General features: G+C 43.6%; 4 protein-coding genes across 16 annotated transcripts in view; all 4 read left to right on the forward strand.

The window, feature by feature from the left end:
- The first annotated feature begins 5,098 nt into the window (after positions 1-5,098).
- Positions 5,099-14,918, forward strand: LOC118941522 (synaptojanin-2-binding protein). The gene is made up of 4 exons (XM_036955332.2): positions 5,099-5,301; positions 10,045-10,181; positions 10,522-10,617; positions 10,895-14,918. The coding sequence occupies exons 1-4, from the start codon at positions 5,235-5,237 to the stop codon at positions 11,045-11,047; spliced, it is 453 nt and encodes a 150-aa protein (XP_036811227.1). The 5' UTR covers positions 5,099-5,234; the 3' UTR covers positions 11,048-14,918.
- A 792-nt stretch (positions 14,919-15,710) lies between these two features.
- Positions 15,711-42,179, forward strand: LOC110504280 (deubiquitinase DESI2). The gene is made up of 5 exons (XM_036955334.2): positions 15,711-20,831; positions 27,624-27,696; positions 29,289-29,382; positions 41,032-41,173; positions 41,378-42,179. The coding sequence occupies exons 1-5, from the start codon at positions 20,793-20,795 to the stop codon at positions 41,627-41,629; spliced, it is 600 nt and encodes a 199-aa protein (XP_036811229.2). The 5' UTR covers positions 15,711-20,792; the 3' UTR covers positions 41,630-42,179.
- A 3,143-nt stretch (positions 42,180-45,322) lies between these two features.
- On the forward strand, positions 45,323-52,043 carry srsf5a (serine and arginine rich splicing factor 5a). Of its 3 annotated transcripts, none has more exons than XM_021585447.3 (8): positions 45,323-45,462; positions 45,961-46,095; positions 46,567-46,637; positions 46,848-46,991; positions 48,608-48,680; positions 50,288-50,361; positions 50,649-50,756; positions 51,029-52,043. In XM_021585447.3, exons 2-8 carry the CDS (start codon positions 45,970-45,972, stop codon positions 51,366-51,368), a joined length of 936 nt encoding a protein of 311 aa, XP_021441122.3. In that variant the 5' UTR covers positions 45,323-45,462; positions 45,961-45,969; the 3' UTR covers positions 51,369-52,043. The 3 variants fall into 3 exon arrangements, with proteins under 3 accessions (XP_021441122.3, XP_090067791.1, XP_090067792.1); XM_090211665.1 differs by having other exon boundaries at positions 45,336-45,462; positions 48,611-48,680; XM_090211666.1 differs by lacking the exons at positions 45,323-45,462; positions 45,961-46,095; positions 46,567-46,637; positions 46,848-46,991; positions 48,608-48,680 and adding an exon at positions 49,156-49,601.
- A 5,945-nt stretch (positions 52,044-57,988) lies between these two features.
- The window catches only part of pacs2 (phosphofurin acidic cluster sorting protein 2), a 114,211-nt gene continuing 100,110 nt past the window's right edge, over positions 57,989-72,089 (forward strand). For all 11 annotated transcript variants that reach the window (XM_090211671.1, XM_090211667.1, XM_090211674.1 and 8 more), the window contains exon 1: positions 57,989-58,984. In XM_090211671.1, the coding sequence (XP_090067797.1) occupies positions 58,869-58,984 (116 nt within the window). In that variant the 5' untranslated portion in view covers positions 57,989-58,868. The remainder of the gene's footprint in view (positions 58,985-72,089) is intronic.

A 72,089-nucleotide genomic window follows, 5' to 3' on the forward strand; every position in this document is an offset into this window, starting at 1 on the left:
GGTTCGGTCACATCTTTAGGGGAATCAGAACCCCGGAATTCAAGTGAACCGAACTCTTTTGATGAATCTCAGTTCCTTTTGGAATGTTCATACTGCACACAAAAAAAATTAAGCGAACCGCACTGAGTTCACAAAAATCGTCTGAAAGGGACCAAGCGTGAAAACGCCATTAGTCGAAGACATCACGAAGCATCACCAGTATGTAGTCATTCAAACTAGGCACAGCCCATATGCAATTGCACTCCAATGTTTATCTATGGTCCAAAGCACCGTAGACTGGTGATGAGTGAAAAAAGTTAGATTTTATTTCAGGTTTCATGTTGATTTTATAAAAGAAGAGGAGGATGAGGACGATGAAGAGGTTGTGTTCCACCTCAACCCTCGTTTCTATGAGCAGCAGGTTGTCCGTAACTCCAACATGGATAGGGGTTCGGGTCCAGAGGAGAGAGATGGAGGCTTTCCCTTCATTCAAGGACAACGTTTTGAGGTACAGGTTTGATTGGGGTTAGAGGTCAATTCCATTTAAATTGTAGTCAATTCAGAAAATAAACCCAATTCCACATGTAACTCATTGAAAAGCATTGAAGATAATTGGGTTGTGTAAAGAGAAGGTGATGCCATCTCCCTGAAGGACGGCACCATGGGAGATGGCATCTCCCTGAAGGACTGCACCATGGGAGATGGCATCTCCCTGAAGGACTGCACCATGGGAGATGGCATCTCCCTGAAGGACTGCACCATGAGAGATGGCATCTCCCTGAAGGACTGCACCATGAGAGATGGCATCTCCCTGAAGGACTGCACCATGAGAGATGGCACCTCCCTGAAGGACTGCACCATGAGAGATGGCATCTCCCCGAAGGACTGCACCATGAGAGATGGCATCTCCCTGAAGGACTGCACCATGAGAGATGGCACCTCCCTGAAGGACTGCACCATGGGAGATGGCATCTCCCTGAAGGACTGCACCATGGGAGATGGCATCTCCCTGAAGGACTGCACCATGAGAGATGGCATCTCCCTGAAGGACTGCACCATGAGAGATGGCATCTCCCTGAAGGACTGCACCATGAGAGATGGCACCTCCTTGAAGGACTGCACCATGAGAGATGGCATCTCCCTAAAGGACTGCACCATGAGAGATGGCATCTCCCTGAAGGACTGCACCATGAGAGATGGCATCTCCCTAAAGGACTGCACCATGAGAGATGGCATCTCCCTAAAGGACTGCACCATGAGAGATGGCACCTCCCTGAAGGACTGCACCATGAGAGATGGCACCTCCCTGAAGGACTGCACCATGAGAGATGGCATCTCCCTAAAGGACTGCACCATGAGAGATGGCATCTCCCTAAAGGACTGCACCATGAGAGATGGCATCTCCCTAAAGGACTGCTGCACCATGAGAGATGGCATCTCCCTAAAGGACTGCTGCACCATGAGAGATGGCATCTCCCTGAAGGACTGCACCATGAGAGATGGCACCTCCCTGAAGGACTGCACCATGAGAGATGGCACCTCCCTGAAGGACTGCACCATGAGAGATGGCATCTCCCTAAAGGACTGCACCATGAGAGATGGCATCTCCCTGAAGGACTGCTGCATCATGGGAGATGGCATCTCCCTAAAGGACTGCACCATGGGAGATGGCATCTCCCTAAAGGACTGCTGCATCATGGGAGATGGCATCTCCCTAAAGGACTGCTGCATCATGGGAGATGGCATCTCCCTGAAGGACTGCTGCATCATGGGAGATGGCATCTCCCTGAAGGACTGCTGCATCATGGGAGATGGCATCTCCCTGAAGGACTGCTGCATCATGGGAGATGGCATCTCCCTAAAGGACTGCACTATGGGAGATGGCATCTCCCTAAAGGACTGCACTATGGGAGATGGCATCTCCCTGAAGGACTGCTGCATCATGGGAGATGGCATCACCTCTTTATTGGAATATGACTTTACCCAGATGAGCATCACATTCCATAGAAACCTTTTATTTGCTGAGCTGTGTCTGTCCTGTCCTGCCTGCAGCTGAAGATCCTAGTGGAAGAGGACTCGTTTAAATTAGCTGGGGGTGGGAACCATTGTCTGGAGTATGAGCACCGAGCCGGAGGGTTTGAAAACGTCATCCTGCACTACCTTTGACCAGAGCCCTATTCCCTATATAGTGCTCTACTTTAGACCAGAGCCCTATGGCACCCTATTCCCTATGTAGTGCACTACTGTAGACCAGAGCCCTATTCCCTATGTAGTGCACTACCTTTGACCAGAGCCCTATGGCACCCTGTTCCCTATGTAGTGCACTACCTTTGACCAGAGCCCTATGGCACCCTATTCCCTATGTAGTGCACTACCTTTGACCAGAGCCCTATGGCACCCTATTCCCTATGTAGTGCAATAGCTTTGACCAGAGCCTTATGGGCAAATGGACTGGATGGGTGGGGTTGAAGGTCACGTATACCAAACTGTTGCTAGCTCATTATCCATCCACCGTTGTTCCTGGAACTGGGCTGAAAAGGACAATGTGAGATGCCATCTCTCATGGTGCAGCTCAGTGCAGCTTGGTTTGGCTCAGTAGTGCCCTATACAGTATGTTCTTTAGGCTATGGGAAAATGCCCTTTTTCTTGTAATTCTGGGCACAATCAAATGACTGTTGTATATTGTGGTAGATAATGTATACACATGAGGGAAAGGAACTAGACTATGTAACAGTAGCAGAGGAGGAGAGATCTGCTTTGAATGTCTCTTACCGTTCTTGGGAAAGTAACCTCGTTTATTATTTTGTTTAACCTTTATTTAACCAGGCAGGTCATTTAAGAACAAATTCTTATTTTCAATGACGGCCTAGGAACAGTGGGGTTAACTGCCTGTTCAGGGGTAGAACGACAGATTTGTACCTTGTCAGTTCCGGTTACTAGTCCAACGCTCTAACCACTAGGCTACCCTGCCGCTCCCGTTAAGAACAAAGTCTTATTTACAATGACGGCCTACCCCCGGCCAAACTCTAATGATGCTGGGCCAATTGTGCGCCGCCCTATGGGACTCCCAATCACGGCCGATTGTGATACAGCCTGGAATCGAACCAGGGTCTGTAATGATGCCTCTAGCACTGAGATGCAGTGCCTTAGACCGTTGTGCCACTCGGGAGCCCCCAAAATATGTTAGTGTATTTTACTGTCTATAATCACAGTTTTGGTTCACCTGTCAGAGTTATGGTGTGTTTGTGTGTGTGTGTGGGTGTGTGTGTGTGTGTGTGTGTGTGTGTGTGTGTGTGTGTGTGTGTGTGTGTGTGTGTGTGTGTGTGTGCGTGCGTGGGTGGGTGGGTGGGCGTCGGACTGAAAATCAGTGTAGCTTTTGCTTTGAACCACTTTAGTTTATTGCTGTGAGGCTGTGAGGCTGTGAGACTGTGAGGCTGTGAGACTGTGAAGCTGTGAGGCTGTGAGGCTAGATGGACTTGGACAGACTAGCATAATAGACGGAGCCTTGGGTGGCTGCACTCGGTCTTCTTTTAGCTAGATCGAGCTTGTAAATCGTAGCAAATGTGTATCTTTTAATTTGTCAGTATTAATCCTCGACTGTCTGCCATCTCCCGATTCGACTTGAGGATCACATCATGTTATCACTGATTTTATTTTGCAAAAAATTATTGCAAGAAGACAGATCTACAGTAAAAATGTGATTGAACTGTAGTAAATCAATGTATGACTTTGTAGATTTGTTGCCAAAGACAATGTATTGTTTTAATAATAAGGGTTGTCTGAGACAAAGGTATTGTTTTAATAATAAGGGTTGTCTAAGACAAAGGTATTGTTTTAATAATAATGGTTGTCTAAGACAAATGTATTGTTTTAATAATAAGGATTGTCTAAAACAAAGGTATTGTTTTAATAATAAGGGTTGTCTAAGACAAAGGTATTGTTTTAATAATAAGGGTTGTCTAAGACAAAGGTATTGTTTTAATAATAAGGCTTGTCTAAGACAAAGGTATTGTTTTAATAATAAGGCTTGTCTAAGACAAAGGTATTGTTTTAATAATAAGGCTTGTCTAAGACAAAGGTATTGTTTTAATAATAAGGCTTGTCTAAGACAAAGGTATTGTTTTAATAATAAGGGTTGTCTAAGACAAAGGAATTGTTTTAATAATAAGGCTTGTCTAAGACAAAGGTATTGTTTTAATAATAAGGCTTGTCTAAGACAAAGGTATTGTTTTAATAATAAGGGTTGTCTAAGACAAAGATATTGTTTTAATAATAAGGGTTGTCTAAGACAAAGGTATTGTTTTAATAATAAGGGTTGTCTAAGACAAAGGTATTGTTTTAATAATAAGGGTTGTCTAAGACAAAGGTATTGTTTTAATAATAAGGCTTGTCTAAGACAAAGGTATTGTTTTAATAATAAGGCTTGTCTAAGACAAAGGTATTGTTTTAATAATAAGGGTTGTCTAAGACAAAGGTATTGTTTTAATAATAAGGGTTGTCTAAGACAAAGTATTGTTTTAATAATAAGGGTTGTCTAAGACAATGTATTGTTTTAATAATAAGGGTTGTCTAAGACAAAGGTATTGTTTTAATAATAAGGGTTGTCTAAGACAAAGGTATTGTTTTAATAATAAGGGTTGTCTAAGACAAGGGTATTGTTTTAATAATAAGGTTTGTCTAAGACAAAGGTATTGTTTTAATAATAAGGCTTGTCTAAGATTACAGAGTGCTGATACATTGAGACTGGTATTCAATGGGGTTTCTACAGCTACAACAGTCACACATTGCTCTGCCTGAAGTACACCTTCATGTGCAACTGTCTGATCAGGTGTAGGGTTTAGGTGCCCCACCTAGACAGTTTTGCATTCCCCCCAAGGGTTAAGGGAGGGGATTCTGATCCTGGACCTGTACCTAGGAGAAACTACCCCAGAGCGATTATCATTAGGTTCTTACAATTCTGTACAAGTACCCCCTGTGGATAGGCCAGGCACCCCCAGGGGTACTACTACCCAGCTTAGTACCCCCAGATTGAGAAACATTTGTTTCTCTTGATCGACAGTAACAGTTACGGGTGGTTCAATCAAAGGTCACGAGTAGAGCGGTAGATTGAAGAGCATTCTGGGAAGTGGAGTTCTAGTCCATCAGAGAGCAGGAAACTGCAGGCAATAGAGACGGTACTCCTGTATGAGTTCACCTTCACATTTATAACTACCCTCAAAACAGCTATTTAGCTTGTCCTCTGGATTCCTAACACCATGAACGGGTCAGCAATGTATACTGCGCCTATCGTGCTGGATATAAAGTTGAAAAGAGGACCACAAGGTAAGAAAATAGCTTTCAGTCGCAACTCTGAAATATCTACTGTTAGTTGGCAAGCTTGCAAACGGATGGCCTGGATAGCTAACGAGCTAGTTAACTGTTCTTAGCTAGCTGGCTGTCTTTATTTAATTTATGCTATTTTGGTAACTAATCTGGATATTGCAAATAGGCTTCAATTTGAACGCCACGAGATCGGGGTTTTGCTACTGAGCCAAATGAGGACCTAGCTAGCAGCTAGCAATGCTAACTACACTGAACTAAAATATAAACGCAACAAACAATTTCAAAGATTTTACTGAGTTACAGTTCATATAAGGAAACCAGTCACTTGAAATTAATTCATTAGACCCTGATCTATGGAATTCACATGACTGGGAATACAGATGTACAGTACCAGTCAGAAGTTTGGACACTTCATTCCAGGGTTTCCTTATTTTTTACTATATTCTACATTGTAGAATAATAGTGAAGACATCAACACTATGAAATAACACACATGGAATTATGTAGTAACCAAAAAAAGTGTTAAACAAATCAAAATATATTTTATATTTGAGATTCTTCAAGGTAGTCACCCTTTTTGCCTTGATGACAGCTTTGCACACTATTGGAATTCTCTCAAACAGCTTCATGAGATAGTCACCTGGAATGCATTTCAATTAACAGGTATGCCTTGTTAATTTGTGGAATTTCTTTCCTTAATGTGTTTGAGCCAATCAGTTGTGTTGTGACACGGTAGGGGTGGTATACAGAAGATAGCCCTATTTGGTAAAATAGGAAAGGAAGACCCAGAGTTACCTTTGCTGCATAGGATAAGCTCATTAGGTACCAGCTTCAGAAATTGCAGGCCAAATAAATTCTTCACAGAGTTCAAGTAACAGACACATCTCAACATCAACTGTTCAGAGGAGACTGCATGAATCAGGCCTTCATGGTTGAATTGCTGCAAAGAAACGACTACTAAAGGACACCAATAAGAAGAAGACACTTGCTTGGGCCAAGAAACACAAGCAATGGACATTAGACCGATGGAAATCTGTTCTTTGGTCTGATGAGTACAAATTTGAGATTTTTGGTTCCAACCGCCATGTCTTTACGAGATGCAGAGGTGGTGAACGGATGATCTCTGCATGTGTGGTTCCCACCGTGAAGCACGGATGAGGTGGTGTGGAGGTGCTTTGCTGGTGACACTGTCAGTGATTTATTTAGAATTCAAGGCACACTTAACCAGCATGACTACCACAGCATTCTGCAGCGATATCCCATCCCGCTATCATTTGTTTATCAACTGGACAATGACTGTGTAAGGGCTATTTGACCAAGAAGGAGAGTGCTGGAGTACTGCTGGAGTACTGCATCAGATGACGTGGTCTCAACATTCACCTGACCTCAACCCAATTGAGATGGTTTGGGATGAGTTGGACCACAGAGTGAAGGAACAGCAGCCAACAAGTGCTCAGCATATTGTTTTTCCAAGACTGTTGGAAAAGCATTCCAGGTGAAGCTGGTTGAGAGAATGCCAAGAGTGTGCAAAGCTGTCAAGGCAAAGGGTGGCTACTTTAAAGAATCTAAAATATATTTTGATTTAACCCCCCCCCCCCCCCCAAAAAAAAAGTGTTAAGACTTTTTCAGTTACCACATGATTCCATATGTGTTATTTCATAGTTTTGATGTCTTCACTATTATGCTACAATGTAGAAAATTGCAGAAATTAAATAAAAAAAAAAAACCTTGAATGAGTAGGTGTCCAAACTTTTGACTGGTACTGTACATATTTACCTCAATTAAATCGTACCCCTTCACGTCGACTCTGTACCCCGTGTATAGAGCCAAGTTATCGTTTCTCATTGTGTATTTGTTTCGTGTTGTACTTCTCTATTATTAGTTTATTTTCTTTCTCTCTGCGTTGTTGGGAAGGGCCGGTTAGTATACACTTGTTGACGAATACAAATGAGGTTTTTCTAGCCAGTAACCTTCAGTGAGAATACCTTTTTTTTATGTAGCTAGCTCGCCTCAATCAAACCAAATTGTATATAGTCACACACACATGGTTAGCGTATGTTGATGCGAGTGTAGCGAAATGTTTGTGCTTCTAGTTCCGACCATGCAGTAACATCTAACAAGTAATCTAACAATTTCACAACTACCTAATACACACAAGTGTAAATTAACGAATAAGAATATGTACATATAAATATATGGATGAGGGATGGCCGAACGGCATAGACAGGATGCAGTAGATGGTATAGAGTACAGTATATACATATGAGATGAGTAATGTAGGGTATGTAAACATTTTTATATAAAGTGGCATTGTTTAAAGTGACTAGTGATACATTTATTACATCCAATTTTTTATTATTAAAGTGGCTAGAGATTTGAGTCAGTATGTTGGCAGCAGCCACTCAATGTTAGTGATGGCTGTTTAACAGTCTGATGGCCTTGAGATAGATGTTTTTCAGTCTCGGTCCCAGCTTTGATGCACCTGTACTGACCTCGCCTTCTGGATGATAGCGGGGTGAACAGACAGTGGCTCGGGTGGTTGTTGTCCTTGATGATCTTCATGGCCTTCCTGTGACATCGGGTGATGTAGGTGTCTTGGAGGGCAGGTAGTTTGGTGATGCGTTGTGCAGACCTCACTACCCTCTGGAGTGCCTTACGGTTGTGGGCGGAGCAGTTGCCGTACCAGGCGGTGATACAGCCCGACAGGATGCTCTCGATTGTGCATCTGTAAAAGTTTGTGAGTGCTTTTGGTGACAAGACAAATTTATTCAGCCTCCTGAGGTTGAAGATGCGTTATTGCGCATTCTTCACCACGCTGTCTGTGTGGGTGGACCATTTCAGTTTGTCCGTGAAGTGTATGTCGAGGAACTTAAAACTTTCCACCTTCTCCACTACTGTCCCGTCGATGTGGATAGAGGGGTGCTCCCTCTGCTGTTTCCTGAAGTCCACGATCGGCCCTGTAGGCCGTCTCGTCGTTGTTGGTAATCAAGCCTACCACTGTTGTGTCGTCCGCAAACTTGATGATTGAGTTGGAGGCGTGCGTGGCCACAAAGTCGTGGGTGAACAGGGAGTACAGGAGAGGGCTGAGAACGCACCCTTGTGGGGCACTGGTGTTGAGGATCAGCGGGGTGGAGAGGTCTCAACCCTGCCCTGTGCAACTGGGTCCTGGAGTTTGACGGGCCACCCCTCACCACCTGGGGGTGGCCCGTCAAAGTCCAGGACCCAGTTGCACAGGGCAGGGTTGAGACCCAGGGTCTCGAGTTTGATGACGAGTTTGGAGGGTACTATGGTGTTAAATGCTGAGCTGTAGTCGATGAACAGCATTCTTACATAGGTATTCCTCTTGTCCAGATGGGTTAGGGCAGTGTGATTGCAATTGAGTTGTCTGTGGACCTATTGGGGCGGTAAGCAAATTGGAGTGGGGTGTCAGGTAGGGTGACAATGCCCCAGGGTAGTGATTGGGGACACTGCCCTGTGTAGGGTGCCGTCTTTCGGATGGGATGTTAAACGGGTGTCCTGACTCTCTTGAGGTCATTAAAGATCCCATGGCATTTGTCATAAGAGTAGGGGTGTTAACCCCGGCTAAATTCCCAATCTAGCTCTCAAACCATCATGGTCACCTAATAATCCCCAGTTTACAATCGGCTCATTCATCCCCCTCCTCTCCCCTGTAACTATTCCCCAGGTCGTTGCTGTAAATGAGAGTGTGTTCTCAGTCATCTTACCTGGTAAAATAACGGATAAATTAAAGGGTGGAGGTGATATGGTCCTTGACTAGTCTCTCAAAGCACTTCATGATGACGGAAGTGAGTGCTATGGGGCGATAGTCGTTAAGCTCAGTTACCTTTGCTTTCTTGGGAACGGGAACAATGGTGGCCCTCTTGAAGGATGTGGGAACAGCAGACTGGGATGGGATTGATTGAATATGTCCGTAAACACACCAGCCAGCTGGTCTGTCCATCTTCTGAGGACGTGGCTGGGGATGCCGTCTGGGCCTGCAGCCTTGCGAGGGTTAACACTTTTAAATGTTTTACTCACGTTGGCTGCAGTGAAGGAGAGTCCGCAGGTTTTGGTAGCGGGACGTGTCGTCGGCACTGTATTGTCCTCAAAGCGAGCGAAGAGGTTGTTTAGTTTGTCTGGGAGCAAGACATCAGGGGTCCGCGACGGGGCTGGTAACTACAAGATGAGTTGAGTTAAACGAGCGTTTCCATGGCATTTACGTCTTTGTTTATTTTTTTGGAGTACCGTTAACGGCTGTACCGCATCTGCAATATTATGACAAGACTGACTGCATGGAAGGGAATTTATAGGCAACTTCTGGAATGGTTCTGCTTGTACCTTCAGTCCACAGCTCTCCTGACCTGTCTCCAACTAATACTTTCTGCACTACCATAGTTACATAGCCTTGTCCATAGAGCGAGAGAGAAATAAAGTGTTCTATGGTCTTTGCCTCTTTGAATATCCAGACGGTAAATCAGTTTTTTTTCTCATTTTTTTTCACCTTTATTTAACCAGGTAGGCTAGTTGAGAACAAGTTCTCATTTGCAGCAACACCTAGAATATGTGGACAACTACAAATACCTAAGTCAGAACCATCCAGAGTAGTGATGCTAGGCGATCAGTCAGCAAATGTCCATGTAATGAGAACTCCATACTAAGTATCTCACCTGAGAACCTTCACTTTAATTTCCTGTTCTCTCTCTTTCTCTTTCTCCCCCCCCCCCCCCCCCCCCCCCCCTCCAGGTCTGGGGTTTAACATCGTGGGGGGTCTGGACCAGCAGTATGTCCTGAATGACAGTGGGATTTATGTGGCCAAAATCAAACAGAATGGCGCAGCAGCGCTGGATGGAAGATTACAAGAGGGAGACAAGATATTGGCGGTAAACATTGACTCTCTCTTTTTTTTTTTTTTTTGAGGTTTGGAGAAGATAACCTCGTCCCCAGCGGCTCAATTTCTAGAGAGCCGACTGGTGGACTAGATTAGAGATCAGAGGGTAAGAAGGGGGAATGTCATGTGATGTTTCAATCAATCAATCAATCGTCTATCTGGGAAATTTGTATTAGGCTTGAGATTCCAGCCATCTACTGTAGAATTGTGGCTTTAATTTCATGAGCCTTTTCACTGCACGGGAGATCCTAAACGATCATGGTACTGACAGTTATAGTCCTCGATAATGTATCAAGCTCCTATGATGTTATTTTCCCTCCGTCTTTATGTAGATTAATGGTCACAAGCTGGAGCACCTGTCACACAGTGCTGCGGTGGAGCTCTTCACGTCAGCGGGAGAGGACGTGCAGCTTCGCGTGCAGCAGAGGGTGTGTGTGTGTGGGACAACCGCAGGCTCTTTTCCCACTCGTCTGAGACTTCTCAATCAACTGTCTTGGACGGGTCATATTCATTAGGGCACATTGTAGCAAAGTGTTTCGCAACTGATAACAAAACAACAACGAACAAAAAAATAAGCATTTCTTATTGGACACATTCAGATATACTGAGGGATATATAGCCTAGTGCTGTTTGGGGCCCACTGAACACAACTCAGATATGATATAAGATGTGTTTATTTTGTTGCCCTCTTCTCTGTCCCAACAGCCCACCATGGTCATGAATGTTCCCCCCAGTCCCAGGCCTGACGGCGACTCTTCTGTCTCCTCCTTGGTAATACTTGTGGCCGTCCTGGGAGCTGCTGCAGCCGTTACTGTCCTCTACATGCGCTTCCAGCCACAACTGAGGAGGCATTTTTAACACGCTAATTTTCTCCTCAAACGCATTTTTTTTTTTTTAAGAGCAAAAGCTGGGACTGAACTTTGCTGAAGGCCAAAAAAAAAAAAAAAATGAGGATGAAACGAACTAGAAAAAACAAGTAAGCCATGTTTCCAATTTATAGTTGTTCATGTGGTTAGAATTATAATTATGCATTTTTTTCCCCCCCCTTTCCTTCTGTGTATTTTGTGATTATCATAGTTGCTTAACCCAAATGATACAAGTATTCTGTTATCTTGCCACAGGGATAACAACCGTGACATGACGAGCTAACCTCGTCGTTGTAGAACAAAGAAAGATGTAGGATTCACAATAAACATGACATTCCTACTACTGCTCCTCAGACAGAAGGACTTGGGTGGTTAAAAAGCGTGTCTATTCCAAAATATATCATTTTTATATCCGTCAGGAGGCAGAGAGATTTATTTGTAGAGTTTCTAGGCAGAGTTTGAGTCCCTGACTCATTCTGCCCGGCTCATTAGTTTCGTGTTCTCGCAGGGAGGTTTTTTTTTGTTGTTGTTGGAAAGGGCCATGTTGTTTTCTGTCACTCAGAGGACCTTTTTGTAACTGAATGGCTGCTCTGTTTTGGGGGGAGCCTGGCTATGAGAACTCACTCGCTGTATATTTTGATTTAGCTCGTCTGTTTTATACAGATACATATTAGCTACGTGTTTTTGTTATCATCTTTCTTTTTGTTTATGTTCTGACCCCCCCCCCCCCGTCGTAAAAAAAACGTCTCTATAATGTAGCAAAAATAGGTCCAGGTGCAGGAGCTGTATATGTGTGAAGGTAACGTGTTGGGAGGCGGTTCAAACTGGTCACAATGACGAGGTGGATGTTCAATCGGTGATGTGCTGTGAACATAGGAGCCTGGTCCCAGATCTGTTGTCTCCTTCTGTAGCCTGGTCCCAGATCTGTTGTCTCCTTCTATAGTCTGGTCCCAGATCTGTTGTCTCCTTCTGTAGCCTGGTCCCAGATCTGTTGTCTCCTCCTGTAGCCTGGTCCCAGATCTGTTGTCTCCTCCTGTAGCCTGGTCCCAGATCTGTTGTCTCCTTCTGTAGCCTGGTCCCAGATCTGTTGTCTCCTCCTGTAGCCTGGCCCCAGACCGGGTGTCTCCTCCTGTAGCCTGGCCCCAGACCGGGTGTCTCCTCCTGTAGCCTGGCCCCAGACCGGGTGTCTCCTCCTGTAGCCTGGTCAAGGGGTTAGGTTAGCATGATAGTGCCTGTCGATTTGTACTGCGGTTGATGTAAACCAGGCATCTCTTTAGAGTTTATGCCACGTTGTCGAGTATGTCACCTCCCACGTGTTATGTGTCTGAAAGAGAGATGGTATTTTTAAATGCTTCCAGGTTCACATTGAGGCTTGGGTTTATTGTTGAGGCATTTTCTGTTAATCTAATCCAGATGTGGTGCATCTGTGTGTTTTACGGAAAGGAAAATATGTCGCTTAATCTATTGCTTTCGTTTGTTTGCAAAGGGAACACTAAATATTGTGACTGAAAGGAATGACGAAAGGTCAAAGAACTCCATGGGAAGCCATTCTGTTGAGCCAGTCCTCTGATAACGGCCTGATGCTGCCACCTAGTGAACGTTTAGCATTCCTGCAGCTCATCCAATCACTGTAATAGACGCTGGACTAACTAGGTGTCATAGGGTGTGCAGCAGGCCCTGTGTTGTCCTAAATGGCCCCATATTCCCTATCTAGTGCATTACTTTTGACCAAGACCCGATGGGTAGTGTTGCTGGAGCGCGCTCTTTTCAATTTGAGAATACACATAGCTGGTAAAAATATTTCTGTAAAGTTACATCTGATAAATATTTTAAATTTAATTACCGCAGAAATTCCATGAAATACATATTTATTTGGTTTATCAGCCTAAAGGTAACCAACTCGCTTTAGTGCGGTGCCGAACTGCGGCAACAAGTGTCAGAAATAGGGCGGGTATTGAGAACGGGCTAGGTGGCGCGTTCTTTCCTGGTCCAACACGCTCACTGCGCGCGGGCCAAATCCCACATAACAAGAACAGACAGAACTAGAGGGGGTTACTAAAACGGCTGTCCTCAAAACCCTTGTTTTGGACTCACCTTGTCTGAGTGTAGCCTATGTCTTGAAATATCTCATAGGCCTAGTGATTTAACTAGTATTTTACGTAAAAGGACCAAATATAATAGCGTAGGCTATGGCATAGAAGTAGGACTAAATTACCTTAACACCAAAAAACACTTATAAGCTTTTATTTCTTTCCCTCGTGCGGCGTGTTGCCTCGGCAGGATATAGCCTATGCTTTCTATGATCGAAAAACAAAACACACGAAAGACTAATAGTTTTAACATCGTCTGTTCTAATTCGCTCACGGAAAAACGGTCATTCCTGAATATCTAAATGCCTGTGGTATTGGGGTTTTACCTGTATGTAGGTGTGTGACCCTGCTGACTTATAGGAAGTGAATGAGTTCAATAAGTACATGCCAAGGAAGAACCAGATCAGGACAGTAGTCTGGTAGGCTTGCGTCACTTGGACAGCGATAATATAGCTGTAAAGCCAATGCTGTGTGTTTTTTTGATGACGTTAGGGCACCTATTAAATTCATGTTGGATTTGCGTGCACCAGCATGAGTCATTGTAATGTACATTTTAGACTGTTCGTGTATCACCTTGGACTGGAGTCAGGACACCAAACTGGGCCTCAGCCAGACACTGACTGTCCCATCACTTGAGTACAGCATATCACCTCTCCAAACTGATTGTTTCAAATGGCATTAATGATTATTGGTATAATCAATTTAATTGCTGTCGAGTTTTGACCTAGTTAGATTGCCAGATCTCTACACTTTGTCCATGAAACAAGAATCAAGCTAGTATGAAAATAGATGACATGTAAAATAAAATAAAAGCTGACCTCTCTATGTTTATTCTGCTTCTATGTGTCCACCAGTTTGGTGTAGTATAGTTCCACTTTTGATCGACTTAAAACCTTTGCCACGAATTGTATTGAATTGGGTCAGTGAACTTTGTGGAGCAGAATAAATTGTGTTGCCCTATTCTCACTTGACTTGACACTAAAAACGTTAGGAAACTAGAATGAACATTGGACTTGTTATGGGGTGTTAATGATTTTTATGGGAATACAAGATGAAAGATCAAATAAGAGTGTAACAAGTTATGTTTGTACTAGATATTTTCTAGACAAGGAGGTTGAATTGGTAGCTAAGTTGAATTAACCTGAGTGACAGTGTGTCTGTCTGTCTGCCATCTTGTCGTTCCGTTGGCTTGACAACGAGCAATGGGATGCCATCAAGTAAGAAGTATTGTATTTACTGTGGGCACTGACGGAACACTTGTAGAGCCCGTGGTGGACAAGAATCTAAAGGGAATTAAGGGTATTATATGGAGTCATAGGGGTGACGCTAACAATTACTAATCTAGTCTGTTGTGTCCCAAATGGCACCCTATTCCCTATGTAGTGCCTACATAAGCCTCTGATCAAAAGTAGTGCACTATATAGGGAATAGGGTGCCATTTGGGACTAAGTAGTGCACTATATAGGGAATAGGGTGCCATTTGGGACAACACTATGTATTTGTTTTAATTTAAAGCACATTAGGTGTCTGAAATAACTCACTTCCATTATCTTCCCTTTTTATTATCAATTTTCTGTAAGAGACTTACTGAATGCAGCACATTCAAGTTCACAATTCATGTATGTTTTTGTCCTATATTGTTGTTAGCCAGTACTATATTTTTGGATTATCAATGTTATGCATTGTATAATTTTTTGCCTTAAAATAAAGCAGTGTTTTTGTTTTCAAATTGAATAAAACAATCAAATAAATAATCATTTATGGTCAGCATAATGTTTCCCGTTATTCTTCTTGTAAGTATTTGTATATACTTGTCTCCTACTGTGTATATCCTTGTCTCCTACTGTGTATATCCTTGTCTCCTACTGTGTATATCCTTGTGTCCTAATGTGTATATCCTTGTCTCCTATTGTGTATATCCTTGTCTCCTACTGTGTATATCCTTCAAGCAAGTTAATTTTTGTTGTAATGCACTGTACCTGGGGCGGCAGGTAGCCTAGTGGTTAGAGCTGACAAGGTAAAAATCTGTCCTTCTGCCCCTGAACAAGGCAGTTAACCCACTGGTTCCTAGGCCGTCATTGTAAATAAGAATTTGTTCTTAACTGACTTGCCTAGTTAAATAAATAATAAATCACCCTAATGTATGGGTCTCCCCTATACTCATGTTCTGCACAATCTAACATTACTACAGATTCTGCTGTAAAGATTCCACCCGTGACTTTGGATGATAAATCATTTTTAAAGTGATCTCTTGGTAAAAGCTTTGTTGACTTCTGCAACTCTCTGCCCATTTATGCAGCCCTTTATCAATTTGTGGCGGGGAGAATGTTGGAGGCCGCACGATGTTGTAATCAAACATGTATGCTTGATCCGAAAATGTGGTCGGAGGCGCCGAATGTATGGTGCGACTCAATTGCGAAGCCTCGCGTGGCATGCAGAGGCCAGATTGAGCACATTTTGTAACAAGGCTGGGGGCTTCATATAGCTCAGCATTGACATAAGTAGTGGCGGAAGACATTTACTCGTTCCCGTTCACAGAGAAGCATGCCCCCCTCCCCGGCCCGTACAGAGGGCCAGCTGCGACGCGCAACACAGGTCATGGCTAGAAGGGATACAGCGTTTGTTAAATTAACATAAACGTTTTAGCTTTTTTCCCCCCATGATTTTCCTAATTCTCTGAACCTGCGACGTAAATTCTAACCTGCGACGTAAATTCTAACCTGCTACGTAAGGCCAAATCGGACAAATACGGTATGAAATCTAGTCATAACCCGCACCAAAGTGATTTCATTCAGTTTCTTTTGAGCAGTTTCTGGAGACCGGAGGACACTTTTTGTTGTTTTTCCGGTGAGAGATAATGTTGGGATGGGGAGGATATCATCGGACAGGCAGGCGGAGGACAGTAGCCAACTACAGGAAAACGACTCGACTCTCAATCTGTCTGTGTGATGAAAAGCCACATCATCCGCGACTGTTGTTTACTAACTCAACTGCTTCACCAGCTACAATGATCATGGCTTGGATACGTCCTATACCTGCGCTATTGCTAGCTTTTACCACCACAGCTGACAAGACAAAAGTGAACCTTAAAACAATACGGAAATCTATTGCCAGCTATCTGTTATATACTATCTATATATCTATATATTTTGCCTTATCGCCGCCTTTGAGAGAAGTGATATTCTGCAGTTAATATCCCGGATTCGTACAAAAAGCATCACACAGATGAACCAGATTCTCGAGTGATTAACCAGATTCTCGGGTGATTAACCAGATTCTCGGGTGATTAACCAGATTCTCGAGTGATTAACCAGATACTCGAGTGATTAACCAGATTCTCGAGTGATTAACCAGATTATCGGGTGATTAACCAGATTGATTAACCAGATTCTCGGGTGATTAACCAGATTCTCGGGTGATTAACCAGATTCTCGAGTGATTAACCAGATTCTCGAGTGATTAACCAGATACTCGAGTGATTAACCAGATTCTCGAGTGATTAACCAGATTCTCGAGTGATTAACCAGATTCGCGTGATTAACCAGATTCTCGAGTGATTAACCAGATTCTCGAGTGATTAACCAGATTCTCGAGTGATTAACCAGATTCTCGGGTGATTAACCAGATTGATTAACCAGATTCTCGGGTGATTAACCAGATTGATTAACCAGATTCTCGGGTGATTAACCAGATTCTCGAGTGATTAACCAGATACTCGAGTGATTAACCAGATTCTCGAGTGATTAACCAGATACTCGAGTGATTAACCAGATTCTCGAGTGATTAACCAGATTATCGGGTGATTAACCAGATTGATTAACCAGATTCTCGGGTGATTAACCAGATTGATTAACCAGATTCTCGGGTGATTAACCAGATTCTCGAGTGATTAACCAGATACTCGAGTGATTAACCAGATTCTCGAGTGATTAACCAGATTCTCGAGTGATTAACCAGATTCTCGAGTGATTAACCAGATACTCGAGTGATTAACCAGATTCTCGAGTGATTAACCAGATACTCGGGTGATTAACCAGATTCTCGAGTGATTAACCAGATACTCGGGTGATTAACCAGATTCTCGGGTGATTAACCAGATTCGAGTGATTAACCAGATTCTCGAGTGATTAACCAGATTCTCGAGTGATTAACCAGATTCTTGAGTGATTAACCAGATACTCGGGTGATTAACCAGATTCTCGGGTGATTAACCAGATACTCGGGTGATTAACCAGATTCTTGAGTGATTAACCAGATTCTCGGGTGATTAACCAGATTCTCGGGTGATTAACCAGATTCTCGGGTGATTAACCAGATTCTCGGGTGATTAACCAGATTCTCGAGTGATTAACCAGATTCTCGAGTGATTAACCAGATTCTCGAGTGATTAACCAGATTCGAGTGATTAACCAGATTCTCGAGTGATTAACCAGATTCTCGAGTGATTAACCAGATTCTCGAGTGATTAACCAGATTCGAGTGATTAACCAGATTCTCGAGTGATTAACCAGATTCTCGAGTGATTAACCAGATTCTCGTTTGATTAACCAGATTCTCGGGTGATTAACCAGATTCTCGGGTGATTAACCAGATTCTCGAGTGATTAACCAGATTCTCGAGTGATTAACCAGATACTCGAGTGATTAACCAGATTCTCGAGTGATTAACCAGATACTCGGGTGATTAACCAGATTCTCGAGTGATTAACCAGATACTCGGGTGATTAACCAGATTCTCGGGTGATTAACCAGATTCGAGTGATTAACCAGATTCTCGAGTGATTAACCAGATTCTCGAGTGATTAACCAGATTCTTGAGTGATTAACCAGATACTCGGGTGATTAACCAGATTCTCGGGTGATTAACCAGATACTCGGGTGATTAACCAGATTCTTGAGTGATTAACCAGATTCTCGGGTGATTAACCAGATTCTCGGGTGATTAACCAGATTCTCGGGTGATTAACCAGATTCTCGGGTGATTAACCAGATTCTCGGGTGATTAACCAGATTCTCGAGTGATTAACCAGATTCTCGAGTGATTAACCAGATTCTTGAGTGATTAACCAGATACTCGGGTGATTAACCAGATTCTCGGGTGATTAACCAGATACTCGGGTGATTAACCAGATTCTTGAGTGATTAACCAGATTCTCGGGTGATTAACCAGATTCTCGTTTGATTAACCAGATTCTCGGGTGATTAACCAGATTCTCGGGTGATTAACCAGATTCTCGGGTGATTAACCAGATTCTCAAGTGATTAACCAGATTCTCGAGTGATTAACCAGATTCTCGAGTGATTAACCAGATTCGAGTGATTAACCAGATTCTCGAGTGATTAACCAGATTCTCGAGTGATTAACCAGATTCTCGAGTGATTAACCAGATACTCGAGTGATTAACCAGATTCTCGAGTGATTAACCAGATACTCGGGTGATTAACCAGATTCTCGAGTGATTAACCAGATTCTCGGGTGATTAACCAGATTCGAGTGATTAACCAGATTTTCGAGTGATTAACCAGATTCTCGAGTGATTAACCAGATTCTTGAGTGATTAACCAGATTCTTGGGTGATTAACCAGATACTCGGGTGATTAACCAGATTCTCGGGTGATTAACCAGATACTCGGGTGATTAACCAGATTCTCGAGTGATTAACCAGATTCTTGAGTGATTAACCAGATACTCGGGTGATTAACCAGATTCTCGGGTGATTAACCAGATACTCGGGTGATTAACCAGATTCTTGAGTGATTAACCAGATTCTCGGGTGATTAACCAGATTCTCATTTGATTAACCAGATTCTCGGGTGATTAACCAGATTCTCGGGTGATTAACCAGATTCTCGGGTGATTAACCAGATTCTCGAGTGATTAACCAGATTCTCGAGTGATTAACCAGATTCTTGAGTGATTAACCAGATACTCGGGTGATTAACCAGATTCTCGGGTGATTAACCAGATACTCGGGTGATTAACCAGATTCTTGAGTGATTAACCAGATTCTCGGGTGATTAACCAGATTCTCGTTTGATTAACCAGATTCTCGGGTGATTAACCAGATTCTCGGGTGATTAACCAGATTCTCGGGTGATTAACCAGATTCTCAAGTGATTAACCAGATTCTCGAGTGATTAACCAGATTCTCGAGTGATTAACCAGATTCGAGTGATTAACCAGATTCTCGAGTGATTAACCAGATTCTCGAGTGATTAACCAGATTCTCGAGTGATTAACCAGATACTCGAGTGATTAACCAGATTCTCGAGTGATTAACCAGATACTCGGGTGATTAACCAGATTCTCGAGTGATTAACCAGATTCTCGGGTGATTAACCAGATTCGAGTGATTAACCAGATTTTCGAGTGATTAACCAGATTCTCGAGTGATTAACCAGATTCTTGAGTGATTAACCAGATTCTTGGGTGATTAACCAGATACTCGGGTGATTAACCAGATTCTCGGGTGATTAACCAGATACTCGGGTGATTAACCAGATTCTCGAGTGATTAACCAGATTCTTGAGTGATTAACCAGATACTCGGGTGATTAACCAGATTATCGGGTGATTAACCAGATACTCGGGTGATTAACCAGATTCTCGGGTGATTAACCAGATACTCGGGTGATTAACCAGATTCTCGAGTGATTAACCAGATACTCAAGTGATTAACCAGATACTCAAGCTCTGTTAAAATGACTGTCTTCAAAATGGAAAGCAGTCGGTAGGAGGCAAGATCAGGTGGGACCATTCTAGCCAATGAGAGGACAGATCTTCGATATAAAGTTATTTTTTTCTCTCAATTGTTTCCGCGATATCACGTGTCCTACTTATACCGGTAACGTTACACTCATAACAACTTAAACAATACGAAACTTCTATTCGATCAAATAAGCCACACCTTGCAAATAAACCATTACTTTTTTTGTTAACCAAATTCCACACTCATTGTAAATCAGAATTTGTTCTTCTTCACTGACTTGCCTAGTTTAAATAAAGGTTAAAAAAAAAACTTTCAAAAAACGCCACCTGCTGGATAAAACAGATTTTGGGCCCATTTATCAATCTCTCTTCGTCTCAACCTGATTATCATCATCATCCTCCCAGGCCAGCTGTGCTGTTTTAGCTGATCGCAGTTTATGCGATAACAGAGGCAACCGAAGGTTTGGTTTCCAGAGCCCTTATTTTTCTCGCTTGGTAATGGAAATGGGCCTTGTTAATAAAAGTTCTGCAACTGGCTAGTTCGAGCTAGCTAGTGAGCTAACTACACGGATTTGTTTTGTGCGTGCCTGTGGTCTTTACAGCCAGAAAGCGAAATATTACGTTTCCCCGCTTTGATATTTGATACTTTTTTTTATCGACCTCTAGAGTCTAGATACTCGTAGCTTTTGAACGGACAGAATGTATTATTTTGGCTGAGGACAGAGCATGACAGACATTATTATAACCATCATTCATCTACCCTGGTGCTCCGTTCAGTCCAATACGCCGCGGTGTGAGTAGCCCATCCGGGAAGCGCACATCAGCAGAGGGACCATCCTATGCGCCTCTTGGGTGTCGGGGGCGAGAGGTGCTAACTATTCCCAGAGCAATTACGTCGGAGGGAGAGGACGACGTTGCCTTGCCATCTCAGGATTAAACCATGGCTAATGAACCTGTCATCCTTAATGTGTATGATATGGTAAGATTGTGTGTTTACACTCAGTGACATTATTTTGCATGGGGAATCAATGTAACATACTTAATCTACTATTGTCACACACACACAATATACAATATTTAGTCTCTTTGCACACGCGATTTGTTCTATCCTCGTGGGAACCTAAAAGGAATTTCCATTCAAAATCCGATTTTCCGTAACCCTAAACCTAATTCTAACCCCTTTATCCTCAAGGGGATGTGGGACATGTCACCACGAGGGATTATTTTTCTTGTTTTACTATCCTTGTGGCTCCTCACCTCTCCTCTGATGTCTCCAGGCCAGCAGTCACAGATGAGGACCCCAGTGGAGCTGAAAGTCACAGCTGATAAAAACGTCTGATTAAATCCTAGTGTTTGCTCTGCTTTGTTGGGAGTAGGGACAGACTGGGACCATAAATCAGCCCGGGCATTTCTACCACACCGGCCTATTGTGGTAACAGTATTTTGCTCGAAACTCCACCATTTAGACCGGCCCACTGGGCTAAAGATGTACCAGCCCATCTGGCATTTGCCCGGACTGCTCTATGTCTGGGACCCTCAGGTTGGCACACTACAGGTCATGCAGGGGCTGCTGGAAAAGTGTGCAACCCCAGAGAGAGAGAAGGGTGGGACCCCAGAGAGAGAGAGAGAGAAGGGGTCGACCCCAGAGAGAGATAGAGAGAAGGGGTCGACCCCAGAGAGAGAGAGAGAAGGGGTCGGCCCCAGAGAGGGAGAGAGAGAGAGAAGGGGTCGACCCCAGAGAGAGAGAGAAGGGGTCGACCCCAGAGAGAGAGAGAGAAGGGGTCGACCCCAGAGAGAGAGAGAGAAGGGGTTGGCCCCAGAGAGAGAGAGAGAAGGGGTCGACCCCAGAGAGAGAGAGAAGGGGTCGACCCCAGAGAGAGAGAGAGAAGGGGTCGACCCCAGAGAGAGAGAGAGAAGGGGTCGACACCAGAGAGAGAGAGAGAGAGAAGGGGTCGACCCCAGAGAGAGAGAGAGAAGGGGTCGACCCCAGAGAGAGAGAGAGAAGGGGTCGACCCCAGAGAGAGAGAGAGAAGGGTGCGACCCCAGAGAGAGAGAGAGAAGGGGTTGACCCCAGAGAGAGAGAGAGAGAAGGGGTCGACCCCAGAGAGAGAGAGAAGGGTGCGACCCCAGAGAGAGAACGAGAGAAGTGATCATGGGTTGGGACTCGGGAGCACCTCATTGAAAAGCAATGAGTTGATTTGAAATGGAATTCGCCCCAACCCTGGTTCGTAGAGCTCTAGTCCTAAACACTTTTTGAATAACAGCAATAAGAACCTAAGACAAGTGAAGACAGGAATACATTTGAATTACTGTACTCTGTGCCTGAGCATTGAGAGATCTGAAGGAGTGATGGGTTGATTTCTAAAAGACAGTGACGCAGAGAGAGAGAGAGACAGACAGAGATATTGGAGGATGGGTGTGAAATGAGGCATGATATTTCTGCATGGAAAGACAATGGAATGTAATGCGGGAGTTCCTCAGAGACTGCGAGCATCATTCCAGCGTTAGACTGCATAGATGCAAGACATGGTTTTACCAAATACTAAAGGTGATTCTTTCAGTGGTGTGTTTCAGATAATGTCAAATTCAAATGAAAGACCAATAGCAAAGCACTCCAGTAATCTAGTCCACAAAATAAAGTTAGCTTCTTTGCCTTATCAGTTTACCAATTCTAATTAAGACAGAATAGTTGGTTGGATACCGAATGTGAGAGCCTGCAACAGTAAGCTTATAGATAGTGTTCCACTAGCACTGTGTCAGTCAGGAAAGTCTCCATTATCTATTATTAATGGAGGGTCCAGCTGGTGGGCTGTGAATGTCTTTTACCCCCCCCTTCCCACCCCACTCACACGGGTACAGGAGGTCTGATTGCGAGCACAGACTGGAATATGTTCCCGGGGATTTATCCGATGGCATTGAGAAGTTTATCACATCAGTCACAGGCTTCATTAATAAGTGCATTGACGACGTCGTCCCCACAGTGACCGTACATATCCCAATCAGAAGCCATCCATTACAGGCAACATCCGCACCGAGCTAAAGGCTACAGCTGCCATTTTCAAGGAGCGGGACGCTAAATCCAGACGTTTGTAAGTAATCTCGCTACGGCCTTCGATGAACCATCAAACATGGCAAAGCGTCAATACAGGACCAAGATCGAGTCTTACCTCACCGGCTCTGACACTCGTCGAATGTGGCAGGGCTCGCAAACTATCACGGATTATAAAGGGAAACCCAGCCGTGAGCTGCCCAGTGACGCAAGCTGAACCATGCATAAGACCACCAGCTGTTCTGGATGACTGTGTGATCATGCTCTCTGTAGCTGATGTGTGTAAGACCTTTAAACAGGTTAACATTCACAAAGCTGCAGGGCCAGACGGAGTGTGCGTTGACCACCTGCCAAGTGTCTTCACTGACATTCCCAACCTCTCTCTGACCCAGTCTGTAATACTTACATGTTTCAAATAGATCACCATAGTCCCTTTTGCCCAAGAACGCCAAGGTAACCGGTCTAAATCGCTATCGGCCCGAAGCACTCACATCTGTAGCCATGAAATGCTTTGAAAGGCTGTTCGTGGCTCACATCAACAGCATCATCCCAGAAACATTAGACCCACTCCAATTTGCATACCGCCCCAACAGATCCACAGATGATGTAATCTCTATTGCACTCCACACTGTCCTTTCCCACCTGGACAAAGGGAACACCTACGTGAGAATGCTGTTAATTGACTACAGCTCAGCATTCAATACCATAGTGCCCTCCAAGCTCATCACTAAGCTAAGGACCCTGGGCTTAAACACCTCCCTCTGCAACTGGATCCTTGACTTCCTGCTGGTTAGAGGTGGTTAGAGTGGGCAACAACACATCCTCCACGCTGACCCTTGGTATTGGGGCCCCTCAGGGGTGCGTGCTTAGTACTCGCTGTTAACCCACGACTGCATGGCCACACACGACTCGGTGGTAGGCCTGATCACTGACGATGATGAGTTAGCCTACAGCAAGGAGGTCCAAGACCTGGCTGTGTGGCGCTAGGACAACATCTCCCTCAAAGTTAGCAAGACAAAGGAGCTGATCGTGGACTACAGGAAACGGAGGGTCGAGCACGTTCACATCGACTGGGCTGTCGTGGAGCAGGTCGAGAGCTTCAAGTTCATCGTTGTGTCCACATTACTAAAGAATTATCCTGGTCCTACCACACCAACACAGTCGTGAAGAGATCACAACAACACCTCCTCACATTCCGGAGGCTGAAAAGATTCAGCATGGGCCCTCAGATCCTCAAAAAGTTATACGGCTGCAACAATGAGAGCATCTTGACTGGCTGCATCACCGCTTGGTATGGCAACTGCTTGGGACCCGACCACTAGGCACTACAGAGGATATTGCATACCGCCCAGTCACTGGGGCCGAGATCCCTACCATCCAGGACCTCTACACTAGGCAGTGTCAGAGGAAGGCCCTAACAGTTGTAAAAGACTCCAGCCACCTAAGTGATAGACTGTTCTCTCTGCTGCTGCTCGGCAAGTGGTACCGATGCACCAGGTCTGGAACCAACAGGACCCTGAACAGCTTCTACCCCCAAGCGAAATACATTCAGAAAGTATTCAGAACCCTTGACTTTTTCCACAATTTGTTACATTACATTCTTATTCTAAAATGTATTCAATTGTATTTTCCACTCAACAATCTACACACAATACACCATAATGACAAAGCAAAAAACTGATTTTTAGAAATGATACACATTTTATTAAGCATAAGAAACTGAAATATCACGTTTACATAAGTATTCAGACCCTTTACTCAGTACTTTGTTGAAGCACCTTTGGCAGCGATTACAGCCTTGAGTATTCTAGGGTATGACGCTACAAGTTTGGCACACCTGTATTTGGGGAGTTTCTCCCATTCTTCTCTGCAGATCCTCTCAAGCTCTGTCAGGTTGGATGGGGAGCGTCGCTGCACAGCTAATTTCACGTCTCTCCAGAGATGTTCAATCGGGTTCAAGTCGGGGCGCTGACTGGGCCACTCAAGGACATTCAGAGACTTGTCTTGAAGCCACTCCTGCGTTGTCTTGGTTCTGTGCTTAGGGTTGTTGTCCTGTTGGAAGGTGAATCTTCACCCCAGTCTGAGGTCCTGAGAGCTCTGGAGCAGGTTTTCATCAAGGATCTCTTTGTACTTTTCTCCGTTCATCTTTCCCTCGATCCTGACTAGTCTCCCAGTCACTGCCACTGAAAAACATCCCCACAACATAATGCTGCCACCACCATGCTTCACCGTAGGGATGGTGCCTGATTTCCTCCAGACGTGACACTTGGCATTCAGGCCAAAGAGTTCAATCTTGGTTTCATCAGACAAGAACACCTTATTTGTCATGGTCTGAGAGTCCTTTAGGTGCCTTTTGGCAAACTCCAAGCGGGCTGTCATGTGCCTATTACAAAGGAATGGCTTCCGTCTGGCCACTCTACCATAAAGGCCAGACTGGTGGAGTGCTGCAGAGATGGTTGCCCTTCTCGAAGGTTCTCCCAACTCTGGAATTCTGTCATAATGACCATCAAGTTCTTGGTTACCTCCCTGACCAAGGCCCTTCTCCCCCGATTGCTCAGTTTGGCCGGGCGGCCAGCTCTAGGAAGAGTTGGTGGTTCCAAATTTCTTCCATTTAAGAATGATGGAGGCCACTGTCTTGCAAACATTTTTTGGTACCCTTCCCCAGATCTGTATCTCGACACAATCCTGTCTCGGAGCTCTGGCAAATCCTTCGACCTCATGGCTTGATTTTTTGCTCTGACATGCACTGTCAACTGTGAGACCTTATAAAGACAGGTGTGTGCTTTTCCAAATCATATCCAATCAATTGAATTTATCCACAGATGGACTCCAATCAAGTTGTAGAAACATCTCAAGGATGATCAATGGAAACAGGATGCACCCGAGCTCAATGTAGAGTCTCAAAGCAAAGGGTCTGAATACCTGTTTATTAATTTTAAAAAAGGTGTACTTTTTTAACCCCTTTTCTCCCCAATTTCGTGGTATCCAATTGGTAGTTACAGTCTTGTCCCATCGCTGCAACTTCCGTACGGACTCGGGAGAGGCGAAGGTCGAGAGCCGTGTGTCCTCCGAAACACAACCCAACCAAGCCGCACTGCTTCTTGACACAACGCCAACTTAACCCGGAAGCCAGCCGCACCAATGTGTCGGAGGAAACACCGTACACCTGGCGACCTGGTCAGTGTGCACTGCGCCCGGCCGGCCACAGGAGTCGCTAGTGCGTGATGGGACCGGAACATCCCTGCCGGCTAAGCCCTCCCCTAACCGCCCCATGGGTCTCCCGCTCACAGCAGTCATCAACAGAGCCTGGACTCGAAACCAGAACCTTTAGTGGCACAGCTAGCACTGCGATGCAGTGCCTTAGACCACTGCGCCACTCGGGAGGCCGGCCTGAATGTTTTTATTTGTAATAAATTTGCACACAATTCTAAAAACCTGTTTTCGCTTTGTCATTATGGGCCATGTTATTACCTGGTACTCCCTGTATATAGCCATGTTATTACCTGGTACTTCCTGTATATAACCATGTTATTACCTGGTACTTCCTGTATATAGCCATGTTAGTACCTGGTACCCCGGGTATATAGCCATGTTAGTACCTGGTACTCCCTGTATATAGCCATGTTATTACCTGGTACCCCGGGTATATAGCCATGTTATTACCTGGTACTCCCTGTATATAGCCATGTTAGTACCTGGTACCCCGGGTATATAGCCATGTTAGTACCTGGTACTCCCTGTATATAGCCATGTTAGTACCTGGTACCCCGGGTATATAGCCATGTTAGTACCTGGTATCCAGTATGTATTTATTCCTTGTGTTATTATTTTTCTGTAATTTTTCTATTTTTCTCTCTGCATTGTCGAAAAGTTTGCTTTTAGGGAGGATAATCTGTGGTGATGGGGTGCTACCGAAGGTCTGGGTCCATCCGTATAAAGTTGATCTCAGATCAGGTCTTCCCTGTCCCATGTGACCTTTATTATTAATTATTATTATTATTATATTATTTATTATCTCTGCTCTAAAAGGCTAAACTGAAAACAGCACTTCTAATCTGAGACACTCGATTAGCCTTTATTACAGGTACCCTGATTGGGAAGAGAGGGTTTCTGTAAGAGGGGGGGGGGGGGGGGGGGGGGGGGGTTCTGTATGTGTAGAGGAGATTATGAGTAGCATCCTTTTTTAACTTTCCCAGTGTTTCTGTGAACATGTGGTTTGGTGGTCAGACATGCTTCTATTAACACTTTGATTACAATTTTACTGTGCATTTCATTTCAGGATTTGAAATTCAAAATACAAAATGTGCGATATTTTTTTTTTTTAAACCACGCAAACTCGCTCTCATATTTCAGTTTTGAAGGGGGGGAAATGGCATTCCAACCGTTCCAGGACATCTAACTGTTGAATCTCTCTCTCCCTCTCCCTCTCTGTCTCTCTCTCTCTGTCTGTCTCTGTCTCTCTCTCTCTCTCTGTCTTTCTCTCTCTCTCTCTGTCTCTCTCTCTGTCTTTCTCTCTCTCTCTCTCTCTCTCTGTCTCTCTCTCTCTGTCTCTCTCTCTGTCTTTCTCTCTCTCTCTCTCTCTCTCTGTCTCTCTCTCTCTCTCTGTCTCTCTCTCTCTCTGTCTCTCTCTCTCTGCTCTGTCTCTCTCTGCTCTGTCTCTCTCTCTTTCTGTCTCTCTCCATCTCTCTCTCTCTGTCTCTCTCTCTCTCTCTCTCGTTCTAGTACTGGATCAACGAGTACACTTCCACTCTGGGTGTTGGAGTCTACCACTCAGGCATTGAGATCTATGGCCGAGGTACAGAGGAAGACCTTCATTACTTTTTCATTCATCCAGCCATTCACTCACTCACTCACTCACTCACTCACTCACTCACCCATTCATTCATTCAGTCAGTGTGCTGTTGGCTAAATGGAATGTTCGATGTGGAACGTCTCTCTACAGCCTCTATCCCATTGAGGTTCTGTCATTTTGTTGATCTTTCCTCCTGAGTTACTCACCACTGAATCATAATGTGTGGAGAGAGAGAGAGTTTTACCACCGACCGACCGACCTTATTTATTAAACACTTCAAGAAAGGCATCTGGCAGATGTCAATACACCCATAAACACACGTGTGATTTTTATGTATCTCTTACACGTGTGATTTTTATGTATCTCTTACACGTCTGCATTTTCTCGAATTTGATGATATAATCGTCAAGCCCGTTCAAAAGATTAGGGGACACGACCCAGAAGTAACGCGGAAGATCACGTAACTTTCACAGGGTAATTCATAGTTTTTTAAAATATGAGGATGTTTTTTCTGCGTTATAATAGATTATGTAGTCATGAGGAGCCTATCAGCCAGGATGACACATTGATCGAACACCACACGATATCCTCTCACACCACATGATATCTTCTCACACCACATGATATCCTCTCACACCACATGATATCTTCTCACACCCACATGATATCTTCACACACCAACACGATATCTTCTCACACCAAACGATATCTTCTCACACCAAACGATATGTTCTCACACCAACACGATATCTTCTCACACCAACACGATATCTTCTCACACCAACACGATATCTTCTCACACCAACACGATATCTTCTCACACCAACACGATATCTTCTCACACCAACACGATATCTTCTCACACCAACACGATATCTTCTCACACCAACACGATATCTTCTCACACCAACACGATATCTTGTCACACCAACACGATATCTTCTCACACCAACACGATATCTTCCCACACCAACACAATATCTTCTCACAACAAAAGATATCTTCTCACACGATAACACGATATCTTCTCACACCAACACGATATCTTCTCACACCAACACGATATCTTCACACACCAAACGATATCTTCTCACACCAAACGATATGTTCTCACACCAACACGATATCTTCTCACACCAACACGATATCTTCTCACACCAACACGATATCTTCTCACACCAAACGATATCTTCTCACACCAAACGATATGTTCTCACACCAACACGATATCTTCTCACACCAACACGATATCTTGTCACACCAACACGATATCTTCTCACACCAACACGATATCTTCTCACACGATAACACGATATCTTCTCACACCAACACGATATCTTCTCACACCAACACGATATCTTCTCACACGATAACACGATATCTTCTCACACCAACACGATATCTTCTCACACCATGTGATATCTTTTCACCACACACAGTATCTTCTCACTTTCAGCTTGCTACACAGTTCCTTTGTTGGAAGGCGAGGTGGTGACAACATTTGTTTTTCTCTTTTCATTCCTCCCACCTGTAATGTGAGCGACGATACATCTCTGATGTTCAAGGTGTTCCTTTTCTTCTCGTCTTTATTACAGAGTTTGCGTATGGAGGTCATCCGTACCCGTTTAGTGGTATATTTGAAATAAACCCTGGAAACACCACTGAATTAGGAGAGACCTTCAAATTCAAGTGAGTTTACAATCATCACAGACACACACACACACACAGACACAGACACACACACACACACAGGGTTCTACAGAGGGCCTTGTCACATTAAAAAAAGGGGGTCAATGGCCTCTGTTTCACAACAGAAGATCAGAATGCAGTTTTAAGAGTTCTCATCTGAAGTGAACATCCGATCTCAGTCTGATCCCAGTCCGGTGAGCTGAAGCCCGAGCCCAGGCCTGGTCGGACATCACAGATATTAAATGAGCTCAAACCAGAAAAAAAAGCCAGATTTCTAAAATAAAAATACAATTTATAAAACAGTAGGCTATATTTACTTAAACTAGTGTTGGGAAGAACGTGGTGAAGGCAGGTGGCAGGGGAATGAGGAGAAAAGAATGAGAGAATGATGACCTAGAAAAAGCACAGAGAGAGGAAAACTATATATATATATATATATATATATATATATATATTGTAATAAATTAGGCTAATGCTATTAATTGAAGGCATGTATTCAATTTTTGCTTACACTGAAACTCCCAAAGTCATATCCAACCGTTATACTAATTTAAAGCAATAGTCATGCGTGGTCGCCTACAGTAGATGGTCATTTCAGCGCCATTTTGATTGGGACAGCCCAATCGCGCTGCTTTGATTCACGTTTGGGCGACTCCACTATAAATCATTCCATTTTTGTTTTCACTGAATCATTAGGTAACAATTAGAATGGGGAAATGTGCGCTAAATTGATGTGAGTGCTAATGATCATTATTCATGTTTGCTCATATATTAGCCAATCAGAACATTTTGCTAACTTGTTATGCAAGTGTGTATTTGGTTAATTGATCTCTGGCTGGACAAGTAAAAGTGTTAGATAATTTATTTGTTTGCTCATCGATCACTGATCAGAAACATTTAGCTTTGCAACAACGTAACCTAAGTCAAGAGTATTCTGTATCTATTGACTCGCGTCGTAGCCTTCTATAGAGTCTAGGCTATTTTTCTATCATCCCAATCGCAAAATTCTGACTCCTGTCTCGCATAAATTCCTAATTTTATTCTGTAATCCATAGGTTGCATTAAAAAGCACGTCTCTTGCCAATCCATGTCAAAATACTGCTTTAAAACATTTTGTTTTCACCCGCTTCTCTGCGCTGTCTCGTATTGCTGCCCCTATGAGAGCTTCGGTAGAGAATGTGTGATCAATAAACCGTATGAGAGGAGATATGGATATTTTTTTTAAACAGTTACCTTGATATTTCAACTATTTCCACTCTCCATCGCCCCTTTATCCATGAGCTGATCTGCTATCTGTATAATCATCAACTTGATTTTGACAAATAGGAGATATTCTGTCATTCGTTGGAGGTTATCTAGTAAGCTTAGAAAACTTCAGTCATTTGCATTTAGTTTAATTGCGGTTACAAGTTTGTATGATTGGACAACGCTGCGCTCTGTGTCGAGATAGACTAGACCTCCAGCTGAAATGCACTGAATTAACCGAGGAACATAATAACGCTCTGAATGTATGACTGGCTTGTTTCGCAATTCACGACAGTGTCATTGGCGATCAAAGTTACTGTGTCATTATCAGTTTCACTTTGCTCTGATATCTTTACATAGTGGCGCAGCCAAGCCGGTAATGTGGCGCAGCGACAATCTGATTTTCGGAGAACCCTGGCATAGTGACCATATATTGGTTTTAAACGCTTTAAATTAGCATTATTTTTTTTGCGGTATTTTGAATGTTTAATTTCTCTACATCTTTTAAGAGAATTTGGTAGTACGTCAAACCGGCGTTACAACCGCGGACCACGTGTATAGAATGGTGGGGGCGAGTGATTCGCTGATGTCAACGTTGTGAACAGAGTGCCCCATGGTGGCGGTGAGGTTATGGTATGGGCAGGCATAAGCTACGGACAACGAACATAATTGCGTTTTATCAATGGCAATTTGAATGCACAGAAATACCGTGAAGAGATCCTGTGGCCCATTGTGAGGACCATATTGTTTTATTTAGTTTTTTACCATTTTTTTCCTCCCCAATTATGATTTTGTCTCATTGCTGCAACTCCCCAACGGGCTCAGGAGGCGAAGGTCGAGTCATGCGTCCTTAAAAACACCGCGCTTCTTTAACAGCTTAACCCGGAAGCACCTTTCACCTGACGACCCGAGGTCAGCCTGCAGGCGCACCGCCCCGCTCGCTAGAACGCGATGAGCCAAGTCATGTGAAATCCATAGATTAGTGCCTAATGAAGTTATTTAAATGGGCTGATTTCCTCATATCAACTGTAACTCAGTAAAAATGTTGAAAGTGTTGCATGTTGTGTTTTTATGTTTTTGTTCAGTATTGTTTAGGCTTACATTAGGCCTATACAGTGGTGGAACAATTACCCAATTGTCATACTTGAGTAAAAGTAAAGACACCTTAATAGAAAATGACTCAAGTAAAAGTGAAAGTCACCCAGTAAAATATAAATTGAGTAAAAGTCTAAAATTAGTTGGTTTTATATATATACTTAAGTATCAAAAGTACAAGTATAAATAATTTCAAATTCCTTATTTTAAGATAAGCAGACGGACACTTATTTCCAGATAGAGGCTCAATCCAACACTCAGACATCCTTTACAAACAAAGCATGTGTTTAGTGAGTCTGCAAGATCAGAGGCAGTAGGGATGACCAGGGATGTTCTCTGTTTAGTGAGTCCTCCAGATCAGAGGCAGTAGGGATGACCAGGGATGTTCTCTGTTTAGTGAGTCCTCCAGATCAGAGACAGTAGGGATGACCAGGGATGTTCTCTGTTTAGTGAGTCCTCCAGATCAGAGGCAGTAGGGATGACCAGGGATGTTCTCTGTTTAGTGAGTCCTCCAGATCAGAGGCAGTAGGGATGACCAGGGATGTTCTCTGTTTAGTGAGTCCTCCAGATCAGAGACAGTAGGGATGACCAGGGATGTTCTCTGTTTAGTGAGTCCTCCAGATCAGAGGCAGTAGTGATGACCAGGGATGTTCTCTGTTTAGTGAGTCATCCAGATCAGAGGCAGTAGGGATGACCAGGGATGTTCTCTGTTTAGTGTGTAAATTAGACAATTTTCCTGCTGAGCATTTAAAATGTATCGAGGACTTTTGGGTGTCAGGGAAAATGTATGGAGTAAAAAGTACATCATTTTCTTTGGGAATGTAGTGAAGTAAAAGTTATAAAAAATATGTAAAGTAAAGTACAGATGCCACAACAAAAATACCTAAGTAGTACATAAAAGTATTTTTACTTAAGTACTTTACACCACTGGGCCTATATGAATCCAACCTTTTGAAGCACATCTCCCGAGAAGCTAATCCTTTTCCGTTCCTCCTGGGCCAATCAAATGTGCCTAAACCTACTGTCAAGTTACCATGTTGTTAGCTAGCTAGGTAACATGAACAACGTTGTTTGTTACCATGTTGCTAGGTAACATGACTGAACAACGTTGTTTGTTACCATGTTGCTAGGTAACATGACTGAACAAAGTTGTTTATTACCATGTTGCTAGGTAACATGACTGAACAATGTTGTTTGTAACCATGTTGCTAGGTAACATGACTGAACAACGTTGTTTGTTATCAAACCAATAACTATATAATATGCACTCGAATTCCAATTTTTTTTTTTAAAAGCCACCTTCGGTAATATGGGTCATATTTTTAACCGTTTAGGCTAGAGACAAGTAGTTTTCTTCGCTGTAAAGCTGCAAACATGCCCTCCGATAAGCTGTATGTAGAGCAGGTGAGTGAGGGCTGGTAGAGGATGTGAAGAGGGGACAGAGAGCAGGTGGGTGAGGGCTGGTAGAGGATGTGAAGAGGGGACAGAGAGCAGGTGAGTGAGGGCTGGTAGGGGATGTGAAGAGGGGACAGAGAGCAGGTGAGTGAGGGCTGGTAGGGGATGTGAAGAGGGGACAGAGAGCAGGTGAGTGAGGGCTGGTAGGGGATGTGAAGAGGGGACAGAGAGCAGGTGAGTGAGGGCTGGTAGGGGATGTGAAGAGGGGACAGAGAGCAGGTGAGTGAGGGCTGGTAGGGGATGTGAAGTGGGGACAGAGAGCAGGTGGGTGAGGGCTGGTAGGAGATGTGAAGAGGGGACAGAGAGCAGGTGAGTGAGGGCTGGTAGGAGATGTGAAGAGGGGACAGAGAGCAGGTGAGTGAGGGCTGGTAGGAGATGTGAAGAGGGGACAGAGAGCAGGTGAGTGAGGGCTGGTAGGGGATGTGAAGTGGGGACAGAGAGCAGGTGGGTGAGGGCTGGTAGGGGATGTGAAGAGGGGACAGAGAGCAGGTGAGTGAGGGCTGGTAGGAGATGTGAAGAGGGGACAGAGAGCAGGTGAGTGAGGGCTGGTAGGAGATGTGAAGAGGGGACAGAGAGCAGGTGAGTGAGGGCTGGTAGGAGATGTGAAGAGGGGACAGAGAGCAGGTGAGTGAGGGCTGGTAGGGGATGTGAAGAGGGGACAGAGAGCAGGTGAGTGAGGGCTGGTAGGGGATGTGAAGAGGGGACAGAGCAGGTGAGTGAGGGCTGGTAGGAGATGTGAAGAGGGGACAGAGAGCAGGTGAGTGAGGGCTGGTAGGGGATGTGAAGAGGGGACAGAGAGCAGGTGAGTGAGGGCTGGTAGGAGATGTGAGGAGGGGACAGAGAGCAGGTGAGTGAGGGCTGGTAGGGGATGTGAAGAGGGGACAGAGAGCAGGTGAGTGAGGGCTGGTAGGGGATGTGAAGAGGGGACAGAGAGCAGGTGAGTGAGGGCTGGTAGGGTATGTGAAGAGGGGACAGAGAGCAGGTGAGTGAGGGCTGGTAGGGGATGTGAAGAGGGGACAGAGAGCAGGTGAGTGAGGGCTGGTAGAGGATGTGAAGAGGGGACAGAGAGCAGGTGAGTGAGGGCTGGTAGGAGATGTGAAGAGGGGACAGAGAGCAGGTGAGTGAGGGCTGGTAGGGGATGTGAAGAGGGGACAGAGAGCAGGTGAGTGAGGGCTGGTAGGGGATGTGAAGAGGGGACAGAGAGCAGGTGAGTGAGGGCTGGTAGGGGATGTGAAGAGGGGACAGAGAGCAGGTGAGTGAGGGCTGGTAGGAGATGTGAAGAGGGGACAGAGAGCAGGTGAGTGAGGGCTGGTAGGAGATGTGAAGAGGGGACAGAGAGCAGGTGAGTGAGGGCTGGTAGGGGATGTGAAGAGGGGACAGAGAGCAGGTGAGTGAGGGCTGGTAGGGGATGTGAAGAGGGGACAGAGAGCAGGTGAGTGAGGGCTGGTAGGGGATGTGAAGAGGGGACAGAGAGCAGGTGAGTGAGGGCTGGTAGGGGATGTGAAGAGGGGACAGGGAGCAGGTGAGTGAGGGCTGGTAGAGGATGTCCCTGGATGAGTACAGCTGCCACTTGATATGAGCATGAAAGTGAAGTGGATATTATTGCACCTGCTCATACAAGAGACTAGTGGCTGTTGCTTAAATTCAACTGAATCTATAAACACAAATGACTTTATAAACACTTTTAATTTTTATTTATTTATTTCACCTTTATTTAACCAGGTAGGCTAGTTGAGAACACCTTTATTTAACCAGGTGGGCTAGTTGAGAACACCTTTATTTAACCAGGTAGGCTAGTTGAGAACACCTTTATTTAACCAGGTAGGCTAGTTGAGAACACCTTTATTTAACCAGGTAGGCTAGTTGAGAACACCTTTATTTAACCAGGTAGGCTAGTTGAGAACACCTTTATTTAACCAGGTAGGCTAGTTGAGAACACCTTTATTTAACCAGGTAGGCTAGTTGAGAACACCTTTATTTAACCAGGTAGGCTAGTTGAGAACACCTTTATTTAACCAGGTAGGCCAGTTGAGAACAAGTTCTCATTTGCAACTGCGACCTGGCCAAGATAAAGCAAAGCAATTCGACACATACAACGACACAGAGTTACACAAGGAATAAACAAAACATACAGTCAATAATACAGTAGAACAAAAGAAAACAAAAAGTCTACATACAGTGCCTTGCGAAAGTATTCGGCCCCCTTGAACTTTGCGACCTTTTGCCACATTTCAGGCTTCAAACATAAAGATATAAAACTGTATTTTTTTGTGGAGAATCAACAACAAGTGGGACACAATCATGAAGTGGAACGACATTTATTGGATATTTCAAACTTTTTTAACAAATCAAAAACTGAAAAATTGGGTGTGCAAAATGATTCAGCCCCTTTACTTTCAGTGCAGCAAACTCTCTCCAGAAGTTCAGTGAGGATCTCTGAATGATCCAATGTTGACCTAAATGACTAATGATGATAAATACAATCCACCTGTGTGTAATCAAGTCTCCGTATTAATGCACCTGCACTGTGATAGTCTCAGAGGTCCGTTAAAAGCGCAGAGAGCATCATGAAGAACAAGGAACACACCAGGCAGGTCCGAGATACTGTTGTGAAGAAGTTTAAAGCCGGATTTGGATACAAAAAGATTTCCCAAGCTTTAAACATCCCAAGGAGCACTGTGCAAGCGATAATATTGAAATGGAAGGAGTATCAGACCACTGCAAATCTACCAAGACCTGGCCGTCCCTCTAAACTTTCAGCTCATACAAGGAGAAGACTGATCAGAGATGCAGCCAAGAGGCCCATGATCACTCTGGATGAACTGCAGAGATCTACAGCTGAGGTGGGAGACTCTGTCCATAGGACAACAATCAGTCGTATATTGCACAAATCTGGCCTTTATGGAAGAGTGGCAAGAAGAAAGCCATTTCTTAAAGATATCCATAAAAAGTGTTGTTTAAAGTTTGCCACAAGCCACCTGGGAGACACACCAAACATGTGGAAGAAGGTGCTCTGGTCAGATGAAACCAAAATTGAACTTTTTGGCAACAATGCAAAACGTTATGTTTGGCGTAAAAGCAACACAGCTGAACACACCATCCCCACTGTCAAACATGGTGGTGGCAGCATCATGGTTTGGGCCTGCTTTTCTTCAGCAGGGACAGGGAAGATGGTTAAAATTGATGGGAAGATGGATGGAGCCAAATACAGGACCATTCTGGAAGAAAACCTGATGGAGTCTGCAAAAGACCTGAGACTGGGACGGAGATTTGTCTTCCAACAAGACAATGATCCAAAACATAAAGCAAAATCTACAATGGAATGGTTCAAAAATAAACATATCCAGGTGTTAGAATGGCCAAGTCAAAGTCCAGACCTGAATCCAATCGAGAATCTGTGGAAAGAACTGAAAACTGTTGTTCACAAATGCTCTCCATCCAACCTCACTGAGCTCGAGCTGTTTTGCAAGGAGGAATGGGAAAAAATGTCAGTCTCTCGATGTGCAAAACTGATAGAGACATACCCCAAGCGACTTACAGCTGTAATCGCAGCAAAAGGTGGCGCTACAAAGTATTAACTTAAGGGGGCTGAATAATTTTGCAAGCCCAATTTTTCAGTTTTTGATTTGTTAAAAAAGTTTGAAATATCCAATAAATGTCGTTCCACTTCATGATTGTGTCCCACTTGTTGTTGATTCTTCACAAAAAAATACAGTTTTATATCTTTATGTTTGAAGCCTGAAATGTGGCAAAAGGTCGCAAAGTTCAAGGGGGCCGAATACTTTCGCAAGGCTCTGTACAGTGAGTGCAAATGAGGTAAGATAAGGCAATAAATAGGCCATGGTGGCAAAGTTACAATATAGCAATTAAACACTGGAATGGTAGATGTGCAGAAGATGAATGTGGAACTAGAGATACTGATCAACATGGAAACAGGATGCATGTTTTGGAATAGTTGTATTCTGAGTGAAAATAATGAAGTCTGTACAGAATACAACTATTCCAAAACATGCATCCTGTTTCCAACAAGGCACTAAAGTAATACTGCAAAAAATGTGGCAAAGCAATTCACTTTTTGTCCTGAACACAAAATGTGATGTTTGGGGCAAATCCAATACAACACATTACTGAGTACCACTCTCCATATTTTCAAGCATAGTGGTGGCTGCATCATGTTATGGGTATGCTTGTCATCGTTAAGGAGTTGGGAGTGTTTCAGGATAAAAAATAAATGGAATGGAGCTAAGCACAGGCAAAACCCTGGAGGGAAACCTGTTTCAGTCTGCTTTCCAGCAGACACTGGGAGATGAATTCACATTTCAGAAGGACAATAACCTAAAACACAAGGACACATCTACACTGGAGTTGCTTACTAAGAAGACAGTGAATGTTCCTCAGTGGCCAAGATACAGCTTTGACTTAAAATCTGCTTGAAAATCTATGGCAAAACTTGAAAATGACTGTCTAGATTTGGCTTTGAAAAGAATAATGGGCAAATATTGTAGAATCAATGTGTGCAAAGGTCTTACAGACTAACCCAGAAAGCCTCACAGCTGTAATCACTGTCAACAGTGATTGTAACTCAGGGGTGTGAATATTTATGTAAATTAGATATTTCTGCATTTCATTTTCAGAAAAATTTGCAAGAATGTAATTTCACTTTGTCATTATGGAGTATTGTGCGTAGAGGGGCGAGAAACATCTATTTAATACATTTTAGAATAAGGCTGTAACACAATAAAATATGGAATAAGTCAGGGGTTATGAATACATTCTGAAGGCACTGTATATATTAATCAGATAGCACCAAATGTTCTCTAAACACCAGACTGAGACGCTTGTAGGAAGACCACAACATCAGCTGCTACAGAATCACACAGTGTGACAGATACATTATCATTGTGTCCCAGACCCAGAATGGAGCCAAACTTTAACCATAACATTCAACACCGGTAGACTTTTTATAGGTAGGAACCTCCGTACTTATAGGTAGTATCCTCAGTACTTATAGGTAGTATCCTCAGTACTTATAGGTAGTATCCTCAGTACTTATAGGTAGTATCCTCAGTACTTATAGGTAGGAACCTCAGTACTTATAGGTAGGAACCTCAGTACTTATAGGTAGGAACCTCAGTACTTATAGGTAGGAACCTCAGTACTTATAGGTAGGAACCTCAGTACTTATAGGTAGTATCCTCAGTACTTATAGGTAGGAACCTCAGTACTTATAGGTAGGAACCTACAGTACTTATAGGTAGAAACCTCCAGTACTTATAGGTAGTATACTCAGTACTTATAGGTAGGAACCTCCAGTACTTATAGGTAGTATCCTCAGTACTTATAGGTAGGAACCTCAGTACTTATAGGTAGGAACCTACAGTACTTATAGGTAGAAACCTCCAGTACTTATAGGTAGTATACTCAGTACTTATAGGTAGAAACCTCCAGTACTTATAGGTAGTATACTCAGTACTTATAGGTAGGAACCTACAGTACTTATAGGTAGGAACCTCAGTACTTATAGGTAGTATCCTCAGTACTTATAGGTAGGAACCTCCGTACTTATAGGTAGGAACCTCAGTACTTATAGGTAGGAACCTCAGTACTTATAGGTAGGAACCTCAGTACGTATAGGTAGGAACCTCAGTACTTATAGGTAGGAACCTCAGTACTTATAGGTAGGAACCTCAGTACTTATAGGTAGGAACCTCAGTACTTATAGGTAGGAACCTCAGTACTTATAGGTAGGAACCTCAGTACTTATAGGTAGGAACCTCAGTACTTATAGGTAGGAACCTCAGTACGTATAGGTAGGAACCTCAGTACTTATAGGTAGGAACCTCAGTACTTATAGGTAGGAACCTCAGTACTTATAGGTAGGAACCTCAGTACTTATAGGTAGGAACCTCAGTACTTATAGGTAGGAACCTCAGTACTTATAGGTAGGAACCTCAGTACTTATAGGTAGTATCCTCAGTACTTATAGGTAGTATCCTGAGTACTTATAGGTAGTAACCTCAGTACTTATAGGTAGGAACCTCAGTACTTATAGGTAGGAACCTCAGTACTTATAGGTAGGAACCTCAGTACTTATAGGTAGGAACCTCAGTACTTATAGGTAGTATCCTCAGTACTTATAGGTAGTATCCTGAGTACTTATAGGTAGTAACCTCAGTACTTATAGGTAGGAACCTCAGTACTTATAGGTAGGAACCTACGTACTTATAGGTAGGAACCTCAGTACTTATAGGTAGGAACCTCAGTACTTATAGGTAGTATCCTCAGTACTTATAGGTAGAAACCTCCAGTACTTATAGGTAGGAACCTCAGTACTTATAGGTAGGAACCTCCGTACTTATAGGTATACATCAATGAGGTCGCTCTTGCTGCTGGTGAGTCTCTGATCCACCTCTACGCAGACGACACCATTCTGTATACTTCTGGCCCTTCTTTGGACACTGTGTTAACAACCCTCCAGGCAAGCTTCAATGCCATACAACTCTCCTTCCGTGGCCTCCAATTGCTCTTAAATACAAGTAAAACTAAATGCATGCTCTTCAACCGATCGCTACCTGTACCTACCCGCCTGTCCAACATTACTACTCTGGACGGCTCTGACTTAGAATACGTGGACAACTACAAATACTTAGGTGTCTGGTTAGACTGTAAACTCTCCTTCCAGACCCATATCAAACATCTCCAATCCAAAGTTAAATCTAGAATTGGCTTCCTATTTCGCAACAAAGCATCCTTCACTCATGCTGCCAAACATACCCTTGTAAAACTGACCATCCTACCAATCCTCGACTTTGGCGATGTCATTTACAAAATAGCCTCCAATACCCTACTCAACAAATTGGATGCAGTCTATCACAGTGCAATCCGTTTTGTCACCAAAGCCCCATATACTACCCACCATTGCGACCTGTACGCTCTCGTCGGCTGGCCCTCGCTTCATACTCGTTGCCAAACCCACTGGCTCCATGTTATCCACAAGACCCTGCTAGGTAAAGTCCCCCCTTATCTCAGCTCGCTAGTCACCATTGCATCTCCCACCTGTAGCACACGCTCCAGCAGGTATATCTCTCTAGTCACCCCCAAAACCAATTCTTTCTTTGGCCGCCTCTCCTTCCAGTTCTCTGCTGCCAATGACTGGAACGAACTACAAAAATCTCTGAAACTGGAAACACTTATCTCCCTCACTAGCTTTAAGCACCAACTGTCAGAGCAGCTCACAGATTACTGCACCTGTACATACCTATAATTTAGCCCAAACAACTACCTCTTTCCCTACTGTATTTAATTAATTTATTTATTTTGCTCCTTTGCACCCCCATTATTTTTATTTCTACTTTGCACATTCTCCCATTGCAAATCTACCATTCCAGTGTTTTACTTGCTATATTGTATCTACTTTGCCACCATGGCCTTTTTGCCTTTACCTCCCTTATCTCACCTCATTTGCTCACATCGTATATAGACTTGTTTATACTGTATTATTGACTGTATGTTTGTTTTACTCCATGTGTAACTCTGTGTCGTTGTATGTGTCGAACTGCTTTGCTTTATCTTGGCCAGGTCACAATTGTAAATGAGAACTTGTTCTCAACTTGCCTACCTGGTTAAATAAAGGTGTTCTCAACTTGCCTACCTGGTTAAATAAAGGTGAAATAAATAAAATAAATGAATAAATAGGTAGGAACCTCCGTACTTATAGGTAGGAACCTCCAGTACTTAGTTACAGTAAATAATATACAGGAGAGGAATTAATGAAATATTTCCCCGTTACACCCAGCACCGCTATCTCCAAGTTTGGTATGTCCGTATCAGCTTTGTTTTCTTCGTTCTACACAGGGAGGCCATCGCTTTGGGCACAACAGACTTTGCTGTGGAGGATATGGATAAAATCATGGAGGACCTGGGAACAGATTTCAAGGGCAACTCCTACCATCTAATGCACAAGAACTGCAACCACTTCTCATCCTCGCTGTCTGAGGTCAGTATGAGAAACATTCATGCAATTATTCAACATTTTGTTTCTTTGATCACACGTACAATATCTGAAATATATTTAAGTTATTGTGAATAACTTGATAACTGGATAAAAAAAACATTTTTTTTAAAAATGAATAATGCCTATTGAATTTAAAATACATTTTTATGTGGAGTATTTTTTTAAGTTGTACTCGTTCTATTCCAGCTGTTGTGTGGGCGTGAGATCCCTCGCTGGGTGAACCGCCTGGCCTACTTCAGCTCCTGCGTGCCCTTCCTCCAGACCTGCCTCCCTAAGGAGTGGCTGACCCCCGCTGCCCTCCAGAGCCACATCAGCATGGGGCTCCACAAGGAGGAGCGGGAGGCCGGGGAGTCCAGCGACGAGGACCCCAACTCAGCCTCCGGGACCGCTGGGGCGGGCACCGGATCCTCACACAGCTGTCGCCATACACGGGTCTGAACCAATGACTGTATAGGTCTGAAGAGAACAGCCAATAGGACTCTCTTTCAATGACCTTTGACCTCTGGACCAGAAGGTCACCAGCTCAGCCCTGCAGGGGATGTGTAGTGATATTATATCTGTGGGCCTGACTGAATAACCACCTGACCTCATAGTACCACCACTCTGAGAACAGAGATGGGGGGACGGATGATTAGTTAGCCTGCTAGTACTAACTCATAAAGCCGCCGGGCCAAGGGGACCTGCAAAATCCACTTGGATCCTTTTCCTGCTTTTCTCCCTTTTTTAGAGTACAGTAGATATATTCTGAAGGATTTGTTATAGGCGTTGACAAACTAACTCAGACCATGGCATGGTTCTCTCAGATTGACCACAGCTACGTTATGTAGGGACGGCAGGGTAGCCTAGTGGTTGGAGCGTTGGACTAGTAACCAGAGTTCAAATCCCTGAGCTGACAAGGTACAAATCTGTTCCTAGGCCGTTATTGAAAATAAGAATTTGTTCTTAACTGACTTGCCAAGTTAAATAAAGGTAAAATATGTACTATAGGGCTGGGGTACTTTCTAGTGTTTGTCTTTTTCCCAGGAATTTTTAAACCTTTGTCAGCCTTCATCCCTAACGCCCTCCTTCCAGAGCAGCTTCTTCTTTAGACTAGATGTATATCTGACACCACAGAGATACACCCTAGGCCAATTTCGGGATGCAGTCTTAAGTCTGAGACCACTGGTATTGTGGCATTAGCAGAAGAGGTTCAATAACTCCCTTACTTGGCCTTCAGTTGTAATCATCAGTGAGGCCTGTTTTGTTGATGTGTTGGGGTAAGTTAATATGCTGGCCATTTTAGAAGTTGAAGAAGCACAACCATATATAGCGATATATATTCTCTGTTTGGGAGTAACTACCTGTGGGTTGTTTTGAACGAGGACATTTCTGTTAAACGTCATTCTTAACTGAAAACAATGTGCCTAAGAAACAGAGGATTCGACAACAAGAAGTGAAGACATCTAAATATAATCTCTGATCATATTCATTTTATCATATGAATATTTATATTAGGGTGTTAATTTGTCCATAGCACGGTCTCGTGCATTGTTTAACAAGATGGTGTCTGCACCCCATGTATTTTTGCCAATTTACCACCATCGTGAATAACACTGTCAGATGACTCTGAAAGTTGCATTTACACTCTTCTTCCATGGAAATCTTTCATGATGAAACTCATAGTAACTGTTGAAACACAGGCCTTGGGTGACACTCCCCGCTGCCTCCCCTACTGCCTTCCCAGCTGATTTCACAGAGTGATTGAGTTGGTGTGTATGGGGGGGGGGGGCTGGGTTACAGTGGGAGCATTGTGTGAAGGAAAAGGGGTTTTGTTTTCTAAATGTCTTTTTGAATTGATGTGGAAATGTCTCTGAATGAGTCGGATTTACACACGTGCTCCCTGAAACAAGGGGGAAGTGGTCCTACCAGTCAAGTTCTGGACTAGTGTACTAAACTGACTACTATTCCATTAAAAAAAACACAAATAATGCTGTTTTCAGATGAGACAGACATGAGGATACATGTTATTCGCCCTTTTCGGTTCATGCGTTTATAATGCCGCTCTTGTAGATTCAATAGTATGCCTTGTGAAGCCCACTCCATTGTATTCCTGGAGAATAATATTGTCCTTTCTTTCTCTTCTCCTTGGTTTACTGTCTCTGTCTGTCTGCCTCCACCCCCTCTGTAACCCCCATCCCCCTCTCAGGAAGGAAATCACATGACCTGTGGTTGTTACACAGGTGTCTCATTACCATACACCATCTCCATGACAACTAGGTGGGGGGGAAAACTATTTATTTGTTTATATACTTATATTTTTAAATAATCTATATTTGTATTTATTTTTTAATGCAGTAACTCCTTTTTTTTTTTTTGCATTATCAGGAAGATTTGTGTTCTTCTTGTTGAAATGGGTTCTATAGAGGTCAGTGAATTGAACCCATGGATTTGAAATGGGTTCTATATAGGTCAGTGAATTGAACCCATGGATTTGAAATGGGTTCTATAGAGGTCAGTGAATTGAACCCATGGATTTGAAATTGGTTCTATAGAGGTCAGTGAATTGAACCCATGGATTTGAAATTGGTTCTGTAAAGGTCAGTGAATTGAACCCATGGATTTGAAATGGGTTCCATAGAGGTCAGTGAATTGAACCCATGGATTTGAAATGGGTTCTATAGAGGTCAGTGAATTGAACCCATGGATTTGAAATGTGTTCCATAGAGGTCAGTGAATTGAACCCATGGATTTGAAATGGGTTCTATAGAGGTCAGTGAATTGAACCCATGGATTTGAAATGGGTTCTATAGAGGTCAGTGAATTGAACCCATGGATTTGAAATGGGTTCTATAGAGGTCAGTGAATTGAACCCATGGATTTGAAATGGGTTCTATAGAGGTCAGTGAATTGAACCCATGGATTTGAAATGGGTTCTATAGAGGTCAGTGAATTGAACCCATGGATTTGAAATGGGTTCTATAGAGGTCAGTGAATTGAACCCATGGATTTGAAATGGGTTCTATAGAGGTCAGTGAATTGAACCCATGGATTTGAAATGGGTTCTATAGAGGTCAGTGAATTGAACCCATGGATTTGAAATGGGTTCTATAGAGGTCAGTGAATTGAACCCATGGATTTGAAATGGGTTCTATAGAGGTCAGTGAATTGAACCCATGGATTTGAAATGGGTTCTATAGAGGTCAGTGAATTGAACCCATGGATTTGAAATGGGTTCTATAGAGGTCAGTATTCCATACTTTACCATTGACACTTTCTACAGAGAAGAACAGTCGGATAACTTTTTCTATTGTGTCAATTTTAACCTCAATTGGTAATGTGCTTTTCCCTGAATTGAAAGACGATGCCACCATTTTAAGAATGGTAATGGAATAAAAAGATACAAGAATAACACCAATATATTTTGTCCTGTTGCATTGCATACAATAAGACCGCACAGAGTCTGACACAAACAACATTGAATGGGAGGAAAATCTAACTATGTATTTGTTTTATAGAACCTTTTATTTGACTAGGCAAGTGGGAGTGGAATTGCTGGGCGGGGGATAGAATGATGGTCAAAGATACAAGTGTAAAAAATAAAGTCAAAATAAAACAACAAGTATGTTTTGAATGACACTGAGGGGCAGTGTTGTACACATGAGTATACACATTCATTCAGTGTGGGAATGAGAGTGTGTGTGTGTGTGTATATATGGGGGGGTCTTGGGGTGGAATTATTTTTCGGGGGGGACTGTGGGGCTCTCGGATGGTTGAGGGGCAGCTCTTAGGGAACTGTGGGTGGATCATGGAGGGCAGGTGGCCTGGCTGATGGATCGCAGGTTTGGGTCCCTGTTTTTGACTTTGTGGGAGATCTGTCGACGTGACCTTCAGTTGACCCTGGTTGCTTCTGTGTGTCTGGTTGGGAGTCTGTTAGATGACTAATGTGATGTAGATGTTGAGCGGCTTCACTGCAAGTAGATTGCATGTTTTAAATATTAAAATAAAAAATAAAGTTGGTTAAGAACAAATTCCTATTTACAATCACGGCCTACCAGAAGACAAAAGGCCTCCTGTTGGGATGGGGATTAAAAAAATAAATATATATATATACTTTTTATGTTTGTTAATAATGTTGAGCTTGTTCATTTACAGATCCGGGGTTTTGTGTAACTTGTTTTGATAGGTCTAAGAACACACCCATTCACCTTGGTCCTGAAGTACATCCGGTTACCTCTCGCTGTCGCCATTTTGATACACAAACGAGCGAGAAGTAACGAAAAGACGACAGAAAGGTGAGCTTCACGTTTATAATAATTTAGCAGATTGGCACACATATTCGGCAAATACATAATGTACTGATTAACAGTTCATCCGAATGCCGAGGTAATATTGTAGCTAAGCTAGCAGAAAGTTAACTGCACGAGATACTTAACGACTTTCTCGCTAGCTAGCTAGATAGCAAGCTAACGTTTACATACCCGCGCCTTATCGATTGGGATTTATTTCATATAGAACGGTATATAACTGGTGTTGCTTATGTATATCTAGTTAAATATACTGTTGACGTTGCCGAACCTAGACTAACTTGCTGACTATCTGGCTAATATTAACTAAAATGACTAACGGCTGCTTAATTTGGCAACGTATTGTTAGCGCTTTGGCTAGTTAGCTACCACACTGGTCTGGGCCTTCTCAGTAAATGTTAGTTAGCTACGTGTTTGAGAGGGTAACGTTACTGTTTGTAGTTGAATAACTTTCCTGTTCCAAACATTTTTGTCGTTTAAATGCAGAGTATCATCATGAGTGGATGTCGTGTGTTTATCGGCCGTTTGAGCCCCCACGCCCGTGAGAGAGACGTGGAGAAATTCTTCAAGGGATATGGACGGATCCGAGAAGTAAATTTGAAGAACGGATTCGGCTTTGTGGTAAGTCGGTCTTGCCAATTGGCGGCGTTAGGGGCAGCTAACGGTTATAGCTAACCTATAACTATTCATTTTCAGACCGGGCTAGTAGAAAATGTTCCTAACTTAGCCCGCTGAGTGGTGAAATGTATTTTCCCAAATATTACATGGTTACAGATTAGTAAAACAAATATATATATATATATATATATATATATATGATAGACTACAAGCTCGGCTGACGAGTGCCCCTAAGGCCTGTCTGGGGTTGGTCAGTGAACGTTTGGATTGTTATGCTTCGTTCAAAACATCGGGGGAAAATACGAGATCAAATATGACGTCAGAAACCTTCAGGTCGGAGCTCCAGAAAGAGGCCCGAGTTGGATGACCCTTCAAATTGATTTTCAGTTCAACGCTCGTTTTTTTCCCAGTGGAAAAAACTGTTTTGAATGCGTCCTTAATTACATAACCCCCTTTCCCTTTGTCTTTCATCAGGAGTTTGACGACCACAGAGATGCGGATGATGCCGTATATGAGCTGAATGGCAAGGAACTCTGTAGTGAAAGGTAAAGATTTGGATGCATTCTTCAAAGTATTTAAGAAAGCTCAATGGTGAAATGTGTTTTGGGCGGTTACTCCATATAGTAGTAGTGGTATTTACACAGAACTGCTTCGCCCTTTGTCTGACTTGGGCCTAGCTGCATTCAGTGTGTGAATTTAATTTACTTTATCAGTCATTTCTGGTAGCCTCAGTATTAACTGTTTTGTCTCTATAGGGTGACGATAGAGCATGCCCGCTCCAGAAGAGGGAGGGGTGGTGGACCAGGGATGGGGGGTGGTGGTGGAGGAGGAGGAGGACGCTTCTCACCTCGTTTCAGCAGCTACCGCCAGGGCTCTGGCGGTCATAGTGGTGGCTCCAGGTATAGACTCCTCAAACCTCCTTTCACGACCTCTTCGCTTGCAGTTTGGCCTTCCAACATTATGTAAACGTCCTTAACTTCTTACGGCTGAAATAGCGTTAACGGGATTGATTTGACAACAGCCAAATTCAAACAAACAAATCTCATAATTAAAATTCCTCAAACATAGTATTATACACCATTTTAAAGGTTATTAATTAACAATAAGTTTGTCTAGGACACACGTTCCGCTGGCGGAACCCCCTCCCACAACATTCCGCTGAAAAGGCAGCACGGGAATTTCAAAAATATTTTTTTTTAGAAATATGAAGCTTTCACACATTAACAAGTTCAATACAGCAAATGAAAGATTAACATCTTGTTAATCTACCCATCGAGTCCGATAAAAAAATAATTTTTTTGCTTTACAGCGAAAACACAACATATGATTATGTTAGATCACCACCAAGTTAAAAAAACACGCAGCCATTTTCCCATCCGAAGAGAGGAGTCACAAACACAGAAAGAGATAAATAATAATAATCACTTTGATCCTCGTCAGATGACACTTATTGGACTTCATGTTACACAATACTTGTTTTGTTTGATAAAGTTCATATTTATATCAAAAAATCTCAGTTTGCATTGGCGCGTTACGTTCAGTAATGTTTTGCTTCCAAAACATCTGGTGATTTTGCAAAGAGCCACGTCTATTTACAGAAATACTCATCATAAGATATACTTCTCGTTAATGCAACCGCTGTGTCAGATTTCAAAAAAGCTTTACAGCGAAAGCACACCATGGAATAATCTTGAGTACAGCGCTCAGACACCAAAACAAGCCATACAGATACCTGCCATGTTGTGGAGTCAGAAATAGCATTATAAATATTCACTTACCTTTGATGTTCTTCATCGGAATGCACTCCCAGGAGTCCCAGTTCCACAAATGTTCGATAAAGTCCATTTATGTCCAAATACCTCCTTTTTGTTTGCACGTTTAGTCCAGTGATCCAAAATGCACAAGGCGCGGGCACTAAGTCCAGACGAAAAGTCTAAAAATTTAAATTACAGATTCTATTGCATAGAATCAATCTTTAGGATGTTTTTTTTAATCATAAATCTTCAATAATGTTTCAACCGGACAATTCCTTTGTCTTTAGAAATGAAAAGGAACGGAGCTCACGGCCGCACGCGTGATTTAGCTCATGGCATTCTGCCAGACCCCTGATTCAAACGGCTCTTATTCGCTCCCACTTCACAGTAGAAGCCTGGAACAAGGTTCTAAAGACTGTTGACATCTAGTGGAAGCCTTAGGAAGTGCAATATGACCAAAATTACACTGTATATTGGATAGACAAATCACTTGGAAAACTACAAACCTCAGATTTCCCACTTCCTGGTTGGAATCTTGGAATCTATATGAATTCTGGAACACCGGGCAATTTTAGGAGCTTTGACGTTTATTTTGCAGTGAATGGAGTTTAGTCAATGTGATTACAGTTTAGTGTTCAACGTGTGAACGTAAATGGGGTTTCTGTAATTTTCTGAGTGTGATTTGACAGTTCCTATGGTACCTATAAAACACTATCTCTTCCACGTTACAACTTCGCTCTCTCTCTCTCCCACCCATGCAGTAGGTATGGTCCCCCGGTGCGAACGGAGCACAGAATCATTGTGGAGAACCTGTCGTCACGGATCAGTTGGCAGGTGAGCGGTTACCCTCATCTGGTTCAATGTGATACAAAAACAATTATCCGTTACTTAATCTGGTACTGCCTTTTTTAGTCAGTGTGAAGCAGCATTTATTTAACATTTTATTGAAACATGCTATTTTTTTTATTGATAAAAAAAAACGTAGCAATATGTTCAATAGGTGACTAGAACGGCAAGGACCCGTTACGAATTCAGAATGGTTTATTTCTTGACTTCGTTTTAACTGTATCTTTCAAATAATAAGCACCTCTTAGACTTAAAGGTAAATGTAACCGAACACATCTTAACCCCCTTTTTTTTATATATATATATATATATTTTTTTATAAATGAGCTTAAAATTCTTATCTGGTTATTAGTTTATGAAGGAGTTGCATGCACTGCCTCCCCTGGAGGTGTCTGATGTGCATAGCGCCCTCTGCTGGTTGTGTTTTCAATAGTGTCCATTTGGTGCCTCTCCTTACACGCAGTTGCCGCTGGTCTAAATCTTGGCTGGGCCCCGTAGCTGGTGAAAGGGCTCTAGCGCAGGATAGCCTTAGGATGGTCCCTCGTAAAGCCCCAGTCTGGAGGTTCTGTGGTCTGGTCTGGTGGAAAACACCCCCCCCCCCCCCCGACTGCAGCCAGCCTGTAACTCCCTCAATCCACTCCACGTTCCCTACACTCTCCCGTTTGGTTCTTTTATCTGTTGCTGATGGAGCTGGGTGTGTTGACAGTTGGGCACACTGCACACCCTCTTCCTTCGTTCCTTCCCCTACTTGCTCTCTGGTGGTCCCTTGTGGAGGCTGGCCGGAGTCCGGGTCTGTCAAGGCTGAGGGAGGTCGTTTCTCAAGGGCTTAACACTGTGACTGCATTGGTTCCCATTGGTCCTCTATTTGGACAAGTGGCTCTTTGCTAATGTCTTCCTGGGTATGGAACGGTAAGTAACATATAACTCATGTGATTGGGTTTAAGGGTTGGGGAGGAACAGGAAGTAGAATTATATACCTTAGTCTTACCGGAGAACGCTTTCTATCAGTCTTTATGAGCCCTTATGGAATTATACTAGGCTACGTAATAGGTTAATGAAAGAAACCCCTTGATTAAAGTAGGAGTTTAAGGTCAAATAGAATTACATTGCATAGAATTATTTTTAAACGATACCCCCCCCCCCTAAAACCACGATAGTTGTCAAACCTCTTAACATTTCCAAGCCGCCCTCTCCCGGAAGGAATTTCTTAAGTTCTCCCTGCCTTAGTATCTTCTGTTTAAAAAAATAAATAAATGTGTAGTCTCCGTCAATCCTAGTTGTTAACGAACACCAAACAAATACAATACCAAGGAAACGAATAGTGTTACCATGTTTCTCCTATGGGTAAGATAAGTTAAACCAAGTTGGTCTACCCGCGAAGCTATTTCAGTGGCTCATCACTTAAAGCGGCCTCGTCTGAAAATGCTAAAACATCACATGATTTAGCGTGTTTTGGTTGGAAGTCAGTATTACGGGGTGGGTGGATTTTGTTGTCGTGGTTTACTGATTTAGTCTTTCCCAGGTTCACAGTAAACCCGTCTCAGCCACATTATACAGTCTGTTAGCTCGTCACTGACTCGTATGCTTCATCGTAGGACCTGAAAGACCTGATGAGGAAAGCCGGAGAAGTCACCTTTGTGGATGCACACAGAACCAACAAGAATGAAGGGTGAGCAGAGTTCCTCTGTCCAGTTGGCCCAGGATCTGGACTTTATTCATTAGTTGTATTCCGTACCAAAACTTTTGGTCTCGTTGCACGATGACCCATGTTCGTTATGGACTGAGAAAGGAAAGAGACTACCTCGGGCTTGTCCAATAATAAACCCACATTTTCTGTTTACATTTATTTTTTTTGTAATGTCTTGCTCTACTTGAAAACAAACCAAACATACCTTTTGGTTGAATGGTTGCTATTATGAAATGAGCTTGTTGACTGAATGTGATTTGATTCGACAGGGTGGTGGAGTTCGCATCACACAGTGATATGAAGAATGCCATTGATAAGCTGGACGGAACAGACTTGAATGGGCGCAAGTTGAAACTGTCTGAGGATCGCAAGAGCCGGTTAGTGTCTCCTTTTCCAATTGCAACTTAATAGTTTCATTGAGACGAGACACACAAGGAACTTGACTGTCATTTTCCAGCTAGTTGTAAACCAATGCTCTCATTATTTATATTTTTTAGTTTTGACACAATTCTGACAGTAAGGAAATGAGTTGGAGACAGGCATGTGGGTGAAAGTGGGGACTGACAAGTGTCCAGGGAGGGTGTTAGTAATATATTACGGCTCTTGGAGGAGGGGGGGAACAAAACTTGTCATTCTTCTGTTCCAACAGCCACAGCAGGAGTCGTTCCCGCGGCTCTCGTAGCTACTCCCGGTCCCGTAGCCGTTCCCCGCGCTCCAAGTCCCGTAGCAGGAGTCGTAACCGCTCCAGGAGCCCCCGATCTCGCTCGGCCAGCCGTACCCCGGAGAAGAAGCCTTCCTCTGCAGGAGGGGGCAGGGCTGCACATCGCTCCACCTCGCGCTCCCCGTCCCGGTCCAGATCCCCTGCCCCTCGCTCCCGTACCCCTCCCCCACGCTCCCGTTCTCGCACGCCTCCTCCCAGTTCCCCTGCCCCGGCCCGGAAGCAGTCTCCGTCCCGGTCTCGCTCCCCCTCGGTTGAGAGCCAGCACTGAGCCCCACTAGGGGGTGTGTGTAGTTCGGTGTTGTAGTGCAGTGGTGACTGGAGGGAGGACCGTCTCATTGGAATGGCTGGAATGGAATAAGAGGAACAGAATCCTTCATAGTGTTCCATTAAATCCATTCCATCTATTCCAATAAGCCTGTCCTGATTTTTAATGTGACCACCAGCCTCATAGTGGTATGGACTGAAGAGTTGTCATGCTGAGACCATGGCGGCCTGCTTGCTTGCTTGCTAGTGTGGAATGAATGGAGAGGCTTGCCTTTGGCGACACACTCCCACAATCTCTCATTTTTTTAAAATCAGAGAATTGGTTGTTGTGCCAGTATCTTGGATGCTCTGTAATGTTTTTTTCCTCTGTTTTGGGAGCCTTTTGTGTTTATAGGTCGGATCATGTTCAACTTCTAATTGTTTTTGTTTTTTGCCATAATTGAATAATTAAAACATGTTCCTTGGGGAAAACTGAACCGTTTAAGGAAACAGTGTGATTTTTTTTTTATTTTTTAGATCTTTTGATTGGGTCACATTCCTGTTGATTTGTCTTATCGTTCTCACTGCAGAGTGTACGTCTCATTGTGATTTAATGACATCTGTACCATTTGAAAGTTAAACTTTCTGTCCCCGAGTTTTCTGTTATGAGTCTAATCAATACAAGGTTATATTTCCATCACCACTTTGGTCCCGTCTGTGATTCCAATCTACACCTCAGACAGACCTCGTGTAAATGAAACGCATTATAATTTACAGACACAAGGTTTAGTTTTAACATTTGCTGAAAAATGCTATATGCACTTCACAAATTCTTATTAAATAGATACTTCTACTTTAAATTTGACTCAACAATTTAATATTGATTTTCTACCCAAGAGAACAATACTTAAGAAAACCATTGTACAGAAAACGTTAGATTTTAAATGTCCGTTCTTCTAGCCTGGGTACCAGTCTGTTTGTCGTGCCATTTATATTTGGCAAGGAGTTGAGTGAAATGGCACAACGATCTGGAACCAGGCTAATGTTCTATAGACTATGGACAGAACATGCACTCAACGGAAATCATACCTTGGTGTGTGGTTCATGTGGAATAAAAAGTCTGGATAATGGTTTCAGTCACAACTTGTCCATATTGAAGAGGTAAGGGAGGAGGATGGTAAAATGTGATCTGCACTACATACCAATTGGCATTCCTTTGGTATGCTCCATCTGGATACCCACAGACACAAGTGATCAGTACAGTCATCTGCACCCAATAGAGCTAGCCTTCCAACATTCTTACAGCCTACGGAGACAGGTAACCTAGTGGTTAGAGCATTTGGGCCAGTCACTGAAAGGTTGCTGGATCAGATCCCCCGAGCTGACAAAAGGTTAAAAAAAAAAAAAAAACATTTGTCGTTCTACCCCTGAGCATGGAGGTTAAACCACTGTTCTCTGAAGACGTGGAGGTTGATTAAGGCAGCCCCCCCCCCACACACCTCTCTGATTCAGTGGGGTGGTTGGGGTAAATTCAGTGGTTGGGGTAAATGCGGAAGAGGCATTCAGTAGTACAACTGAGCCCTTTATTTATACGTATCCTTAGATCTATTGATTGATATCCATTGCATTGTGTTCATTTGCATAAATATGAAAATATATATTACCATAAAACAATATCAGTTTAGATTATACCAGGGACAAACCTTTCCTTAACGGAAAAAATGTGTCCTTTCAAATCTAAATGTTTCAGTTGAACAGTTAGGTTCCCACAAGAACCCCCACCAGCTAAGGGGGTTCCCACAAGAACCCCCACCAGCTAAGGAGGTTCCCACAAGAACCTCCACAAACTAAGGAGGTTATTTGATGAACCCCGGCTCCTATGGGGTTGGGGTTCTAAGAACCGTAGAACCCTAAGGTTCTTCAAAGAACTTAGAAGAACCATTGTTGAAACACACATTTTTAGAGTGTCGTTATATTTAACTGTCTGACAACATGCTCTGATGAAAAGGCTTGACTTGAATTTTGTAATAACTCAGAGAGCGCATCAACTGAATATTGGAAAAATATCTTGGTCCCTTTCTAAACATAGCAATGTGAATGCGAAGAGGACTCGGACCCACAAAATAGGTGAAGTGAACTAAGTTCACTTTAAAGAGGACTGAGATCGGATCTTTTAAAGACGACAGATCTGATCTTTTATAAGTGGACTATATGTGAAAACACACGTAGTTACACATTTCAAATATGGACATTCCAGGGATATCTTACCCTCCCCCCGATTTTGATCAAATGTCTGGTATGATCATTTATTTTACAGACGCTTGTCTTACTGGACATAAATAGGAAATAAATCAAATAGGCTACACTGACACTATTTTCCATTCATACAAAAGGTCGAGTAAATTGCTTGCCGTGGCAAAGAAAGGAAATCCTTGATTTGTTCCAAGGAGAACAAAAACATCACTGCTCTAGAGGAGATCTGCATGGAGGAATGGGCCAAAATACCAGCAACAGCCCCAAAACATCACTGCTCTAGAGGAGATCTGCACGGAGGAATGGGCCAAAATACCAGCAACAGCCCCAAAACATCACTGCTCTAGAGGAGATCTGCATGGAGGAATGGGCCAAAATACCAGCAACAGCCCCAAAACATCACTGCTCTAGAGGAGATCTGCATGGAGGAATGGGCCAAAATACCAGCAACAGTGTGTGAAAACCTTGTGAAGACTTACAGAAAACGTTTGACCTCTGTCATTGCCAACAAAGGGTATATAACAAAGTATTGAGATAAACTTCTGTTATTGACCAAAGACTTATTTTCCACCATAATTTGCAAATAAATTCATTAAAAATCCTACAATGTGATTTTCAGGAATTTTTTTTCTCATTTTGTCTGTCATAGTACCTATGATGAAAATTTCAGGCCTCTCTCATATTTTTAAGTGGGAGAACTTGCACAATTGTTGGCTGACTAAATACTTTTTTGCCCCACTACCTCCAGATCAGACAAAGTGATTTCTGAGTCTCCAGCCTCGTCAGTAACACATAACAAACCAAGCTGCTGGAAATTTCACATTGTCATTATGCTCATTGGTATCGATATGCCTTGACTTGCAGGGAGAGGGCGTGTCCTCTCTGAACCCAGGGGCACCCCAGGGGCGTGTCCCCTCTCTGAACACAGGGGCACCCCAGGGGCGTGTCCTCTCTCTGATGAACTGACCCCGAACACAGGGACACCCCAGGGACGTGTCCTCTCTCTGAACACAGGAGCACCCCAGGGGCGTGTCCTCTCTCTGAACCCAGGGGCACCCCAGGGGCGTGACCTCTCTCTGAACACAGGGGCACCCCAGGGGCGTGTCCTCTCTCTGAACACAGGGGCACCCCAGGGGCGTGTCCTCTCTCTGATGAACTGACCCCGAACACAGGGACACCCCAGGGACGTGTCCTCTCTCTGAACACAGGGGCACCCCAGGGGCGTGTCCTCTCTCTGAACCCAGGGGCACCCCAGGGGCGTGTCCTCTCTCTGAACACAGGGGCACCCCAGGGGCGTGTCCTCTCTCTGAACACAGGGACACCCCAGGGACGTGTCCTCTCTCTGAACACAGGGACACCCCAGGGACGTGTCCTCTCTCTGAACACAGGGGCACCCCAGGGGCGTGTCCTCTCTCTGATGAACTGACCCCGAACACAGGGACACCCCAGGGACGTGTCCTCTCTCTGAACACAGGGGCACCCCAAGGGTGTGTCCTCTCTCTGAACACAGGGGCACCCCAAGGGGCGTGTCCTCTCTCTGAACACAGGGGCACCCCAAGGGTGTGTCCTCTCTCTGAACACAGGGGCACCCCAGGGGTGTGTCCTCTCTCTGAACACAGGGGCACCCCAAGGGTGTGTCCTCTCTCTGAACACGGGGGCACCCCAGGGGTGTGTCTTCTCTCTGAACACAGGGGCACCCCAGGGGTGTGTCCTCTCTCTGAACACAGGGGCACCCCAGGGGTGTGTCCTCTCTCTGAACACAGGGGCACCCCAGGGGCGTGTCCTCTCTCTGAACACAGGGGCACCCCAGGGGTGTGTCCTCTCTCTGAACACAGGGGCACCCCAGGGGTGTGTCCTCTCTCTGAACACAGGGGCACCCCAGGGGCGTGTCCTTGCACCACTGTTGTTTCTTTATCTACGCTGACCAGATGAAGATCCAAGGAAACAACGTGAGGCTTTTCAAGTACGTGGAGGACACGGCTCTGGTGGGACTCTTTATTAAAGATGCTACGTCAGATGGGGACAGCTGTTTTAAAACAGACCAACAACCTTCAAGAATGGTGTCGGCCAAGTGGCCCTCCACAACAATGTGGAAAAGACAAAGGAGCTGATCAACAATGACAACAACCTGCCAGTGTCCCAACCACTCACTCTGAACGACCAATCAGTGGAGGTGGTTGAGTGTTTTAAATACCCAGGGACACAAATGGATGACAAGCTGAGTTTTACAGAGAACACAGACTGTTCTTCTCTCTTTTTTTTTTTAAAAGCAAGCCAGCGCCTGCTTTTAGTTAGGAAATTGAAGCGTTTTAGGGGTCAACCAGGATGTTCTGGAGAGAGGGTGTACAGAAGTCTGGTGGAGAGCATCCTCACGTTCAATATGACAGTCTGGTATGGGTATCTGGGTGTGAGGCGCTAAAAGAAAAGTGATCAGAATAGTAAACACAGCCAGCAGAGTAATTGGTCCGACCCCAGGCACAGCCTGAGCGTTCTGTTCCAACAAGGCAACCCAAAAAGAAGGCACTGACTGTCGTTGGCGACCCCGCCCACCCTCAGTTGGAGAGACTTCCCTCTGGCCGGCGCTTCAGAATGCCCATGGTCAAGAAGAACGTGTTCAAACATGTGTTCGTTCCTTGTGCTGTTGTTGGACTACTAAATTGCAACTTAAATTGTATCGGTATATGTACTTATCTATCTAGTGCATTTAGGACAGCGGACAATTGTGAGTGAAGGTATTAATGTCCTCGTATGTTGTTAGGTTATGCAGTGTGATGGAGTGTTTGTGATGTGAGAACGCATGTGTATGTAATCGTTTTAATGGAAGGTGATGCCATCAAAGAAACAAATGTCCACCCTAGGATGGACAATAAAGTTTTATTCTATTTGATTCCCTGTCAAAAATAAAGGTGTAATAAAAAAATGATCTTTGCCAAGTAATGTGAAGTGTTTTGGGAGTACAATTTGAAAAATGAATACTGTATTTTACAACTGCATACTGTATCACGATTTATAACCAGGGTGGTTCGAGCCCTGAATGCTGATTGGCTGACAGCCGTGGTACATCAGACTGTATACCACAGGTATGATACTGCTCTAATTACGTTGGTAACTAGTTTATAATAGCAATAAGGCACCTCGGGGGTTTGTGTTATATGGCCAATATACCACGGCTAAAGGCTGTGTCCAGGCACTCCGCAATGCATCATGCGTAAGAATTGGCCATATACCAACCCCTAATCCGTGCCTTATTGCTTAAATATACCACTAGGTGGCATAATTGAGCTGTAAGTGTAGACTGAACGTTTCAATGAGATGACCACACATTGATCGCTCTGAAGTGGTAATGATGTCCTGAAGCTGTCTCAAATCAATAAATGTACTGGTTGTGTCCCAGTTACGCGCAATGTAAATGAAGCATTGGTGAAATTATTTAGATTGCTCGTTTTTTTTTTGCCTAATTTGAATTGTCCTGCATAAATATGGATCAGGTAACCCATTATTGCCTCTATGGGGGAAAAAGCCCTCTTTCTGTTTCTCTTGTTAGTAACTATCGTGTCAATGGCAAATAAACTCCGACAAAATTAGTGACGGATCCTCTAGGTCATACAAAGAAAACTTGTAAATTATGTATGTGGGATAAAAATAACTGTGTGACAGTCCCAATAGATGGTGTTTATACAGTACATATGTCCAAAGTCAGACAGTCCAGCCTCCTCTTTTCCGTTTGTCTTGTAAACTTTACAATTCTGCAACAGAACACCCACTAAATTAGAAAGCTGAATCGTCAGGGTTACCCCCATAGTCTTTGATCTTTGACTCATTACACATAAATCATTGGAGGAAAGCATCTTCTGTAGGTAGGTTGGGGTTGTTAAGAGCCGCGAGCCGCTTGGCCTTGAACATTAACACACATCGCTTTGCGGTGTGCCTGTTTTGGAAACATATGGATACTCACCTTGATAGGGGTTACGGTTCCCACACAGCCACATCTCCACGTTACAGCGCTTGTTTACAGACAACAAGCAGAAGACAGAGTGCTGTAGTAATGAGCTGTATGTATCTACAAAACACCTGCGTTTAAAAAAGGAAGACAGACGCCACAAACATGTGGTCACTGAAAAATACTGTCTTCTGCAACTGTGTTAAAACCCAGTGAAAACAGTGTACAGCATTGGCGGCTGGTGGGAGGAGCTATAGGAGGACGGGCTCATTGTAATGGCTGGAATAGAATAAACGGAATGGTATCAAAACCACATGAAACGTATGGAAACCACATATTATGACTCCGTTTCATTGATTCCATTCCAGCCGTTCCAATGAGCCCGTCCTCCTATAACTCCCCCCACTAGCCTCCATTGGTGTATAGTAAGTGTGTATTTTTGTTGTTGTTGCATTTCTGAAATTATTTTGATTTGATATGAAAGTAGAGGGGAACGAGATTGAGAATCGATTCATCTTTAGATGCACTATTTCGTTGTTCTGGCTTCCAGAGCCATTTCGCCCTTTAAACAGAACACGGAAGGAAGGTCCTTCGACAAAATGTAACGTTAAGACTCTTTTAGTCCGATATTGGTCGAGGTTACCCGAAGCAAACTTGTAACGATGTAATGGAGAAACGAAAAAACAAACATCTGTGCGACAGTCTCAATTATGTTAATATATGTAGAGACAATCTTTAACGATACATTTTTTTACACATTTTTTGAGAAGATGCACCTGCAGACCGCGCCTAGTCGGTTGCTTGGAGACGAGTGAAGATGTAACATATTTGTGTAGTAACTCCACTTGTTTCAGAGGTCTTCGAGCTAGATAACAATACATCTATTCATATACATTGTAAATGATACATTTTCTTGACATATTTTTGCATGTAGGTTGGGATGAATCGCACGGTTCAAGGACATTGCTTGCATGCCACTTCGCCAGCCTGTGCCCCTGATCTGAATGAAGGCTGCGTCCATGGCCAGCAATGACGTTATTTCCTGGGGGGTGGCAGTGGGAGCAAAGTACTGCAGTTCTAGGGAACAGTGTATGCAAGTCTGACATGTGAGCATTTGGTCCGGAACAACCTGCTGCACTAATTCCACATTGTACGAATTTAATCGCATGAAGAACTGTTTTGTTTTTTTGTGTGTGTTTGTGTGTGTGTGTTTTTATTTTTTATTTTTACCATCGCACTTCAAGACAAATTCCTTTTTTTTTTATTCAGATAGGTATATATTTTTGTACCGCCTCGGTTCGTGTGGACGTTTAGGCAGATTCATAACGAAGCATGGCGGAGAGAAGTGGCCGGTTGAGCTTCGGTGGCGGGGCGCTCAACAGACCGGTGCCAATGAACCTGTTCGCCACATGGGAAATAGATGGATCGTCCCCGAGTTGTATCCCGAGGTAAGTCGTGTTCCTTGTCCCCCCCCCCCACAGTATCTATACTTTGACATACTTGATAGTGCTAAGACAAGCAGGCAGTTTGCTCTGATGAACGATACAGCCGCTGAGCTGCAGTGATGGTTATATTGTCGCATCGGAAGAACAACCAGCCCCATTGCATTGACCGTGTGACTAAATGTTAGACAATTTCTATCCTTTTCAATTGGACGTTTCTTCCTAAGTTAAATGACTAGCTAGCTAACAACTGCTGTAGGTCTACTCTCTCTGCCAAAGTTTAGGCATAGCTAAACTAGCCAGTAGCCTTGTCCCAGGACCAATGAGTTTCAAACAGATGGATGCCACCCATCCAATTGAGTTTGGACCTTAGGAATGATCTCTATGGCTTGGACTCCCTCATGTCTCTAACGTTCTCGTCATATGGCTGGCATTTCCAGGAACATGAGAGTTGGCTATTCTTCACCACTTGGTTGTTGTCATGCCAAACGTGAAAACCTCTTCTGAAGAGGAAATCAATGTTATTTAGGGTAGAGGGAAGCCTGGATGGGGAAACCAGCCTGACTGATGGCTGCCTGGTTCCTCCAGACTAGGGGTGGTAGCTCACTGCAGTGCCAAGGCAACACAGACCACCAGCCAGGTTAGGGGTGAGAGCCCACTGGAGGGCCAAGGCAACACAGACCACCAGCCAGGCAACACAGACCACCAGCCAGGTTAGGGGTGAGAGCCCACTGGAGGGCCAAGGCAACACAGACCACCAGCCAGGCAACACAGACCACCAGCCAGGTTAGGGGTGAGAGCTCACTGCAGTGCCAAGGCAACACAGACCACCAGCCAGGCTAGGGGTGGTAGCCCACTGCAGTGCCAAGGCAACACAGACCACCAGCCAGGCAACACAGACCACCAGCCAGGCAACACAGACCTCTGAAACATAAAGCCAGTGTCACATGGTGTAATCTGGTGCTGCAACAAGGGAGAACATAATCAAGGGATTCTGATTTATTTCTTCAGGCACCTTATTGTGTCATATAGGCCTAGTCCAATGGCAGAACAGGAATAGAGGCCTAGTCCAATGGCAGAACAGGAATAGAGGCCTAGTCCAATGGCAGAACAGGAATAGAGGCCTAGTCCAATGGCAGAACAGGAATAGAGGCCTAGTCCAATGGCAGAACAGGAATAGAGGCCTAGTCCAATGGCAGAACAGGAATAGAGGCCTAGCCCAATGGCATAACAGGAATATGGATTCCAAAACTGAATCTAAATATTGAAACGAACAGAATGATTTAGCAGAAATCTCTTGAACGCTGATTGCATCCCAAATGGCACCCTAACTATTCCCCGACACAATACTTCTGACCAGATCTCTGGTGAACAGTACGACACCGTAGGGAACAGGGCGCCATTTGGTTTGGCAACACACTCTCGACAGCTTGTTTCTCTGATGAAGCTGAATGACTTTCAGCAACACTCGGTCCTCTAGAAGCTGTTTGTATCATGTCATGGCTTTATCCAGGCAGGCCTGCACTGTCTGTCTCAGGGTGCTGATCTAGGGTCAGTTTTGTTTTAGATCATAATATAATAGAACACAGGGGATCTGATCCTAGATCAGAACTCCTACTCTGAGACACTTCATGAATATAGACACATCAGTGTGTTCGTTTGCTTACAGGACATTATTCCCCCTGCGTGTGTTGAGGCTTGTATACTAGTAAACCCTTGGCATCATTTTCAGAGTTCATTCTTGAAAATCAGATTTTTTTTTATACAGCCTTTGTAAAGTTGATCTCCTTTTGGTCTCTCTTCTCTGACTTGTCCCCCCCCCCCCCCCCCCCCCCCCAATAACTTCTTCATGACAGTATCTTGGGGTCAATTGAGAGTAATTTCTGTATTGCACATGACTTCCATTGTACGTACATACTGTAGGCTAATCAATGAAATGTCATTGGTGTTCAATACATGGCTTTCTTTCTACCCGTTAAAGGTGCAATATGCAGAAATCTCTCCACCATTTCCTGGTTGCTAAAATTATAATAGCTTGCCTATGTTCAGTTTTTATGTGTCAAAACAAGCAGTCGTTGTGTTGAGAATCATTGCACCATCTAATCCGCTGTGGGAAATATATTTTCCAAACCAGAAATATTGTATTTTTTTCAACCGTTTTTGAAGCTGGTGTACAAAAAGCGAAAGGAAAAAAAGATGCAAAAATTAAACTTAAGAATGAAAAGTATAGAAATAGCTCACGTAGAACAGATCTACGGCGTCGGAGACTGGCTTACGAGACACATGACAGATCTATAACTTACATTTCTATGTGAATTTTGTCGTTCCCCCCCCCCCCCCCCCCCCCAAAAAAAAATATTTAAAATTTGTATTTGTATTTTTCACTGATCTACAGCAACGTATTTTGTCGAAAGAGGAAGCTATAGGTAGTGTCGTTAGATTGACACACGTGGGACTGGTTCAGTGTGAATCGAACTGTCACTCAGCGTCTCTCTCTTGTCCTGTGGTGCATCAGTGTGACTTTGTATTGATTCCACCACCTCCCTTTTTTTATAGTTCACTGTCTGCACCTCAGCTTCTGCTTCCTCTCTTCGAGCTAGGCCTCTGGTGTCCAAATGGTGTCCTGTTTCTCACACAGGGCTCGCTCTAATTCAAAAGTAGTGCATTATGGGCCCTGGCGAAAGGTGTGGAGAATAGGGCACCATTTGGGACTCTGTCTAGCACGGCAGTGTCCCGTTTTATATAAACGTGTCCAGTCCTACTCACTGAGGTGGAAAATGATTCGTTCTGAAATAACCATTGGAAGTGTCATCGGTATGTATTACAGTACCCTGACTCTATAGGCCTGTATTACAGTACCCTGACTCAATAGGCCTGTATTACAGTACCCTGACTCTATAGGCCTGTATTACATCCCCCTGACTCTATAGGCCTGTATTACATCCCCCTGACTCTATAGGCCTGTATTACAGTACCCTGACTCTATAGGCCTGTATTACATCCCCCTGACTCTATAGGCCTGTATTACATCCCCCTGACTCTATAGGCCTGTATTACAGTACCCTGACTCTATAGGCCTGTATTACAGTACCCTGACTCTATAGGCCTGTATTACAGTAACCTGACTCTATAGGCCTGTATTACATCCCCCTGACTCTATAGGCCTGTATTACATCCCCCTGACTCTATAGGCCTGTATTACATCCCCCTGACTCTATAGGCCTGTAGTACATCCCCCTAACTCTATAGGCCTGTATTACAGTACCCTGACTCAATAGGCCTGTATTACAGTACCCTGACTCTATAGGCCTGTATTACAGTACCCTGACTCTATAGGCCTGTATTACAGTACCCTGACTCTATAGGCCTGTATTATATCACCCTGACTCAATAGGCCTGTATTACAGTACCCTGACTCAATAGGCCTGTATTACAGTACCCTGACTCCATAGGCCTGTATTACAGTACCCTGACTCAATAGGCCTGTATTACAGTACCCTGACTCCATAGGTCTGTATTGCAGTACCCTGACTCTATAGGCCTGTATTACACTACCCTGACTCTATAGGCCTTTATTACAGTACCCTGACTCTATAGGCCTGTATTACAGTACCCTGACTCTATAGGCCTGTATTACAGTACCCTGACTATATAGGCCTGTATTACATCACCCTGACTCTATAGGCCTGTATTACATCACCCTGACTCTATAGGCCTGTATTACAGTACCCTGACTCAATAGGCCTGTATTACAGTACCCTGACTCTATAGGCCTGTATTACAGTACCCTGACTCTATAGGCCTGTATTACAGTACCCTGACTCTATAGGCCTGTATTACAGTACCCTGACTCTATAGGCCTGTATTACAGTACCCTGAATCTATAGGCCTGTATTACATCACCCTGAATCTATAGGCCTGTATTACATCACCCTGACTCTATAGGCCTGTATTACAGTACCCTGACTCTATAGGCCTGTATTACATCACCCTGACTCTATAGGCCTGTATTACATCACCCTGACTCTATAGGCCTGTATTACAGTACCCTGACTCTATAGGCCTGTATTACAGTACCCTGACTCCATAGGTCTGTATTACAGTACCCTGACTCTATAGGCCTGTATTACATCACCCTGACTCTATAGGCCTGTATTACATCACCCTGACTCTATAGGCCTGTATTACAGTACCCTGACTCTATAGGCCTGTATTACAGTACCCTGACTCCATAGGTCTGTATTACAGTACCCTGACTCCATAGGCCTGTATTACATCACCCTGACTCTATAGGCCTGTATTACATCCCCCTGACTCTATAGGCCTGTATTACATCCCCCTGACTCTATAGGCCTGTATTACATCCCCCTAACTCTATAGGCCTGTATTACATCCCCCTGACTCTATAGGCCCGTATTACAGTACCCTGACTCTATAGGCCTGTATTACAGTACCCTGACTCTATAGGCCTGTATTACAGTACCCTGACTCTATAGGCCTGTATTACATCACCCTGACTCTATAGGCCTGTATTACATCACCCTGACTCTATAGGCCTGTATTACATCCCCCTGACTCTATAGGCCTGTATTACATCACCCTGACTCTATAGGCCTGTATTACAGTACCCTGACTCTATAGCCCTGTATTACATCACCCTGACTCTATAGGCCTGTATTACATTACCCTGACTCTATAGGCCTGTATTACATCACCCTGACTCTATAGGCCTGTATTACATCACCCTGACTCTATAGGCCTGTATTACATCACCCTGACTCTATAGGCCTGTATTACATCACCCTGACTCTATAGGCCTGTATTACATCACCCTCACTCTATAGGCCTGTATTACAGTACCCTGACTCTATAGGCCTGTATTACAGTACCCTGACTCAATAGGCCTGTATTACAGTACCCTGACTCTATAGGCCTGTATTACAGTACCCTGACTCTATAGGCCTGTATTACAGTACCCTGACTCTATAGGCCTGTATTATATCACCCTGACTCAATAGGCCTGTATAACATCACCCTGACTCTATAGGCCTGTATTACATCACCCTGACTCTATAGGCCTGTATTACAGTACCCTGACTCTATAGGCCTGTATTACAGTACCCTGACTCTATAGGCCTGTATTATATCACCCTGACTCAATAGGCCTGTATAACATCACCCTGACTCTATAGGCCTGTATTACATCACCCTGACTCTATAGGCCTGTATTACAGTACCCTGACTCTATAGGCCTGTATTACAGTACCCTGACTCTATAGGCCTGTATTACATCCCCCTGACTCTATAGGCCTGTATTACATCACCCTCACTCTATAGGCCTGCATTACAGTACCCTGACTCAATAGGCCTGTATAGTCATGTGACTTAATAATGGAAGAAAGATCTGAGGGACTTCCCTGCGTTTTGATGTCATCGTGTATTATTACATTAGTTTTTATTTGATGACTTTATTATTTCATTCCAAGTCATCATCTCATCCTCTATAGAGCTGCTGCCTGTGCTGAATACCAACTGTCAATCATGCAACTGCCCTCTACTCCTCTCAGTCACTCATTCTTCACTCTTCTCTCCGTTGTTGCGTCTGCTCCACACAGATCGGACAAGTAGACGCGCAATGGATTATGGTCATTGTAGTTCATTCCCTGCACTAAACTATAGTGGAAAAACATTTATAAATGCAACATGCAATAATTTTCAATGATTTTACTGAGTTTACAGTCCATATAAGGAAAACAGTCAATTGAAATAAATAAATTTGACCCTAATTTATGGATTTCACATGACTTGGGAATACAGATATGCATCTGTTCACAGATACTTAAAAACAGGTAGGGCCGTGGATAGGGTTGCTACGGTGACCGTATTACTGCCACATCGGCTGTCACGAGTCATGAAGGCAGTCAAATTCCACATGATCGTTTAGTGACGGTAATCAGGCTTCTCCGAGCTCTGATGCTGCTTGTGGTCATTAATAGCCGACCAAACTTGCTTAATTAACTGCCTGGTGCTCAGCACTCTGACATCAATGCAAATGTAATTGAAAATCGAATCAAGCACTTCATGAGAGCCGATGAGCTCACGTTGCTCAACATTTCTATCGGCTCTGCAATTGTGGGAGAAAACAGAGTGATGGCCTCTAATAAAAAGAGGAGGAGCCCATCAGCTTTCTATAGCCTTACTATATTTATTTCTCAACTTTCCTAATATTAAGCACATTGCTTATCTTTACAACAGGAGTATAGCCTACCTGGCTGGCATGAAAATGAACCAAGGGAAAAGCCTCGTCCATTTGCTATTTAAGTGCGTAGATGACATGTCTTTTTCCCCCCCATTCCCTGTTTCCAGACGGGTGCGTGATAATGGACCATTCTAAATCAAAACAAATGTCACACATATATTATTTAGTACATGTAAAGACAAGATTACATCAGGAATAGTTTGACGGCCGTCATTGTAAACAAGTTTTTGTTCTGAATTTACTTGCCTAGATAAATAAAATAAAAAGATAAGGTGACAATATTAGCCTATCACTTGTGAATGATTCCCAGCATAAGAAACATACAGTGCCTTGCGAAAGTATTCGGCCCCCTTGAACTTTGCGACCTTTTGCCACATTTCAGGCTTCAAACATAAAGATATAAAACTGTATTTTTTTTGTGAAGAATCAACAACAAGTGGGACACAATCATGAAGTGGAATGACATTTATTGGATATTTCAAACTTTTTTAACAAATCAAAAACTGAAAAATTGGGCGTGCAAAAAATGGCTCGACAATGGGCCTCAGGTTCTCTTCATGGTATCTCTGTGCATTCAAATTGCCATCGATAAAATGCAATTGTTTTCGTTGTCCATAACTTATGCCTGCCCCATACCATAACCCCACCACCACCATGGGGCACTCTGTTCACAACGTTGACATCAGTAAAACGCTCGCCCACACGACGCCATACATGCGGTCTGCGGTTGTGAGTCCATTTGGACGTACTGCGAAATTCTTTAAAACGATGTTGGAGGCGGCTTATGGTAGAGAAAATGAACATTCAATAATCTGGCAACATCTCTGGTGGACATTCCTGTAGTCAGCATGTCAATTGCACGCTCCCTCAACTTAAGACCTCTCGAGGCATTTGTTTTGTGACAAATCTGCACCGTTTAGAGTGGCCTTTTATTGTCACCCCAGCACAAGGTGCACCTGTGTAATCATCTTCTTTACATACCACACCTGTCAGGTGGTTGAATTAGCTTGGGAAAGGAGAAATGCTCACTAACGGGGATGTATTCAAATTTATGCTCAACATTTTGAGGGAAGGTTTTTGTGCGTTTTATGGAACATTTCTTGGGTCTTTTTTATTTCAGCTCATGAAACACGTGGGTTTATATTCAGGCTTCATCATTGGTTTACTCCGAGTGATTCTTAGCCTATAGGCAACAGGAGAATGGCTGACAGGAACTGTCACTTCTACAACATCTGGCTGTCACCACTTTCCACTGACCTGGTCACTAAACGAAGAGGCTTGGATTGTTCTCCTTAGGCCCTTGATTCTCTTGACATAAATTTTGTTCTGTACTCCACTCTACTGCACAGCTGTATTTGTCTGTCTGAACAGTAGTGCTGTGCTGTCGTGAACCCTGTGTGTGTGTGTGTGTGTGTGTGTGTGTGTGTGTGTGTGTGTGTGTGTGTGTGTGTGTGTGTGTGCTATCAGTGTTGTGCTGTAGTGTACCCTTTGTGTGTGTTTATTTATTTGTATTTAACCAGGCAACTCAGTTAAGAACAAATTCTTATATACAATGACGGCCTAGGAACAGTGGGTTTAACTGCCTTGTTCAGGGGGCAGAACGACAGATTTGTACCATGTCAGCTCGGGGATTCGATCTAGCAACCTTTCGGTTACTGGCCCAATGCTCTAACTGTGTGTGTGTGTGTGTGTGTGTGTGCGCGCACGCTATCAGTGCTATGCTGTAGTGTACCCTGTGTGTGACCCCCCCTGACACACAGAGCAGGGTGTGTGTTGAGACAGAGGAGGGGTTGAGTGGGCCCTTGAACAGCAGCAGCTGGCCCCAGTAGGCTGACTAACAGTCCTATTCTGTCCTGTGTGTTGGAGGTCTGAGAATGCTGAGATGTCACTTTACCATCGTACCAAATGGCACCCCGTTCCCGATGTAGTGCGCTACCGTTGACTAAGGCCCTGTTTTAAAAGTAGTGCACTAAATAGGGAATAAAAGGTGCCCTTTGGGACGCTAGCCTTGGAGTCCCGGGTATCTGAACACTCAGCTCTTTGTCCCCTTTTCCCGCAGCTCCCTCGCACCGACCGCACCGCACAGGGAATGTAGAGTAGGACGAATGGCAGTCTGGTGGTGGCGCTGGCAGCAGTCGGCTAAATGTGTAGCATTGTTGATGTTGTGAATCCACAAATCAACACAAAGGCTAACCAGACCATAGATATCCTATAATTCATTGTTTTATTGAACGATGTGTGCTAGACATGGTGTAGTATCCCCAAGATGAGGAAGATGCTAGAACTAACTACTATAATACTATGTATATCTAACTACTATAATACTATGTATATCTAACTACTATAATACTGTGTGAAGTATATCTAACTACTATAATACTATGTATATCTAACTACTATAATACTATGTGAAGTATATCTAACTACTATGATACTATGTGAAGTATATCTAAATACTATAATAATATGTGAAGTATATCTAAGTACTATAATACTATGTGAAGGATTACTAGACCTTAGAGATGGATGATGTCATGGTTTAGTATATCTAACCACTATAATACTATGTGAAGTATATCTAACTACTATAATACTATGTGAAGTATATCTAACTACTATAATAATATGTGAAGTATATCTAAGTACTATAATACCATGTGAAGGATTACTAGACCTTAGAGATGGATGATTTCATGGTTTAGTATATCTAACTACTATAATACTATGTGAAGTATATCTAACTACTATAATACTATGTGAAGTATATCTAACTACTATAATAATATGTGAAGTATATCGAAGTACTATAATACTATGTGAAGGATTACTAGACCTTAGAGATGGATGATGTCATGGTTTAGTATATCTAACCACTATAATACTATGTGAAGTATATCTAACTACTATAATACTATGTGAAGTATATCTAACTACTATAATACTATGTGAAGTATATCTAAGTACTATAATACTATGTGAAGGATTACTAGACCTTAGAGATGGATGATGTCATGGTTTAGTATATCTAACCACTAATACTATGTGACTTATATCTAACTACTATAATACTATGTGAAGTATATCTAACTACTATAATAATATGTGAAGTATATCTAACTACTATAATACTATGTGAAGTATATCTAACTACTATAATACTATGTGAAGTATATCTAAGTACTATAATACTATGTGAAGGATTACTAGACCGTAGAGATGATGTCATGGTTTCGTGTCCAGAAGATGATGTAACTTCTGGAATGTGTCAGTCATTCAGTAAGTGTTGCTGCTGTTATATAAGAGGTATCCAACACCACCATCAGTACCCACCCAAGTTACTTACACACACACACACACACACACACACCCCAGGTTGCTGAGACTGCAGGTCCTAGAGGGAAGACAGGACATGGCTGGCGAGAGCAACCGTTACCTTACTGTTTTGTGTCCCAAAGGGCACCCTATATAGTGCACTACTTTAGACCAGAGCCCTATTCCCTATATAGTGCACTACTTTAGACCAGAACCCTATTCCCTATGTAGTGCACTAATTTAGACCAGAGCCCTATTCTCTATATAGTGCACTACTTTAGACCAGAGCCCTATTCCCTATATAGTGCACTACTTTAGACCAGAACCCTATTCCCTATGTAGTGCACTAATTTAGACCAGAGTCCTATTCCCTATATAGTGCACTACTTTAGACCAGAGCCCTATTCCCTATATAGTGCACTACTTTAGACCAGGGCCCTATTCCCTATATAGTGCACTACTTTAGACCAGGGCCCTATTCCCTATATAGTGCACTACTTTAGACCAGGGCCCTATTCCCTATATAGTGCACTACTTTAGACCAGAGCCCTATTCCCTATATAGTGCACTACTTTAGACCAGGGCCCTATTCCCTATATAGTGCACTACTTTAGACCAGAGCCCTATTCCCTATATAGTTCACTACTTTAGACCAGAGCCCTATTCCCTATATAGTGCACTACTTTAGACCAGAGCCCTATTCCCTATATAGGTGCACTACTTTAGACCAGAGCCCTATTCCCTATATAGTGCACTACTTTAGACCAGAGCCCTATTCCCTATATAGTGCACTACTTTAGACCAGGACCCATATCGGCCTCACCCATAGGGCTCTGGTCTAAAGTAGTGCACTATATAGGGAATAGGGTGTCATAGGGCTCTGGTCTAAAGTAGTGCTCTACATAGGGAATAGGGCCCTGCTCTAAAGTAGTGCACTACATAGGGAATAGGGCCCTGGTCTAAAGTAGTGCACTATATAGGGAATAGGGCTCTGGTCTAAAGTAGTGCACTACATAGGGAATAGGGCCCTGGTCTAAAGTAGTGCACTATATAGGGAATAGGGCCCTGGTCTAAAGTAGTGCACTACATAGGGAATAGGGCCCTGGTCTAAAGTAGTGCACTACATAGGGAATAGGGCTCCCTTCGGAACGTAGCTGTCCTGCCGTCACCCTTCCTGATGTGCTGTGATACCCTCTCTCTCTGCAGGCCGATCAATCCTGCTTTCAGCTGACTCTACTAAGCGTCACTGCACAACGCCGCCACGCCTTATTGGCTGCCTGCCTCGCCGCCACGCCTTATTGGCTGCCTGCCTCGTCACCACGCCTTATTGACTGCCTGCCTCGTCGCCACGCCTTATTGGCTGCCTGCCTCGTCGCCACGCCTTATTGGCTGCCTGCCTCGTCGCCACGCCTTATTGGCTGCCTGCCTCGCCGCCGCGCCTTATTGGCTGCCTGCCTCACCGCCACGCCTTATTGGCTGCCTGCCTCGCCGCCGCGCCTTATTGGCTGCCTGCCTCACCGCCGCGCCTTATTGGCTGCCTGCCTCACCGCCGCGCCTTATTGGCTGCCTGCCTCGTCGCCGCGCCTTATTGACTGTCTGCCTTCGTTCCCATCTCCTCATTCACTCGCTCTTCTCATTTAAATTTTCACCTGTTAACTCTTCCTTTTGGAAATACAATATTTCCTGTATTCAGTTTTTAAAAATTTGTTGTTGTTGCCTTGTCACTATATTTAGATCGTTGGACTAGTAACCGGAAGGTTGCAAGTTCAAATCCCCGAGCTGACAAGGTACAAATCTGTCGTTCTGCCCCTGAACAGGCATTTAAACCCACTGTTCCTAGGCCGTCATTGAAAATAAGAATTTGTTCTTAACTGACTTGCCTAGTTAAATAAAGGTTAAATAAATATCCAGTCTTTTAATATGCAACACAGTGTGTATTAATGTGTAAGCCTGTGTTCCATGTCCATTCATACAACACCGTCCACGTCGTTTTAATTAGTGTTTTCTGTACTGTTCTGCGTTTGGGTTCCTTCCGCTCTAGTCCAATCACGAGTCAAAGCCAACATGGCAGCAGGCAGCAAAACCCTGATTTAACTGATAGAGCCGAGATGTAAATCTGCATTCCAAATGGGACTCTATTCCCTTTTTAATCAGGACCCTATGGGCCCTCTGCACCATGTAGGGAATAGGATGCCATTTGAGACGCAAACATAAACAATAGTGGATATACTGGTAGTTTATGTGCTGCCTCGAGACCTCACCACTCGTATGGTAGTTTATGTGCTGCCTCGAGACCTCACCACTCGTATTATACTGGTAGTTTATGTGCTGCCTCGAGACCTCACCACTCATATTATACTGGTAGTTTATGTGCTGCCTCGAGACCTCACCACTCGTATTATACTGGTAGTTTATGTGCTGCCTCGAGACCTCACCACTCATATTATACTGGTAGTTTATGTGCTGCCTCGAGACCTCACCACTCGTATTATACTGGTAGTTTATGTGCTGCCTCGAGACCTCACCACTCATATTATACTGGTAGTTTATGTGCTGCCTCGAGACCTCACCACTCATATTATACTGGTAGTTTATGTGCTGCCTCGAGACCTCACCACTCATATTATACTGGTAGTTTATGTGCTGCCTCGAGACCTCACCACTCATATTATACTGGTAGTTTATGTGCTGCCTCGAGACCTCACCACTCATATTATACTGGTAGTTTATATGCTGCCTCGAGACCTCACCACTCATATTATACTGGTAGTTTATGTGCTGCCTCGAGACCTCACTACTCATATTATACTGGTAGTTTATGTGCTGCCTCGAGACCTCACCACTCATATTATGTTCAGTATAGTTTCAGCGTGTATAGTGTATTCAGACTTTTTTCACATTTTGTTAGTATAAAAAAATCCTCATCAATCTACACACACAACCCCATAATGACAAATCGAAAAAAAGGTATTTTATAAATGTTTGCAAATTTTTAAAAAAAATACAAAAAAAAACAGAAATACCTTACCTACATAAGTATTCAGACTCTTCGCTGTGAGACTCGAAATTGAGCTCAGGTGCATCCTGTTTCCATTGATCATCCTTGAGATGTTTCTACAACTTGACTGGAGTCCACTTGAGGTACATTCAATTGATTGGACATGATTTGGAAAGGCACACACCTGTCTATATAAGGTCCCACAGTTCACAGTGCATGTCAGAGCAAAAAACAAGCCATGAGGTCGAAGGAATTGTCCGTAGAGCTCCGAGACAGGATTGTGTTGAGGCACAGATCTGGGGAAGTGTACCAAAAATGTGTCCAGCATTGAAGGTCCCCAAGAACAGTGGCCTCCATCATTCTTAAATGGAAGAAGTTTGGAACCACCAAGAGTTTTCCTAGAGCTGTCTACCCAGCCAAACTGAGCAATAGGGGGAGAAGGACCTTGGTCAGGGAGGTGACCAAGAACCCGATGATCATTATGACAGAACTCCAGAGTTCCTCTGTGGAGATGGGAGAACCTTCCAGAAGGGCAACCATGT

The sequence above is a fragment of the Oncorhynchus mykiss genome, chromosome 19, assembly GCF_057628025.1.
Source record: "Oncorhynchus mykiss isolate SJ-2025 chromosome 19, ASM5762802v1, whole genome shotgun sequence".
Classification (NCBI taxonomy): Eukaryota; Metazoa; Chordata; class Actinopteri; order Salmoniformes; family Salmonidae; genus Oncorhynchus; species Oncorhynchus mykiss.

Coding starts and splice junctions, on each gene's coding strand:
- LOC118941522 (XM_036955332.2), top strand. CDS start 5,235: ATGAACGGGTCAGCAATGTATACTGCGCCTATCGTGCTGGATATAAAG. Junction 5,302..10,044: donor GTTGAAAAGAGGACCACAAG/GTAAGAAAATAG, acceptor CCCCCCCTCCAG/GTCTGGGGTTTAACATCGTG. Junction 10,618..10,894: donor AGCTTCGCGTGCAGCAGAGG/GTGTGTGTGTGT, acceptor CTGTCCCAACAG/CCCACCATGGTCATGAATGT.
- LOC110504280 (XM_036955334.2), top strand. CDS start 20,793: ATGGCTAATGAACCTGTCATCCTTAATGTGTATGATATG. Junction 29,383..41,031: donor GGAGAGACCTTCAAATTCAA/GTGAGTTTACAA, acceptor CGTTCTACACAG/GGAGGCCATCGCTTTGGGCA. Junction 41,174..41,377: donor TCTCATCCTCGCTGTCTGAG/GTCAGTATGAGA, acceptor GTTCTATTCCAG/CTGTTGTGTGGGCGTGAGAT.
- srsf5a (XM_021585447.3), top strand. CDS start 45,970: ATGAGTGGATGTCGTGTGTTTATCGGCCGTTTGAGCCCCCACGCCCGT. Junction 46,638..46,847: donor AAGGAACTCTGTAGTGAAAG/GTAAAGATTTGG, acceptor TTGTCTCTATAG/GGTGACGATAGAGCATGCCC. Junction 50,362..50,648: donor AGAACCAACAAGAATGAAGG/GTGAGCAGAGTT, acceptor TTGATTCGACAG/GGTGGTGGAGTTCGCATCAC.